The following is a 62,320-nucleotide window of genomic DNA, read 5'->3' on the forward strand; positions in this document are numbered from 1 at the left end:
GCTGGGTGCCCTTAGTGTAGGTAAGCTGGGTGCCCTTAGTGTAGGTAAGCTGGGTGCCCTTAGTGTAGGTAAGCTGGGTGCCCTTAGTGTAGGTAAGCTGGGTGCCTTCAGCGTAGGTAAGCTGGGTGCCTTCAGCGTAGGTAAGCTGGGTGCCTTCAGCGTAGGTAAGCTGGGTGCCCTTAGTGTAGGTTAGCTGGGTGCCCTTAGTGTAGGTTAGCTGGGTGCCTTCAGCGTAGGTTAGCTGGGTGCTCTTAGTGTAGGTTAGCTGGGTGCCCTTAGTGTAGGTTAGCTGGGTGCCCTAAGTGTAGGTTAGCTGGGTGCCCTTAGTGTAGGTTAGCTGGGTGCCCTAAGTGTAGGTAAGCTGGGTGCCCTTAGTGTAGGTTAGCTGGGTGCCCTTAGTGTAGGTAAGCTGGGTGCCCTTAGTGTAGGTAAGCTGGGTGCCTTCAGTGTAGGTAAGCTGGGTGCCTTCAGCGTAGGTAAGCTGGGTGCCTTCAGCGTAGGTTAGCTGGGTGCCCTTAGTGTAGGTTAGCTGGGTGCCCTTAGTGTAGGTTAGCTGGGTGCCTTCAGCGTAGGTTAGCTGGGTGCCCTTAGTGTAGGTTAGCTGGGTGCCCTAAGTGTAGGTTAGCTGGGTGCCCTTAGTGTAGGTTAGCTGGGTATAGGAGCCCGGGTGCACGGAACTTACCTCCCTTCAGCTGCAGCGGTGGCGTCCTGGCTTCACTCCCTCAGCCACGGCTGCCTGGAGGGCAGATATGCAGTTCGGCGGCTGAGGGAAGCTCCAGCGGGCAGCGTGAATGGAGGCGGAAGTATTGTCTCCAGCGCCGCCCATCTGCCATGACACTGCGTCACCGCCCCTCAGCCATGACACTGCGTCACCGCCCATCAGCCATGACACTGCGTCGCCACCCCTGGCCTCTCTGCCGCGCCCCTCTCCTCCCTGCAAGATAATAGCGGCCAGCAGCATAGTCCGACAGGACGCGTAAGCTGCTGGCTGCAAAATTCAATGGGACGCGGCCACGTGGCCGCGATCTACCAATCAGGCGGTCGCGATCTACCGGTAGATCACGATCGACCTATTGGGCAGCCCTGGTGTAGTGTATGTATCGTAGTCTAGGGCCAATTTTAGGGGGAAGCCAAATAACTTATCTGTATGTTTTTGGGATGTGGGATGAAACTGGAGTGCCCGGAGGAAACCTACGCAGACACAGGGAGAACATACAAACTCCTTGTAGATGTTGACCTGGCTGGGATTCGATCCGGGGACCCAGTGCTGCAAGGCAAAAGCGCTAACCACTACGCCGCCGTGTGATTTTCACAAATAAGGGCTGGTAATTAGAGACGGATGCAAAATGGAAAAAAATGCACCTTTATTTCCAAATAAAATATTGTCGCCATACATTGTACTAGGGACATATGTTAAACATTGTAATAACCAGAACAAATGGGCAAATAAAATGTGTGGGTTATATCCACAGCAGCACTTTTTATTTTAAAACTATGATGGCCGAAAACTGAGAAATAATGAATTTTAGCTATTTTTCTTCTTATTCCCCTTAAAATGCATTTAGAATAAAACAATTCTTAACAAAATGTACCACCCAAAAAAAGCCCAATTGGTGGCCAGAAAAACAAGATAGAGATCATTTTGTTTTTATAAGTAGTGATAAAGTTATTGGGGAATGGAAGGGAGGAGCACTGGAATGTGAAAATTGCTCGAGTCCATAGGGGTAAAACCTCTCAGTGGTGAAGTGATTAACCTCCTTGCCGGTTATCCCAAACTCAGTTCGGGGTAACCTGCGCAGGAGAATTTCTCAGGCCCCACTGGGCCGATTTGCATAATTTTTTTTCCCTACACGCAGCTAGCACTTTGCTAGCTGCGTGTAGTACGCGATTGCCGCCGCTACCCGCCGATTCGCCGCTACCCGCCGCGCCGAGCCGCCCCCCCCTGCCCCAGACCCCTGCGCAGCCTGGCCAATCAGTGCCAGGCAGCGCTAAGGGGCGGATCGGGATTCTCTCTGACGTCACGACGTCCATGACGTCGGTGACGTCATCCCGCCCGGTCGCCATGGGGACCGGGGAAGCCCTGCAGGAAATCCTGTTCACAACGGGATTTCCTGCATACTCTGATCGCCGAAGGCGATCGGAGTGGGTGGGGGGATGCCGCCGCTCAGCGGCTATCATGTAGCGAGCCCTGGGCTCGCTACATGATTTAAAAAAAAAAATTAAAAAAATTGCGGCGCTGCCTCCTTGCCGGATTTTTTAGACCGGCAAGGAGGTTAAGAAAAGTTTGCCCACCCCGATCTATCATGTCTCTAAAATCATATCTATCTGGAGATTGAAAAGTAAATATGATATTTAACAACACTAAAAGTTCAAAGAAGCTTCTGAAGCCTGTGCAATATCTTTTTTTTTTTTTTTTTTAAGAAAAGCAATAGCTTTTCTTCAAATGGTTGGCCTCTTATCATTGTCATATACTGTATATCATACAAACATAAAAGAGATGCTCTTACCTGGGGATATCTCACAACCCCTAAAATACTGGCCAGGATAATGGAGTTTGAAGACACCACGGATCCAACAACTGCCGTGAAAGGTGATTTAGAAGGACATCGATAGTTGGGGACAAGTGGGTGGGACTCTGTGAGAAATTCTAAAGCTCCTTGTAGCTCATAATGAGGAATGCTGCAAGTGTCATACATCTGAAACCCTAAAGTAATATTAGGGAGGATATCTAACTTCATATTTATCTCCTCTATAGCAAAGAAAAGAGTTTGAAGCATCCGAAAATAATCAACATTAAACCTTAAAAACAAACAAAATATTGTGAACTAGTATCTTGCTTTTTTCATAACAATAAGATACGGTTTTTGTGTGTGTTCTGTTCTATTGTAAACTTAATTGTCCCACAATATCAGCCATTTGGTTTGTAAATGCTTGAAATGGCAATACTTGAAGAGAAAATTGGTAGACATGGAATTCAGAACGAATTTGAATTTCTCCGATTCCAAGTTTGCATCGTGAAATTGCAAAATTGTAACTTATTGTGACTATCTTTTCGCACCAACCATAGAATTAGTTATGAGTAGTGAAAATTTGTGAAAATATGTTTTAAATAGATTGTAGTTTGCATGGAATTTTCAGATTTTTCTTCACATAAAATTTTCGCTTTTCTCATACAATGTTTCTCAATCATTTTTCTTGAGCATGCTAAGTAGAAATTTTTTGCTTTTTATGAAGAAAAAAAATGTTTGTGCATTACGTGAACGTAAGTATAAATCCTGACTTGCAGGGATCTACCCACAGTTGGGACTCTGGTGATTTGGCTTGCCATTACCCATGAAGCATTGAGCAGGAAAACTTATGTTGACATCTAATCAGCACATGTTGATTTGGGTAAAAACTTTGATGACTAACTACATAGTTTTCTTGCAAGCTTTCAAAATTTCAAGTTTCTTCTTCAGGCATGATGCAGTTCTGATCCACTGCTGTATCATGGATGAAGAAAAAACTTTAAAAAGTGTGAGAAAACTATGCAGAGTTAGTCATTAAAGGTATTGCCTGAATCAGCATGTGTTGGCGGGATGTCGGCATAACTCCTCCACGACTAACATCGAAACCATACCTCCATTGAGCAGTAAAAGGAAAGACTGTGTAATAAAGCCTGCAAGGACCCTTGCTGTGTACGGACCTAACCTGGTGAAAATACTTTTTTTCTGCTTTCCCCTTTTTGAAAAATACACAAAATCGTGAACTAATAAAGAGGAAAATTGGGTATAAGTTCTCAAAACACTGGAGTTGCAACCAATCCCTATATTGCCCTTCTCGACAGTACTATAGCACCTAAAACATAATTTTTAATGAATAATCCAATAAAATGGAACAAAACCACCATCCGACCCAACCAATATGAGGGTATCCTCTGTTCATCTATATATCTATATATATAATAGCCGACCCGTGGCGTAGCATACGCCACATAAGAGGGTAGAGGGCAGGAAGGGGGTATTGGGCACAGCGGCTGGGAGGGGGGTTGGACACCCCCCCCCCTTGGTCCCCCATGTGCGCTCCCCCTCCGGCTTAAGCACAGTAGCAGCCGCCACTATTAGTAAGAGGCAGCGGGCGTGGATGACTCACCTCTTCCGTGTTCCATCCTGCGTTCCACTGTCGTCACTTCCTGCAATGCCGCACACTGTATTGGTGTAATTTGCCTTTTTAAAACAGAAGGAAATCTGCAATAAGTCAGCTATAAGTGAACATTTGTGGTTACCCACAATGCACTGCTACTAAATATGCAAATTACCCCTTTCCCCCCTTGGTAAGCCAAGCAAGCATATAGCTTTACATTTTACACAGTCATATCAAACCCACATGTAGACAGCCTGTTTCAGACGTTTGGTCCTCATCTGTACATGGCAAGGATTGATATGGCTGTATGAGATAGGGCTTGGACCAGTACAACAGAGTAACCAAGCAGCTTAGGGTGACCCAAACCACTCGGAATGTATAGGGGGATAAAAGGGACCAAAAAAACCTCCTACTAAAAAAAGCAAAGCTTGGTGTAATTTGCCTTCCTAAAACAGAAGAAAATCTGCAATAATTCAGCTATAAGTGAACATTTGTGGTTACGGCCACAATGCACTGCAACTAAATATGCAAATAATTCCTTTTCACCCTTAGTAAGCCAAGCAAGCATCCAGAACCACTGGTGTATTGCAAGCCTATAGCTTTAAATTTTACACAGCCATATCAACCCCACGTGACAGCCTGTTTCAGCCGTTTGGTCCTCATCAGCACATGGCAGAGATTGATACAGCTGTATGAGATAGGGCTTGGACCAGTACAACAGAGTAACCAAGCAGCTCAGGGTGACCCAAACCACTCGGAATGTATAGGAAAATAAAAGAGACCAAAAAGCCCTCCTACTAAAAAAAACAAAGCTTGGTGCAATTTTCTTTCTTAAAACAGAAGAAAATTTGCAATAATTCAGCTATAAGTGAACATTTGTGGTTACCCACAACACACTGCTACTAAATATGCAAATTATCCCTCTTTGCCCTTGGTTTGATATGACACTACGTCTTCTTCTTGCTTGGACCGGCCCTGGGGGCGGCACGCTACTTCTTCTTCTTGCTTGAAGGTTGAGGCACTTATTCTATTATATATATAGAAGAATAGAAGATAGATTTGCAATAATTCAAGTTGGAGAGAGCTTGAAATGTCTCCCAGTACATCACTGCTGAATACATGTAAATTAACCATTGTTGCCTTTAGAAGCTAAACACACCTCCAGATACTGGACTGCAATGATGTGTCAGCTTGTTAATTTGTACTGAGCCATAACAATCCAACATGCATACAGACTGTTTCAGATTTTTTTTTTTATTTTGTTTTTTTTTGGCCTTTCAGATTAAAATCACTTAAAAACCAGCCATCACGCGGATCTCTCCATCAGGTTGGCAGCGATATTGCCCATCCTTCATAATTAAATCATCATACCGGCCTTTATTAAATCTGTTCACTTTTTATATCAATGAGCTCCATTCTTTTTGTTTCCAACATTCCTGAGCCTTCTCCTCTCCAACACTTTTTTTATCTGCCAAATACACCACATACAATCTCGCCAAGAAAAAATTGCATACTGCTTCCAATGACAACTGCTCCTTCTTGAATACAATTAGATTCCTTGCATCCCACAGAACTTCATTGAATACAGAAAACACGATCCACCCCTTCCTATCCTTTTCCTTTGCACCCAGTGACACTCCACCCATCACCATTAAAAGAGATGTGCCCCTAACCTCCACCACCACCTCTAAAAAAAACCCCAACTTCCTCCGAAAATCCCTTGCAAAATCACACTCCCAAAAAACGTGATCCACATCTTCTTCCCTTCCGCACCCTTCTCTTGGGCACCTTCCTAAAGGAAGTCATACCCCTCCTTTTGCAAAAAACCCTAGTAGGGAGTGCTGATACCAGGGACATCCACACCACATCTTTTTGTCTGTTTGTTGTTCCTTTAATGTTCATTCTTTTCCATATTGTCTCTGCTTGTGCACTTGTCATTCCTTTTATATAACATATTATATCATTTCTTGTGATCCATTTTTTTATGTTCTGTTTATTTATATCTGCCAAGGCTGCTCCTGTCATATTGAAATTGTACAGAATTTCTTTAACCTTTTGATAGCATAGCGTGGTTGTGAATGCAACAGGCTTGCTCAGGTCCTTAGCAACCCATCCCAACTTGTTCCACAACCATCCTCCCAAGTATCTTACAAAATCCTTCACCCTCCCCTCTGACTCCAATACTCTACGGACAGACACCAGATAGTGCAGAGACAAAAAAGAAGCAACATCAGGGAAATCCCAACCACCCAGAGACACACCCTTGTGAACCGTCACCCGTGCCACCCTCTCCATCTTTGAACCCCAGAAGAAGACAAACAACATTCTCTGCACCTCTTGCATCCATCTTTTGCCAGGAGGCAAGACCAAACAGAAGTACAACAACAACGGCAATATCACAGCTTTCACCACCAACACTTTCCCTGAAAAAGACAACTTCCGCAACCTCCACAAGTTCAACTTTCTTACCACTTTCCCTTTCACCTCATCCAAAGTCTTTCTACCTTTCATCTCTGCATCAAACACCACACCCAACACCTTGATCTCCTGACTCACCGGCACTTTCTCCACATTCAAAGGTACAGGCCTCCCGAAGGAAACCAGCTGGGACTTCTCCCAATTCACAGCCATTCCAGACATTCCACAAAACACCTTCACATGCAAATTCACCCTATCAATATCAGCCTGCGAGCCACCCACAAATGCCACATCATCCATATAAGCCAAATACTTTACCTGCTCTCCACCACCACCTGGCACAACAAATCCTTTCACCACCTTGTCCCGTTGGACATACCTCAGCAAAGGCTCCACCACACAAATAAAAGCCATAGGCGACAGTGGACACCCCTGCCTGACTCCGGACAAAACGGGGAATGACCTGGACAAAACCCCATTTACCAAGACGTGGCTCGAAATTCCAGTGTAAAAACTTCTAATAACTTTCAGGAGACAATCAGGGACCCCTAATTTTGCCATCACCCCGAACAGGAAGGAGTGTGATACTCTATCAAATGCCTTTTCCAAATCGATACCCTCAATGACCATCGGCGCTTTATTTTCCTGTGAAAAACTTATCATGTCCCTTATCAAAACCAGGTTATCGGCGCTTCTTCGACCGGGGACCGCACAGGTCTGCCCCTCTCCAATCATAGATGCTATCACACTCCTTAACCTGTTTGCGACCAATTTCGCCACTATCTTGTAGTCCACATTCAACAGCGAAATCGGCCTCCAATTTTTTATCAATTTTTTGTCTCCTTTCTTATAAATCAGGGTGATGACTCCCTCCCGCATTGATGGGGACAACCGTCCAGAAGAAAAAACCTCCTGGACCACCTCCACCACTTCCCCACCAATGATAGGCCAGGCCCACCTAAAAAACTCCACTGGGAGCCCGTCCTTCCCTGGAGTCTTGCCTGTTTGCATGGCACCCACTGCCGCCCATACCTCCTCCGTGGCCACCGACTCTTTCAACTGCTGTACCTCCAACGGATCCAAACACTCCTCCAACACCTCATCACAATACTCTTCCATCTCCACATCTGACACAAAATTCCCTCCTCCATACAAATCCACATAAAACTTCTGCACCTCTTCCACCACTTCAGAACCAACTACTTCCTTCTCATCCACCACCACTGACTCTAACACATCCCTACTGGACACCACCTTCTTAAAGAAGAACCGGGAGCAAGACTCCCCCTCTTCCAAATCTCTCACTTTCGCCTGATACACAATCCTCTTCCCACGCTCCATCAACATCCCCTTCATTCGCTGTCTTGCCTCCTCCAACTCTTCCTCCACCTCATACCCCCATTCCTTCATCTTCACCAAATACTGCAATCTCACTTTCCACTTCTCTTCCTCCTCTCTCTGCAAACACCTCTTCTCATACGCCAGATTCCTGAAAAAGCCAGAAATCCTCCTCTTTGCCCAATCCCACCATTCTAACAAATCCACAAAACCTCTCTTCCTACACACCCATCCTGCATACTCCACCCTAAATCTTTCAAGTACGTCCACATCCTCCAACAACTCCACATTCAACTTCCAGACTCCCTTCCCAAACACCACTCTCTCCGACGTTTCCAGGGAACAAAGAATGGCTCTGTGATCAGAAAAAGTGACCTGGTGATAAGAGACAGCAGAAACCAACACATACCTAGAAAGTAAAAAGTAATCTATGCGTGACTTAACCGTGCCTGTATCCGAAAAGTAAGTATATTCCCTGTCCCTACTGCCTGCCGCCAAAGCTGCATCCTGCAGTCCAAAATCTGTCACAATCTGGTTGAGGATCCTACTGGTGGAGTCCAGCTTGGTCTCTCCTGACCCCACTCGATCCCCAACCGATCTTATACAGTTCAGATCGCCGGCCACAATGGTCTTAATGCGGCCTGGCAGATTGAACTTGAGCACCTCCAAAAACTCCGCCCTCTCATTTTTGTCTGCAGGAGCGTAACAGTTAAAAAGACGGTACTGGGAACCAAAAAAATCAAAATTCACAACCATCATCCTTCCCGGAATGATGACAGCATGTGACAAAACCTTTATGCCTGGGTTATTAAACAGCACGCCAATGCCCTCATTCCTACTCTGGCAGGCAGGGGACCAGATGGCATTGCCCCCTGCCCATTCCCCAGAGCCTGGTACCGTCTTCAATATACACTCCTGCAGACAAAAAATATCCGCCCTAAAATTTGCAAGGTCCTGCAGGACTGCAGCCCGGCGGTATGAGGAGCCGATCCCCCTCACATTTACAGACAGCAGGGACAGCACCATCACCAAAAGACACCACGTGTTATGCACCCTACACTCAGCCATCATCACTTCTTGGATGCCCTGGGACTCTTTCTTAAGCCCACTGTTGCGGGCTCCTGCTTTCCTTTTCTGTTTTTCTTTCTTTTTTGTTTTTTTGACTCCGCCATATTCCAGTCCTCTGGACCAGAATCTCCAGCAGCACTCGGCCCAGGCGCCTCTGGGTTAATCCTCCTAGATGGTTTGGTGTTTTCCCAGCTAGTGGGTACAGGAGACTGCGTCATGTCAACTTTTAACTCTCCCTCAGAAATGTCACTGACAATACGCATTTTTGCCACATGGGTATCATCACTCTCTGATTCTGTCACAGCCTCTTTTCTTTCTTGATAAGGTAGTGGATAATCACTGTCACTCTCTTCTATCACCACCTCTTTCTCCCCTTCCACCTTCCCAGGGTCTGTTATGTCCATCTCACACTCCTCCTCCTCATTTGCATAACCTCCTCCCACCTCCTCTGACATCATGCTGGCTGATTTCCCTCCTTTATTTGAATTTGGGGAGCTGTTATTTTTGGAGGGAAGTGAGGGAGTCCCCTGCTGGGATCTCCCCACAGCAGTGTCAGTCTTTGTCTTTTTCCCTGCGCTTTTCACAGGGCTAGAATGTGCTGGCAGAGTCTTCTGCGAGAGAGCAGAAGAAGGGGCGGGCTTAGGATTGTGCAGGGGGTCAGCTGACTGCACAGCTGTTTCCCCGCCTGCATTCTTCTTGTTCTCGCCGGCTGAGCCGGCTCCAGGAACTGTGGCACTACTGCTCCCAGCAGACCTGCGGCTACTAGCGTCCATGGCAGGCCGCTGGGGGTCTGTGCAGACATCAGGAACCTCTGCCTGGCTCACGAGAAGCACGGGGGAGGCTTCGGTACTGGTGGCAGGGGTCGGAGAAGCCTCAGCACACTCTCCAGGCTCACGCTGCGGGTCCCGCTCAGTAGAAACTGAGCTTATGACGTCACCAGCGCCAGGGGAATCCCGCTCTGCTGGAGAGCTGGGCACATCTTCGGGGAGCTGCTCCGGGGGGGTCTCCTCCACAATCTCACTCTGCACAGCCCCAGCCTGACTCTCCACAGCGGGGGGACTCGGGGCAACCTCAGTCACAGCACATACATCGGCCTCTCCTGTCCTGCTCGCTGCAGACTTGGCAGCGGCAGCCTTCTTACAGGCAGGACCGGCAGCCTTCTGCACATCAGAGGGAAACTCTGCAGACAGAGGCACGGCGTCCTCTTCACCCCCACTCCCCACAGCATCATCATTTTCATCCATATCCTCACCCAGTTTTCTTTTCTTTACTCGCTGCTGCTTTGGCAACTCCTCTGCCTGCAGCATCTGGGAATCAGTTACTTCATCCACAGGGGGGCCAGGGGGGGTCTCAGCAGCGGTTGGGCCCATATGGACTACACTGGTGCCCTCTCCAGCTGCATCAGTAAGGGGGGTCTCAGTAACAGCCTCAGAGTCCCGGGACTCCACACGGGGAGCCAGTGACCACCTCCTGCCCCTACCATAAGAACCAGCGGCAGCAGCATACGTGTAAATCCTTGTTTTACCACGCTTTTCACAATCTTTGGCCAAGTGGCCGCCCACACCACAGAGGTCACACACTTTCACCTTCTTGCAGCTGGAGCCAGGGTGCACTGGCTCCTTGCAATGTCTGCACCGCTCCTCCGAGACACAACTTCCAGTTCCATGCCCAAACATATAGCACCTCCGGCAGTAGAGAAGCTGCCCAGGATACGTGACATAACCTCTCTCCCCGGCAATAGAGAAGACAGGGGGTGGGTGAACTACATCATGCCAGCACCCCTCCTGCCTCTTGAACTTCACAATAAACTTCATTTTGCTTCTGTATACTCCTATGTGATTGTATATTTTTTCAGCATAGCTCACATCCTCAAAATATCGCAGCATGAACAGCCTGACCACATCTGGCTCCACGAAAGGATTATACATATGCACATAAATCTGTCTCGCCTTTTCATTAAATAATGGCGTGACCGACTCCAACCAATTAACATAATCTTCCCTGCTCTCTCTATAATCTGCCAGCACTTTTAGCGCATCTTCCTCATTATGCATTGTGATATCATAGGCCCCTTGTCCTGGAAAATCTTGTATTGCAAACATCTTGCTCTTATTCAGCTTCAACCCCTCCACCAGTACCTTATCGATGAACGCCTTCGGTTCATGTCTCCTCCAATCCGTCTTTACGACAAAGCGAATTGAGTTCCGCAGTTTTGGCATGCCTCCTCCACCTCCTCCACTCGACGCAGCTGCCATCCTCTCCCCGTTTATCCAGGGCCCCCACAAGGAGGACCCTTAGAATACCCCTCGTGCCAAGTCCAAGTAAATATCCTCCACCTGATCTTCGCCAAAAGTCCTAGAAGCCACAGACTGTTTCAGATTGTTTGAATCTAATCAGTGCATGGCATGGATTAATTTGGCTCTGTGGAGTAGGGCTTGTAACACCGAGAGGTACAGACTAACCAGCAAGCTCATGGTGACCCAGAACTCATTGGAGTGTGTGAGGGGCTACAATGGTCTTAAAAGCCCCCTTACTAAAACACTATGGAAAACAAAAGTTTGCTTTCTCAGAACAGAAAGAATTTGCGATAATTCAGGTTGGAATGAGCTTGAGATGTCTCCCAGTGCATCACTGCTGAATATATGCAAATTAACCATTGTTGCCTTTAGAAGCTAAACACACCTCCAGAGCTGCTGGAATGCAGTGTTTAGCTTCTTCTTGCTTGGACCGGCCCTGGGGGCGGGGCGATACTTCTTCTTCTTGCTTGAAGGTTGAGGCACTTAGCCTATTATATATATAGATTAGCCTATTATATATATAGATTAGCCTAATATATATATAGATAGGCTAAGTGCCTCAACCTTCAAGCAAGAAGAAGAAGTATCGCCCCGCCCCCAGGGCCGGTCCAAGCAAGAAGAAGCTAAACACTGCATTCCAGCGGTTCTGGAGGTGTGTTTAGCGTCTAAGGGTAACAATGGTTAATTTGCATACATTCAGCAGTGATGCTCTGGGAGACATCTCAAGCTCACTCCAACCTGAATTATTGCAAATTCTTTCTGTTTTAAGAAAGCAAACTTTTGTTTTCCATAGCATTTTAGTAAAGGGGCTTTTAGGACCATTGTAGTCCCTTACACACTCCAATGAGTTCTGGGTCACCATGAGCTTGCTGGTTAGTCTGTACCTCTCAGTGTTACAAGCCCCACTCCATAGAGCCAAATTACTCCATGCCATGCACTGATGGGAATCAAATAATCTAAAACAGTCTGTGTACATGTTGGATTATTATAATACTGTACAAATTAACAAGCTAACACATTGGGCTTTATTCTCAAAGACTTCCCGCATGCGGTAAAGTACATGCGGGAAGTTTGCACCCAAAATACCGGCAAGTTGGGATTCTCAAAATGTTCCGCATGTTTTTTCCGCATGCGGAAAAAGTGTGATAAAAGTGCGGGATTCATGCCGGAAAATTTCCGCAAAAGTCGGTATTTTCCGCAATAAAAGATCAATTCTCAAAGATGTTCAGGCGCATCATTTCTTCGTTAATTACCGAATTTTTATCACCTACAAGTAGTAGGTGATATATTCCGCATCCCATTGACTTTAATGAAGTGTGGAGGCTTAAGGGCTGTGCTTGGTGGACTTTAACTTTTTTTTTTTAAACACTTTTTCATGCGACCTTTTTACCGCATGATTCCCGCATGAATAATGCCTGTTTCCGCATCTTTTTTCCCGCATGCGGAAAACATGCGGAAAATATTAGTGAATGTGGAAAAAATGCGGAGTTTACCGCCGGCGGGAATATAGCGGTAACATTTTGCGGAAAATTTGGCTCTTTGAGAATAGAGCCCATTGTGGCATTCCAGCGGTTTTGGAGATGTGTTTAGCTTTTAAGGGCAACAATAGTTAATTTGCATATATTTAGCAGTGGTGTACTGGGAGACTTCTCAGGCTCACTCCAACCTGAATTAGTGCAAATCTATCTATCTATAAATATAAATAAATCTATATATATCATAGAGTAAGTGCCTCTACCTTCAAGCAAGAAGAAGAAGTAGCGCCGCCCTGCCCCCAGGGCCGGACAAGCAAGAAGAAGAAAAATTTGTATCATATCAAACCAAGGGCAAAGAGGGCTAATTTGCATATTCAGTAGCAGTGCATTGTGGGTAACCACAAATGTTCACTTATAGCTGAATTATTGCAGATTTGCTTCTGTTTTAAGAAGGAAAATTACACCAAGCTTTGCTTTTTTTTAGTAAGAGGGATTTTTGGTCTCTTTTTCCTCCTATACATTCTTAGTAGTTTGGGTCACCCTGAGCTGCTTTTGTTACTCTGTTGTACTGGAATCAAATAATCTGAAACAGTCTGTGTGCATGTTGGATTATTATAATACTGTACAAATTAACAAGCTGACACATTGGGTATCATTCATAAAGCATTTCCGCATGCGGAAATGCTAAAAACAGCTGACTTTACCGACCACTCGGCAAAGTCAGCATTCATAAAGGCTCTTTCCGCATGAAAAAAAGACATACCGAGCAGAGTGATACATCACCGCCTTGTGCGGTGATTAACGGAACAAATGTAGCAAAATGTTAATTCATAAAGAATACCGCCAGCGGTGTCAGGTCGGAAAGTCCCGCTCCCTCTGATGTGGCGATACCAATGCAAGTGAATGGAGACACACAGACCTCCCAGGCAGCTGCAGCAGAGCGGAACACGGAGAAATGTATCAACTCGGCAGCTTCCGTGTCTCCGCCTGCCTAACGCCTGCCTACCGCCAGCCTAGTTCGGGGAATCTCCGCACTGCCACCGCACCTACACACTTCTTTATGAATGCCCACCCAGAAGTCTAAAGTACCGGTTGCGGAGAAGAACGGTGTTTTCCCGCACTACCGACAGCCTCTTTATGAATGATACCCATTGTTGCATTCCAGCGGTTTTGGAGATGTGTTTAGCTTTTAAGGGCAACAATAGTTAATTTGCATATATTTAGCAGTAATGTACTGGGAGACTTCTCAGGCTCACTCCAACCTGAATTAGTGCAAATCTATCTATCTATAAATATAAATAAATCTATATATATCATAGAGTAAGTGCCTCTACCTTCAAGCAAGAAGAAGAAGTAGCGCCCTGCCCCCAGGGCCGGACAAGCAAGAAGAAGAAAAATTTGTATCATATCAAACCAAGGGCAAAGAGGGCTAATTTGCATATTCAGTAGCAGTGCATTGTGGGTAACCACAAATGTTCACTTATAGCTGAATTATTGCAGATTTGCTTCTGTTTTAAGAAGGAAAATTACACCTAGCTTTGCTTTTTTTTAGTAAGAGGGATTTTTGGTCTCTTTTTCCTCCTATACATTCTTAGTAGTTTGGGTCACCCTCAGCTGCTTGGTTACTCTGTTGTACTGGTCCAAGCCCCATCTCACACAGCATTAACAATCCCTGCTATATACTGAAGATGCCCAAACAGCTGAAATAGGCTGTCACATGCGGGTTTGATATGACTGTGTAAAATGTAAATCTATAGACTTGCTTGAGTTACCAAGGGTGAAAAGGAATAATTTGCATATTAAGTAGCAGTGCATTATGGGTAATCACAAATGTTCACTTATAGCTGAATTGTTGTAGATTTTCTTCTGTTTTAAGAAAGCAAATTACACCAAGCTTTGATTTTTTTTTAGTAGAAGGTATTTTTGGTTCCTTTTATCCACCTATACATTCCGAGTGGTTTGGGTCACCCTGAGCTGCTTGGTTACTTTGTTGTACTTGTCCAAGCCCTATCTCATACAACCATATCCATCCCTGCCATGTACTGATGAGGACCAAAAGTCTGAAACAGGCTGTCACATGTGGGATTGATATGACTGTGTAAAATTTAAAGCTATATGCTTGCTATACACCAGCGGCTCTGGATGCTTGCTTGGCTTACCAAGGGGGAAAATTGGTAATTTGCATATTTAGTAGCAGTGCATTGTGGGTAACCACAAATGTTCACTTATAGCTGAATTATTGCAGATTTCCTTTTGTTTAAAAAGGAAGTGATGACAGTGGAATGCACGCTGGAACATGGAAGAGGTGAGTCATCCCCGCCTGCTGCCTCTTACTAATAGTGGCGGCTGCTACTGTGCTTAAGCAGGAGAGGGAGCGCACATGGTGGACCCAGGTGAGGGGAGTCCAACCCCCCTCCCCGCCGCTATGCCCAATACTCCCTTCCTGCCCTTTACCCTCTTATGCGGCGTATGCTACGCCGCGTGTCGGCTAGTAAATATATATATATATATATATATATATATATGTGCCTCAACCTTCAAGCAAGAAGAAGAAGTAGTGTCATATCAAACAAGGGCAAAGAGGGATAAGTTGCATATTCAGTAGCAGTGCATTGTGGGTAACCACAAATGTTCACTTAAAGCTGAATTATTGCAGGTTTGCTTCTGTTTTAAGGAGAAAAATTACAACAAGCTTTGCTTTTTTTTTTTAGTTGGAGGGCTTTTTGGTCTCTTTTATCCCCTATACATTCTTAGTAGTTTGGGTCACCCTGAGCTGCTTGGTTACTCTGTTGTACTGGTCCAAGCCCTATCTCATATAGCCATATCAATCCTTGCCATGTACTGATGAGGACCAAACGTCAGAAATAGGCTGTCACATGTGGGTTTGATATGGCTGTCCAAAATTTAAAGCTATAGGCTTGCTATACACCAGTGGTTCTGGGTGCTTGCTTGGCTTACTAAGGGTGAAAAGGAATTATTTGCATATTTAGTAGCAGAGCATTGTGGGTAACTACAAATGTTCACTTATAGCTGAATTATTGCAGATTTGCTTCTGTTTTAGGAAGGCAAATTACACCAAGCTTTGCTGTTTTTAGTGGAAGGTCTTTTTGGTCCCTTTTATCCCCCTATATATTTCGCGTGGTTTGGGTCACCCTGAGCTGCTTGGTTACTCTGTTGTACTGGTCAAAGCCCTATCTCATGCAGCCGTATCAATCCCTGCCATGTACTGATAAGGACCAAAAGTCTGAAACAGGCTGTCTCCATGTAGGGTTGATATGACTGTGTAAAATTTAAAGCTATATGCTTGTTTGGCTTACCAGGGGTAATTTGCATATTTAGTAGCAGTACATTGTGGGAAACCACAAATGTTCACTTATAGCTGGATTATTGCAGGTTTCCTTCTGTTTTAAAAAGGCAAATTACACCAATACAGTGTGCGGCATTGCAGGAAGTGACGACAGTGGAACGCACAATGGAACACGGAAGAGGTGAGTCATCCTGCCTGCTGCCTCTTACTAATAATGGTGGCTGCTACTGTGCCTATGCAGGAGGGGGAGTGCACATGAGGGACCCAGGTGAGGGGGGGGTCCAACCCCCATCCCTTCCGCTGTGCCCAATACCCCCTCCCTGCCCTCTACCCTCATATGCGGCGTATGCTACGCCGCGGGTCGGCTAGTATATTATATTATAGTGTAGCAGTCCTGCCGACTAGTTGTGTGTTGCAGCCGAGAAGTGCAGGAAATGTGTCCGGTTAGTGAAGGTGCTAAACTGTTCTACCCCTACATCCGTGGGATCACCTTAGATTGCTATTGTCCAAACATTGGCTGGTCTAATATACTGATAGAGGCTAGTTACGTTTTAGGTACTATCAAGGGCAGACAGAGGCGCCAGGCTATGTACCGGACCGCATTGGTGATATGCTCCTATTTGTTGCCTGAGGAAGTGGGATATACCCGCGAAACGCGTTGCACCTTGTTTGGAGTATGTAAATAAACTGATTTTTGCTGAAAACAGCAATTTTTTGTGTCTGTTTTGGAAGGGTAAGTCCACCGCTACCTACTTCATTTTATCCATTTTAAAGAAATATTGTTTTTACCCTGTTGGCGCCTCTATTCTACTTTTGCAGTTGTTTCCACCCCTGGTGGAGGGGAATAATTCCTTTTTCCCGATCTACAGAGAGCGACTTCTTAATCCTGAGTGGTGACAGGTCTAATCTCCTCACCTGCCTTCATAGTGGTTACCTGGACGGTAACCCTTGTTTGTGAGTATAACCTACCTATACTTACCTTCCATACCCAATTTACAGTACATACTACACTATACTGGGCTCTCGGCGTCTTCCCTTATACAGTGTATGAATGAATACACTTTAAAAAAAAACTTACATTGCACAGGTGGTCCTGGCTGGTTTTGCACTGAAAGAGATTATTTGATACACTTTATCTGAATGGACGGGTAACAAAGCTCCGACCATCAGATCTCCGGGTTGTGTTACCCCCTCCAGTTGTGACATCGCCGGCAGCTGGCATCTCTGACACAAGATAGTCTGAATTATGCAGATAAAAAACAGTGTGAACATCATTTCTGAAGATGATAACGTTTTAAGGTGGTAAAAGCACGCACCAACCACTTATTAGAGTTCAAGGACTGTGCACTGCCTTTTAGGTAGACTTGCAATCTAGTATAAATAGGCATGACATGTTTCCAAAGCAGTGGTTAAGGCCATGATGAATGATACTGAAACATCCTCCAATATTTATAGGGAATAGTGTTTTGATGTGTTAATGTTTACGTCATCCACCCGGCAAGAGCGAAGTATCACCATTACGTCTCTAACCAATTAAATCCCTCTCTAAATAAAATTAAGCAAGCAAGCACCCCGGTGACTACTTGTGCTCCTAGTTGTGCAGCTGTGTCTTCTCCAGAGTACACAGAGGAGAACAAATGACCATTCAAGAGAGAGATCACCTATAAGCCATACTCATGATTGAAAGATGCTAACAATGCAGGAGCAAGAAATCACATATAAAAAAATACTGAGGTCTGCACAGGTTGGATTTGAAGGTGAAAACGTGTTTATTTACAAAAGGGCAGTCATTCAAATCTACAACCAGTATGGATGATCGGAAAGTGCAATTTCTGATTCCGTGGAATTGCGTAATTCCGTCTGCGTTGAATTCCGTAACCGTTACATTCCATCGGATTGACCTGTTGCCCTTTTTGTAATTTTGCTCCATTGTGCCCAGTCTTTACTGTACTTTGATATGCTTTATTGAGCTTTGTTATTGGAACACTTTATGTCCAACAGCTGTGTGCCTTAATCTAGAAGGCTCTTATATGGACAATATTGAATACTATATGGAATATTGAATTCCTTCTCTACTTTTTTCCCCCCCACCCCTTTCCTTTTTCCTTCCCCCCCTTTTCCCTTTTCCCTCTCCTTCCCTTCCTCCCCTACCCCTCTCCCAATTCCCTTCCCTCCCCCCTTTTTCCTTTTCCCTCCCCTCCCTGGTTTGTTTGCTACAATAGCCCTGGTCCCTAGTCTAATACTAAGTGCAGCTAGCGTAAGTGTGTTTATTTTATTAATCAGCTATGTGTTAATTACGCATCCGAGTGGATGCGTGTATGTGGATCATTAGATGTGATAGATGTGCCGTATATGCGGATGGTTAGACGTGATAGATGCTACAGTTGCATCAGAGTGGATGCGCATATGCGGATTACTGGACGCAATAGATATGCCACATTGGTATAGACAGCTCTGATTGGTCGGCGCTCCGGGCCTCCTCAACATCTGATGGGTGACGTCAGCGGCTATTTGCCGCTTGCGTCTCCCAAGTATCCGCCTAGACTTCGGCGCCGCCCCTGGTGCGACGTCACTCATGTTCCCCATCAGGTCCGCCGAGAGCGGACGGGTGGAGTGGGAGTGATGATGGGCGGACCAGGGAGGTCATGGAGCATGCGACCAGGAGGGGCTGAAGAGATGGGAGGATCCAACCTGTGTGTCCTATCATAGCAGCCACATGTAAGTTCCCCATCAGGTCCGATATAGCGGGATCATTTTGATTGGTGGCTAGTAATTTGAATTGATTGGCTGTTGTCAACCATGTTTGCTATAAATGCCAGTGTATGTTTCTTATGATTGTAACCTCCAGCTAAAGCTTGATAAAGAGGCGTGCAGCCTTGAAACGTCGCATTATTTACTGGAAATGCTTTGACGAATAAAAGAGCAGAAGATTTATCTAGATGGTGCCGGCTTTTTCTATTTTGATTTGCTGAATGATCCGGAGTGCTGCGGGATCGCCAGCCGGGCACGTCACATTGAAGATTACCATCTGGGAGGGTGCAGTCACTTCATCACTTATTCCATCGGATTTCAGTAATCTCAATTGAAACCTCGTTTTTGATAAATCGTAGGCCATGGGACCTACTGGCTGTTCCACCTTTTTTTGCAGCAGGAGTTGTCGCATAAGCCATGGGACCTAGAGGTGGTTCCACAGCGGTCATTATAAGTTTGGTTTGGAGCAGCTGGAGTTGTCGCGTAAGCCATGGGACCTAGAGGTGGTTCCACAGCGTTCATTATAAGTTTGGTTTGGAGCAGCTGGAGTTGTCGCGTAAGCCATGGGACCTAGAGGTGGTTCCACAGCGGTCATTATAAGTTTGGTTTGGAGCAGCTGGAGTTGTCGCGTAAGCCATGGGACCTAGAGGTGGTTCCACAGCGGTCATTACAATTACAATTGGTGCTGAAATAATTCCAATTTTCATGCAGAAATCCTGTTGGTTGGTTTTTGTTAAGCCTCTAATTGGTGCTTAAAATCCGATTTTCATGCGGAAATCTTCTAGGGTCTTCCTTGTGATTGGCGTAGAAAAATCCGCATTCCGACGGAATTACGCATAGCAATTCTGGAATTCCGTCGGAACGGTATAGCAATTCCTTTCCAATGCGACGGAATGGAATCGCCAATTTCCGACCGGAATCGCGGAAAATGGAATTCCGCGGAATGCGGTGAGCATCCCTAACAACCAGCATACACATACAAGCATACAATCAGCAATCAGCAACACAATGAATCAAATACCAGAACCCCTCTAACTGACTAACTAACTATATAGATATATACAACAAATATGCAATAACACAGTTCACACAATGGGTCTGATTCACAAATCGGTGCTAACAGTTAGCACCCTGGTGAAAAGCCCTTTATCATGCCTAAACTCAGTTTAGGCATGATATGTTTAGGTGTGATAAGTTGAGGTGTGATAAGTTTAGGCATGATAAGTTTAAGCACCAACTGCGTTAGCACCGCAGTGCACAGCTGATCAAAAGTTTTGCGCTATCAAAGTCTGGTGCACTTCACATAGCGTTTAATGGCGCTGCTTTGCGTGCGGGATTTTGCGTGCGATCTAAACTTATCTAAACTTAGCATGCCTAAACTTATCACACCTAGGCCCTGATTCACAAAGCGGTGCTAACAGTTAGCACGCTGGTGAAAAGCCCTTTATCATGCCTAAACTCAGTTTAGGCATGATAAGTTTAGGTGTGATAAGTTTAGGTGTGATAAGTTTAGGCATGATAAGTTTAGGTGTGATAAGTTTAGGCATGATAAGTTTAAGCACCAACTGCGTTAGCACCGCAGTGCACAGCTGATCAAAAGTTTTGCGCTAGCAAAGTCTGGTGCACTTCGCATAGAGTTTAATGGCGCTGCTTTGCGTGCGGGACTTTGCACGCTATCTACACTTATCTAAACTTAGCATGCCTAAACTTATCACACCTAAACTTATCACACCTGGGGCTCGATTCACAAAGCGGTGCTAACCCAGTTAGAGACTTTAGGCATGATAACCATTGCACCACTCTGGTGAAAAGCCAGTTTAGGTGTGATAAGTTTAGGCATGAAAAGTTTAGGTGTGATAAGTTTAGGCATGCTAAGTTTAGATAAGTTTAGATCGCTTGCAAAGTCCCGCACGCAAAGCAGCGCCATTAAACTTTATACGAAGTGCACCAGTCTTTGCTAGCGTAAAACTTTTGATCAGCTGTGCACAGCGGTGCTAACGCAGTTGGCGCTTAAACTTATCACACCTAAACTTATCACACCTAAACTTATCACGCCTAAACTTATCACACCTAAACTTATCACACCTAAACTTATCATGCCTAAACTGAGTTTAGGCATGATAAAGGGCTTTTCACCAGGGTGCTAACTGTTAGCACCGCTTTGTAAATCAGGCCCCTAAACTTATCACACCTAAACTGGCTTTTCACCAGCATGGTGCAATGGTTATCATGCCTAAAGTCTTTTAGGCGTGCTAACTGAGTTATCACCGCTTTGTGAATCAGGCCCCTAGGGCCTGATTCACAAAGCGGTGCTAACAGTTAGCACCCTGGTGAAAAGCCCTTTATCATGCCTAAACTCAGTTTAGGCATGATAAGTTTAGGTGTGATAAGTTTAGGTGTGATAAGTTTAGGCATGATAAGTTTAGGTGTGATAAGTTTAGGTGTGATAAGTTTAAGCGCCAACTGCGTTAGCACCGCAGTGCACAGCTGATCAAAAGTTTTACGCTAGCAAAGACTGGTGCACTTCGTATAAAGTTTAATGGCGCTGCTTTGCGTGCGGGACTTTGCAAGTGATCTAAACTTATCTAAACTTAGCATGCCTAAACTTATCACACCTAAACTTATCATGCCTAAACTTATCACACCTAAACTGGCTTTTCACCAGAGTGGTGCAATGGTTATCATGCCTAAAGTCTCTAACTGGGTTAGCACCGCTTTGTGAATCGAGCCCCTAAACTTATCATGCCTAAACTTATCACACCTAGGGCCTGATTCACAAAGCGGTGCTAACAGTTAGCACGCTGGTGAAAAGCCCTTTATCACTCCTAGGGCCTGATTCACAAAGCGGTGCTAACCCAGTTAGAGACTTTAGGCATGCTAACCATTGCACCACACTGGTGAAAAGCCAGTTTAGGCGTGATAAGTTTAGGCGTGATAAGTTTAGGTGTGATAAGTTTAGGCATGATAAGTTTAGATAAGTTTAGATCGCTTGCAAAGTCCCGCACGCAAAACAGCGCCATTAAACTCTACGCGAAGTGCACCAGACTTTGCGAGCGCAAAACTCTTGATCAGCTGTGCACTGCGGTGCTAACCCAGTTGGCGCTTAAACTTATCACGCCTAAACTTATCACGCCTAAACTTATCATGCCTAAACTTATCACACCTAAACTTATCACACCTAAACTTATCATGCCTAAACTGAGTTTAGGCATGATAAAGGGCTTTTCACCAGCGTGCTAACTGTTAGCACCGCTTTGTGAATCAGGCCCCTAAACTCTGTTTAGGCATGATAAGTTTAGGTGTGATAAGTTTAGGTGTGATAAGTTTAGGCATGATAAGTTTAGGTGTGATAAGTTTAGGCATGATAAGTTTAAGCACCAACTGCGTTAGCACCGCAGTGCACAGCTGATCAAAAGTTTTGCGCTAGCAAAGTCTGGTGCACTTCGCATAGAGTTTAATGGCGCTGCTTTGCGTGCGGGACTTTGCACGCTATCTACACTTATCTAAACTTAGCATGCCTAAACTTATCACACCTTAATTTTATCACACCTAGGGCTCGATTCACAAAGCGGTGCAAAGTGTTAGCACCATGGTGAAAAGGCCCTTATCACGCCTAAAGTCACTTTAGGCATGATAAGAAGAAACTCGCGCGAAGTTGCCGCGCGTACGCGCGTACGCGCGTACGCGCGTCAGTGCGCGCGCAACACCCGACGCTTCGCGCGAAGCTCCCATTAAGCCCTATGGGACTTTGCGCGCGCTCTCACGCGCGTACGCGCGAACGCGCTTACGCGCGGTAACTTCGCGCGAAGAGCAGGAAAAATCGGTGATAACTCAGTGGTGAAAAGGTCATCACGCCTAAAGTCTTTTAGGCGTGATAACTGGGTTATCACCGCTTTGTGAATCGAGGCCCTAAACTTATCACACCTAAACTGGCTTTTCACCAGCGTGGTGCAATGGTTATCACGCCTAAAGTCTCTAACTGGGTTAGCACCGCTTTGTGAATCGAGCCCCTAAACTGGTTTTTCACCAGCGTGGTGCAATGGTTATCACGCCTAAAGTCTCTAACTGGGTTAGCACTGCTTTGTGAATCGAGCCCAATATATACAATGGCATACACAGGACCACAGATAACACAGATAGTTAGCCGACAATTGTTTCAGGGGCCTCATAGGTTCCCCCTTTATCAAGGCATGTGATTACCACATGCCTTGATAAAGGGGGACCCTGTGAGGCCCAGGAAACAATTGTCGGCTAACTATTTGTGGATACTGATGGCTCAATAAAGAGCGTGATTCCCAACTATCTTGGTGTGCTGATATACTGGAAAGAGATTTGCTAAGTGACACTGCCTAGGCTAGGTCTTAATATCAAGCCCCCAACCTGAGGAAGAGGTGTGCCCATCCACAGCTTTATGACCACAGATAACACAGATGAGAAAATATAAAATGACTTGCACACCAACACTGAGATCAAAATGCATGAAGTTTTGTATTAATAGAAAAATTGAACAAAGTTGGCTTGAGCCACAAATATACAAAATGTTACAGTTTGAGTATACACAAATAATGGGAGCAAATCATGTGCCCCATGGGATAATGAACCTTGTCTGTTGGTTATTAGCCAATGAGTGCTAAACAACAATTATCCATATGTACAATCAGAGAAGTAGACAACAAACAGTCAATAGCGAGAGTAGACAAAAGGATAAATAGTATACAAGGTTATCCCAAAAGGGTTAATACTCTGACAGCGCCGTTTCGGGGGTTTCCCTTCGTCAGAGGGTATATGCCTGGGCTCCTTGGATGGCTGCTGTGTCACAAGGAGCAGCCATCCAAGGAGCCCAGGCATATACCCTCTGACGAAGGGAAACCCCCGAAACGGCGCTGTCAGGGTATTAACCCTTTTGGGATAACCTTGTATACTATTTATCCTTTTGTCTACTCTGGCTATTGACTGTTTGTTGTCTACTTCTCTGATTGTACATATGGATAATTGTTGTTTAGCACTCATTGGCTAATAACCAACAGACAAGGTTCATTATCCCATGGGGCACATGATTTGCTCCCATTATTTGTGTATACTCAAACTGTAACATTTTGTATATTTGTGGCTCAAGCCAACTTTGTTCAATTTTTCTATTAATACAAAACTTCATGCATTTTGATCTCAGTGTTGGTGTGCAAGTCATTTTATATTTTCTTGTATGTGTAGGGCCATTGAGGTGGTCCGGTTTACTGACTTTTTGCACCCACTTGCTACCTATACTTTGTACCTGCATGGCAGGTGTTTGAACCAGGTGTGCAAACTTTTCTCATTGACACAGATAACACAGATCTCATGATATATACAGGAGTGGATAAACCAGATCGGCATACAAGAGACAAGTCAGACAGGCAGTAATCAAACCAGGCAATTAGAATATATGGTAATAAAGACAGTAGGCAAGGAATAGTCGGACTAGCAATGGTGAATACAAAGAGTTTAGGACAAGGATCAAGGTGCACAGGGAAAATGGTCAGAGTCACAACACTGCAAGGAAAAGAATGATCTAGCAAGTCCACCCTTAAAGCGGATCCGAGATGAAAAACTAACTATAACAAGTAACTTGTCTATATATCTTATCTAAAATGTAAATAGTTTACACAGCAAATCTAGCTGAAAACAGCTTTAATAGAATATGATTATTTCTTCCTGTGATACAGTGAGAGCAGCCATGCTGTTTGTAAACATTACACAGAGGCAGGCTTATCTGCATCTTGAGCAAAAAAACCTAATCCCCCTCCTCCTCCCCTCTGCCTCTGAAATCTCTGGCTAGTGATACCTCCCCCTTCTCCTGACCAGGCTGAGCTCCCATGAGCCCTATGCTACTGTCTGAAAGTGCCTTGGCTCTCTGAAAACCTGTGGGCGTGGCTTGTTTAGTTTATAGGGAATTAGAGTGTAGCAGGTAGAAAGAGGGGGGATCTATTTATTTTTATTCTTATATTATTACCTGGTCAGCAGCTTTAAATAGAGGCGCTGCTGACACAGGTTTGTTAAGTAAGGGCATTTTGCCCTTAGTTGTAATGGGCGCTGCTGTGTGGGTAGGCAGGGCTGATGGCTGAGGGAAGGTTGCTAAGCAACCAGACACACAAGCAGGGGAGCCGTTAGGGAAGATATAACAGCTCTCTGAGGGGTTGAGTTGGCAGTTGGAGAGGACAGAGGATGAGGAAGGACGCAGCAGGCTGAGCTGAAGGAAAGCAGGCCAGAAGCTGCATCAGACGACATTTTGGGAAGAAAATAATGTGCTTAGATGATTCTTCCATCCTCCACAGACAGCCATCAGTCCTGTAAAGCTGACAAGGAGTGGGAAAGCCAGGAGAGAGATTTCAGACAGAGGAAAGAGAGCCAGACAGATGATAGCCAGTGATTCTTGACACTGAAGTGCTGGAAAAGAAATCGTTCAAGATGACACGTATGAAATGTGATCAATGTGTTGATAAATCAGCATGTCACAAGAAAGATTTTTGAACATTTTTAATTACAGTAAATTTGGCTCTGGTAATATCCCCCACTTCTGAAGCGTAGTGTTAGGAGGCTGAGAATTCAGAATTATCCTTCCTACTGTGATGAATATAATCTCACTTGTATTTTATTTTGATTTTTATAAGTGGCCTGAATGGTTGCTGTAATGGGAAAACAGTTGTGTTATGGAAGGCAGAAACTGCATATTACCCATATACTAGGCCTGAGACTAAGAGATAGTGAGATTGAGAGGAAAGTGAATCTGCTTAAAGAGGAACTACAGCCTAAACAAACATACTTTCATTAAATTACATTAGTTATGTTATTTAAAATAGATAGGCAATATAATCTCTTACACACCCTGTTTTAAAAGAAAATGTTTCATTTCATGATGGCAGCCATCTTTTTGGTTGAAAGAAGGTGATAGGGAGCATGATACACAGTTCCAACTGTCCTGTGTCCTGATCACCCCTCCCAGTTGCTAAGCAACGTGAATAACAACATAGCAAATCCCATCATGCTCTGCACAGCATCAGGGAAAAAAGCCCGGGCTTTTTTTCTTTGATGGGTGGAGCTTAGATAAAAATACAACAAAAACTGATGCTTTGGTAAGAAAAACAAAGTTCTGATGCTGTTAAACTGTTAAAGAACCACCAGGCCTTTTCAGTTTTGCTGAGTAGTTTTTAAGTCCGGAGGTTCACTTTAAGGAAATGAGCTACTGTCCTGTCCGCTAGAGGCCTATCTTAACCTCTTATAGCTTACTGACTTTACCAAAGTAATAAATGCAAGAAGCCATTTTGTTTTGGTTATTTTATGTGTGGTGCACAAGATAGTGCGAAGTTATATTGGAAGAAATACTTACCTATGGGAAGAGTGGTCCGACTGGATTCCTGTAAAAGAAAGGAGAAATGATTAATATGTCCATTTACTAGTAGTGTTGAAAGATTTAGAAGAAGTACCTGTTAATAGACTGTTTCTCTGGCAATAGACTGGTCCTGCAAAAGAACAGAAGAGATTACATACAGGAGCGGCAGAAGCTGAGATTTATAAAGAAACTGTTGTGTTTTTATTTTTCTGCTGTCTTTTGGGCAAGCATATTGAGTAGTTTTGCTCATAGGAACAAGTGACAGAGTTATTTTCTTCTTCTTATTTAATTCTAGTAACCTTATTAATTTACTAAGAATTTAGTAATTCACTAACCAATTTTATTTCTTTTATTATTTATTATTAACTTATTAACCAACCAATTTATTAACTTCTAACCATCTAACTTATACATTTATTATTCTGGCTTTTCCTAAGAAACGGCTGAACTATTGAATAAGAAAAATAACCAGAATAATTGATCAGACTGAGAACAGAAAGCAAGAGTACTCCAGTTGCTATTGAGTTATTAAAGATTTTGCTGATCAGCAAACGTAGAATTTAAATTGCGGTATAACGGCCTTGTCAGTAAAGCCTTAATTCCAAATTATTTAAATACTCAGGGTTTTAGAAAACCCAAACAAGGTCTATTTCTCATTAGGGAGGGTGGATACGCTCAGCAAATACTTACCGGCCGGGTGGAAAGGTTCTGTGTTATTGTTAACCAGTTGTTTTCCTTCTAGCTTCCGGAAGTGTCCTATAGGAAGAAGACCAGAAGATATTAACCTCCCTGGCGGTTTATTTTTTCTGCAAAAATTACAGAAATCCAATTTTTTTTTAATTTTTTTTTAATGTTTCATGTAAAGCTGCCAGAGTGGTAGCTACATGAAACTCCACTAGAGGGCGCATGTGTCCCTCTAGTTCGATCGTCGCCGGCAACAATAGCAAACAGGGGAACGCGTATATAACGCGCTCCCCTGTTTGGCTTCTCCTGTCGCCATGGCGACGATCGGAATGACGTCATGGACGCCAGCCGACGTCCTGACGTCAAACGCCTCCGATCCAGCCCATAGCGCTGCCCGGAACTCATTGGTCCGGGCAGCGCAGGGGGGTTGGGCCTCTTCCACCGCTGTGTGCGGGCGATCGCCGCAGAGCGATCAAGCTGTACGCGCGGCAGGCAAAGTGCTAGCTGCGCGTACAGTACTTTAAATGGTGAAAATCACCCCACCAGGGGCTGAGATCTCCCCCTGCGCGGCATAGCCCGAGCTCAGCTCGGACTTACTGCCAGGGAGGTTAAGAAGACTGTGAAATTAGATTGTGTTGTGTGTAATTCTCATTGATTATATGGAGTAGAATCTGTATTTTTTTTTTTTTAATAAACTTTTTGAATTTTACAACCTGCGTTGGTGTTTGTGGAATTCTCCTTCAGTTGGCGGTTTGAAACCGTTTACAAGAGTATTAAAAAAAAAAAAAGTATTTGGCTTGAGGAATGCCCTATAAACAATAGGAAAGGAACACAATTATGCAATGAGTAAAAGTTAATCTCGGATCCACTGTAGGGCTGGTTCAGATGGACGTTTGGAGGCGTCGCGTTTGTTGGCGTCGCGGTGGCAATGCGTCCGGGCTTTCAGCAGCGTTCGCGTTGCGTTCGGATGCGGTCACATTTTTTCTTCCCCTAGGGGAACATTACCCATCACAGTTAACCTCCCCTGGAAGCTACATGTTGCTTCCAGGGGCAGCTCGAACGCTCACGAAAATCGGGACCCGAACGTCGCGTTCGTGCAAACGCGCGCAAAAGCTTGGTGTAAACGCTCCCATTCACTTGAATGGGAGCGTTTATCGTGACGTTCTGAACGCTTGCGGTAAACGCTCCGCAAGCGTCCGTCTGAACCAACCCTTAAATATGCAGCACATTGATCCGGTGACTGGCCAGAAGTTACTCACAGTTCCATCTGCAGGTGAACTGGGGAACTGCACAGCTCCCAGAAAGACGAAAGCCATATGTTGGTGGACAGCGGAAGTCCACAGCAACCCAGTGTTGCCACCAGCAGGATAACAAAGGCACAGATCCCCATAGATTTGCAAATGAAAATTATACCAACAAGTAGTTGAAAAAGTACTGTCAAATTTATTCTGAATATTTTCTCGCTTGCTGGTGGTTTAAAATGCATTTATTTACAAGGTGTGAAAATATGGGAGCAGATAAAAATGGTGCTGGGCTAGCGCCTATAAAAATGATGCCACCATAGGCGGCAATAGTACACCATAGGGGCAAGGAGGTTAAATTAAGGCGCCCAATAATGGGCAGCATAATTTTCATAGAGAGTTTAATTTATAAATTTACCTTTAAAACCAAATGTTTTGAGAATTGGTTTCAAGTAGAGTTGGGCCGAACGGTTCGCCTGCGAACGGTTCCATGCGAACTTCAGTGGTTCGCGTTCGCGTCCCGCAGGCGAACCTTTGCGGAAGTTCGGTTCACCCCATAATGCACATGGAGGGTCAACTTTGACCCTCTACATCACAGTCAGCAGGCCCAGTGTAGCCAATTAGGCTACACTAGCCCCTGGAGCCCCACCCCCCCTTATATAAGGCAGGCAGCGGCGGCCATTACGGCCACTCGTGTGCCTGCATTAGTCAGAGTAGGGCGAGCTGCTGCAGACTGTCTCTCAGGGAAAGATTAGTTAGGCTTAGCTTGTTCCTGTCTGGCTGCATACCTGTTCTGTGAACCCACCACTGCATACCTGTGCTGTGAACCCACCACTGCATACCTGTGCTGTGAACCCACCACTGCATACCTGTTCTGTTCAGTGGACCCGCCACTGTATACCTGTTCATTGAACCCACCACTGCATACCTGTGCTGTGAACCCACCACTGCATACCTGTGCTGTGAACCCACCACTGCATACCTGTTCTGTTCAGTGGACCCGCCACTGCATACCTGTTCTGTTTAGTGAACCGCCACTGTATACCTGTTCTGTTTAGTGAACCCGCCACTGCATACCTGTTCTGTTCAGTGGACCCACCGCATCAGTGCGCATACCTGTGCAGTTAAGTGAACCCGCCACTGCATACCTGTTCTGTTCAGTGGACCCGCCACTGCATACCTGTTCTGTTTAGTGAACCCGCCACTGCATACCTGTTCTGTTCAGTGAACCCACCGCATCAGTGCGCATACCTGTGCAGTTAAGTGAACCTGCCACTGCATACCTGTTCTGTTCAGTGAACCGCCACTGTATACCTGTTCTGTTTAGTGAACCCGCCACTGCATACCTGTTCTGTTCAGTGGACCCGCCACTGCATACCTGTTCTGTTCAGTGAACCCACCGCATCAGTGCGCATACCTGTGCAGTTAAGTGAACCCGCCACTGCATACCTGTTCTGTTCAGTGGACCCGCCACTGCATACCTGTTCTGTTTAGTGAACCGCCACTGTATACCTGTTCTGTTTAGTGAACCCGCCACTGCATACCTGTTCTGTTCAGTGAACCCACCGCATCAGTGCGCATACCTGTGCAGTTAAGTGAACCCGCCACTGCATACCTGTTCTGTTCAGTGGACCCGCCACTGCATACCTGTTCTGTTTAGTGAACCGCCACTGTATACCTGTTCTGTTTAGTGAACCCGCCACTGCATACCTGTTCTGTTCAGTGGACCCGCCACTGCATACCTGTTCTGTTTAGTGAACCCGCCACTGCATACCTGTTCTGTTCAGTGGACCCGCCACTGCATACCTGTTCTGTTTAGTGAACCCACCACTGCATACCTGTTCTGTTCAGTGGACCCGCCACTGTATACCTGTTCATTGAACCCACCACTGCATACCTGTGCTGTGAACCCACCACTGCATACCTGTGCTGTGAACCCACCACTGCATACCTGTGCTGTGAACCCACCACTGCATACCTGTGCTGTGAACCCACCACTGCATACCTGTTCTGTTCAGTGGACCCGCCACTGCATACCTGTTCTGTTTAGTGAACCGCCACTGCATACCTGTTCTGTTCAGTGGACCCACCGCATCAGTGCGCATACCTGTGCAGTTAAGTGAACCCGCCACTGCATACCTGTTCTGTTCAGTGAACCGCCACTGTATACCTGTTCTGTTTAGTGAACCCGCCACTGCATACCTGTTCTGTTCAGTGAACCCACCGCATCAGTGCGCATACCTGTGCAGTTAAGTGAACCCGCCACTGCATACCTGTTCTGTTCAGTGGACCCGCCACTGCATACCTGTTCTGTTTAGTGAACCCGCCACTGCATACCTGTTCTGTTCAGTGGACCCGCCACTGCATACCTGTTCTGTTTAGTGAACCCACCACTGCATACCTGTTCTGTTCAGTGGACCCGCCACTGTATACCTGTTCATTGAACCCACCACTGCATACCTGTGCTGTGAACTCACCACTGCATACCTGTGCTGTGAACCCACCACTGCATACCTGTGCTGTGAACCCACCACTGCATACCTGTTCTGTTCAGTGGACCCGCCACTGCATACCTGTTCTGTTTAGTGAACCGCCACTGTATACCTGTTCTGTTTAGTGAACCCGCCACTGCATACCTGTTCTGTTCAGTGGACTCACCGCATCAGTGCGCATACCTGTGCAGTTAAGTGAACCCGCCACTGCATACCTGTTCTGTTCAGTGAACCGCCACTGTATACCTGTTCTGTTTAGTGAACCCGCCACTGCATACCTGTTCTGTTCAGTGGACCCGCCACTGCATACCTGTTCTGTGAACCCGCCACTGTATACCTGTTCTGTTCAGTGAACCCACCGCATCAGTGCGCATACCTGTGCAGTTAAGTGAACCCACCTACCTACGTGAGTGCACGCAGTGTGATATACCACTCCGTGCATACCCGATATGGACAAAACAGGTAGAGGAAGAGGTAGTGGCAGAGCCAGAGGAAGGCCACCCGGCAGGTCTGCGCGAGGTCGTGTAAATGTAATTTCGTGTGGACCTGGCCCACAGTACAGTGCTCGGAAGAAGGCACGTCCCATCACCTCCCAAGATTGTCAGGACGTGGTTGAGTATTTAGCGACACAGAACACCTCATCTTGCTCAGCCACCAGTGCTACTACTAGCACCACTTCCGCTGCATTTGACACTTCGCAAGAATTATTTAGTGGTGAAATCACTGATGCACAGCCATTGTTGTTACAGCCAGATGAATTTTCACCAGCTCATATGTCTGAGTTACGCGGCAACATTATGGATGTAACGTGTAAGGAGGATGAAGGACCTACTGATGTTGGTGCATGTTTGGATTTGTCTGAGGCAAGCGAAGCTGGGCAGGATGATTACGATGATGACGATGATAGGGATCCTCTGTATGTACCCAATAGAGGAGATGAAGAGGGGGACAGTTCAGAGGGGGAGTCAGAGAGTAGGAGGAGGAGAGAAGTTGCTGAAAGAAGCTGGGGCAGCTCTTCGTCAGAAACAGCTGGTGGCAGTGTCCGGCACCATGTATTGCCACCTATGTACAGCCAGCCAACTTGCCCTTCAGCATCAGCTGCTGAGGTCCCCATAGTGCCCACATCCCAGGGTGGCTCAGCGGTGTGGAAATTTTTTAATGTGTGTGCCTCAGATCGGACCAAAGCCATCTGTTCGCTCTGCCAACAAAAATTGAGCCGTGGAAAGGCCAACACTCACGTAGGGACAAGTGCCTTACGAAGGCACCTGGAGAAAAGGCACAAACAGCAATGGGATGGCCACCTGAGCAAAAGCAGCAGCAGCACACAAAAGCAAAGCCACCCTCCTTCTCCTCTTCCTCCTCCATCAGGTGCATTATCTGCTTCTGCCGCTTTCTCCCTTCCACCTTCACAGGCACCCTCCTCCACTCCGCCTCTGCCCTTGAGCGGTTCCTGCTCCTCTGCCCACAGCAGCAGTCAGGTGTCCGTGAAGGAAATGTTTGAGCGGAAGAAGCCAATTTCGGCCAGTCACCCCCTTGCCCGGCGTCTGACAGCTGGCGTGGCGGAACTGTTAGCTCGGCAGCTGTTACCATACCGGCTGGTGGACTCTGAGGCCTTCCGTAAATTTGTGGCCATCGGAACACCGCAGTGGAAGATGCCAGGCCGCACTTATTTTTCGAGAAAGGCCATACCCCAACTGCACCGTGAAGTTGAGAGGCAAGTGGTGTCATCTCTTGCGAAGAGCGTTGGGTCAAGGGTACACCTGACCACGGATGCCTGGTCTGCCAAGCACGGGCAGGGCCGCTACATTACCTACACAGCCCATTGGGTGAACCTGGTGGTGAACGATGGCAAGCAGGGCGCAGCGGACCAAATTGTGACACCTCCACGGCTTGCAGGCAGGCCTCCTGCCACCTCCTCTCCTCCTGCTACATGCTCTTCGCTGTCCTCCTCCTCCTTGGCTGAGTGGCAGTTCTCCTCTCCAGCTACACAGCCCCAGCTCCGCAGGGCCTATGCTGCATGCCAGGTACGACGGTGTCACGCCATCTTAGACATGGCTTGTCTCAAAGCGGAGAGTCACACTGGAGCAGCTCTCCTGGCTGTTCTTAAGAAACAGGTGGATGAGTGGCTGACCCCGCACCACCTGGAGATAGGCAACGTGGTGTGCGACAACGGCAGCAATCTGCTTGCCGCTTTGCATATGGGGAAGCTGACACACATACCCTGCATGGCACATGTCATGAATCTAGTGGTTCAAAGATTTGTGGCAAAGTACCCTGGCTTAGCGAATGTCCTGAAGCAGGCCAGGAAGTTCTGTGGGCATTTGAGGCGGTCTTACACAGCCATGGCACGCTTTGCGGAAATTCAGCGCAAAAACAACATGCCGGTGAGACGCCTCATTTGCGATAGCCCGACTCGCTGGAACTCGACCCTGCTCATGTTCTCCCGCCTGCTAGAACAGAAGAAAGCCGTGACCCACTACCTCTACAACTACAGTAGAATGAAACAGTCTGGGAAGATGGGGATGTTCTGGCCCGACAACTGGACACTGATGGAGAATGCATGCAGGCTCATGCGGCCGTTTGAGGAGGTGACCAACCTGGTGAGCCGCAGTGAGGGCACCATCAGCGACTTAATTCCCTACGCTTACTTCTTGGAGCGTGCTGTGCGTAGAGTGGCGGATGAAGCTGTGAATGAGCGTGACCAGGAACCGTTACGGCAGGAACAGGCATGGGACCAATTTTCATCAGACCCAGCTGTTTCCTCAACACCTGCGGCAGCACAGAGGGGGGAGGAGGAGGAAGAAGAGAAGTCGTGTGCAGAAGACGAATCAGACTCAGAGGATGATGAGCAAGGTGTTTCTTTGGGGGAGGAGGAGGAGGAGGGGACAGCGGCAGGAGAACAACCTCAGCAGGCATCGCAAGGGGCTTGTGCTGCTCAACCTTCCCGTGGTATTGTTCGCGGCTGGGGGGAGGAGGTTGACTTACCTGACGTCACTGAGGAAGAGCAAGAGGAGATGGAGGGTACTGGATCCGACTTTGTGCAGATGTCGTCTTTTATGCTGTCCTGCCTGTTGAGGGACCCCCGTATAAAAAACCTCAAGGGGAATGAGCTGTACTGGGTGGCCACACTATTAGACCCTCGGTACAGGCACAAAGTGGCGGACCTGTTACCAACTCACCGGAAGGTGGAAAGGATGCAGCACATGCAGAACCAGCTGTCAACTATGCTTTACAATGCCTTTAAGGGTGATGTGACGGCACAACGCCAGCAAGGTACCACTGCCACTAATCCTCCCGTGTCCACGCAGTCAAAGACAGGACGCTCCAGCGATCTCATGGTGATGTCGGACATGCGGACGTTCTTTAGTCCAACGCCTCGCCGTAGCCCTTCCGGATCCACCCTCCACCAACGCCTGGAACGGCAGGTAGCCGACTACCTGGCCTTAAGTGTGGATGTAGACACTGCTGTGAACAGCGATGAGGAACCCTTGAACTACTGGGTGCGCAGGCTTGACCTGTGGCCAGAGCTTTCCCAATTTGCCATCCAACTTCTCTCCTGCCCTGCCGCAAGCGTCCTCTCAGAAAGGACCTTCAGCGCAGCAGGAGGCATTGTCACAGAGAAGAGAAGTCGCCTAAGTCACAAAAGTGTTAAGTACCTCACCTTTATCAAAATGAATGAGGCATGGATCCCGGAGGGCTGCTGCCCGCCCCAAGACTAAGTCAGTCCCCGCACATACAGCATCTCTGCCTGCACGCCGTGTGACTGGCTGCCTGGCCTGCCCCAAGAAGACTAAGTCGCTCCCAGTCCCTCCACACAGCATGTCTGCCTGCAGGCCGCTTGACTACCTTCTCTGCCACCACCAACAGGGTCCGGGACTCCAGGCGGATTGCTGAATTTTTTAGGCCGCTGCTAGCAGCGGCCGCTGTAATAATTTTTCGGGTGCGTGTACATGACTGCCTAATTTTTCTGGCTGCACTGCGGGCAGCTGCAACAACAAAAGAAAAGGCATGTACATGCGCCCATTCCCCTTCGTGATCATTACCTTGCTGTGGTGAAGGGGCTTGCGTATCACAATGGAGCAATGACCGGCGCCTAGATGAGTGTCTCGGGGGGCACACCCACGATAATAAGGTCGTTGCCTCATTGTGGTCAGACCAAATTTGATCAGCTGGACAGTCACTGTTCTGTCATTCAGCTACATCAGCCAGGTGACCATATGGGCTGTAAAGCCACCAAAACCTGCACTCTCGCCATGGTGCGCACCAGTAAAGCACGGCCGTCACTACACAAACAGCTGTTTGCGGTGCGTTACACGATGAGTTTGGTGTGTCAGTGTGAAGCAGTACCTTAATTACACTACCTGATTGATGTATACACATGCAAGATGTTTGAAAGCACTTTAGGCCTGTCATTTAGCATTCAATGTGATTTCTGCCCTTAAAACGCTGCTTTGCGTCAAATCCAGATTTTTCCCGGGGACTTTTGGCATGCATCCCACTCCGCCATCCCCCCCTCCAGGTGTTAGACCCCTTGAAACATCTTTTCCATCACTTTTGTGGCCAGCATAATTATTTTTTTTTCAAAGTTCGCATCCCCATTGAAGTCTATTGCGGTTCGCGAACTTTAACGCGAACCGAACCTTTCGCGAAAGTTCGCGAACCCGGTTCGCGAACCGAAAATCGGAGGTTCGGCCCAACTCTAGTTTCAAGTACTCCCAGCAAATGTTGTCAAATGCTTTTTTAGCATCTATGGCCAGCATGTTTGTAGGTGGGCCGGGCCACACAACCTGTGATGCCTCCATCAGATTTCCAGCCATTGCTATAGAACTTTATTCTCCAGACAATGGAGGAACCTATTGTTTCTTAAAGGTACATCGCAGCGAGCTGCTCTCCACAGCAACAGACAACAATATGTGTCCGTTCCTGAGCCAGCTGGGATGCCTAAGCCAGGAGCATTGTTTTATCAGAGCCATACGTCAATGTCCTGAGACATACAGAGGCTTAAGGTCCGTACACACGCCGGACTTTAGGCAACGACGGGTCCGTCGTTGCCTCCCGCTGGGTGGGCGTGCCAGCGACAGTCCGGCGTGTGTACGCTCTGTCGTCAGACTGATACGGCTGTTTCTGAGCGATCCGGCCCGGCGGATAGCTCAGAAACAGCCGTATCAGTCTGACGACAGAGCGTACACACGCCGGACTGTCGCTGGCACGCCCACCCAGCGGGAGGCAACGACGGACCCGTCGTTGCCTAAAGTCCGGCGTGTGTACGGACATTTAGAGGAGTAGTAAAACTGTTGGCGTGAGCCGTTGGAGTGAATCCTCTCACAAAATATCAAAGGGGGGATTAAAACAGCAGCTCAAACAGCTGATAAGCTGCCTCCTACTGCACAATGGTATGTGCTGATTTGGCGTCAGATAATTTCCTCTGCTGACGCGACTCATCTCTAACTAAGGGTAATGTAATATTGAAATAGACTTTTATTCTGCCACAATATATGTGTTAAACATTGCTACACTTGCACATATTTTATATTAAATGATATTATAACCAGTTATTTAACCATAGTGCCCCTTTAATAAATGTATTTTGAGTTGAGGAATGGGCTTCTAATACATTCCCACATGTTCAGCAAACATTTAAATTTCATTGAATAAAACAAAAAGCTACTTAGCTCCCTAAAGGTGCATACACACGCACTACCGCCAGCAGCGACGGGTCCGTCAGATCCTCCCGCTGGGCAGGCGTTCCAGCGACAGTAGTGCATGTGTACAGTCTGTCAAGCAGACTGATAAGGCTGTTTCTGAATGATCCGTTGAGCGGATCGTTCAGAAACAGCCTTAACAGTCTGTTGACAGCGCGTACCCACGTGCTACTGTCGGCTGAACGTCCGCCCAGTGGGAGGGTCCGGCGGACCGGTCGTTGCCAGCGGTAGTGTATGTGTACGCACCTTAAGACTTATTTGCCCTTTTACTCACCATGTGGTTTGGATTGCAGGAGGGTGGAGCCAAAGGGCAAAAGGCTCCTTCTCGTGACCGGTAGCAACACACATGACTTTTAACAATTTGTAGTACCTTGTAAAGGGAGGTGGGGATGGGAAACCTCCTTTCTCATGCAAACTACGCTCTCCCAATGCTATGGACAAGAGCCTGTTCTCCATGTTCTCCAAAAAAGGCAACTTTCCCTCCCTCCATTTCCCCCATTGACAAAATACTCCCACTCAGTAAAATTATCAAAATTAGTAATTTTATTTACCATAAAGAAAAATAAAACAAATATTTGAATGAAACAAAAAGATTTTTGTTTATTACATTTCAGCCAATTTTAATTCATATTTCCAACTGGGACTACTGAATTTACAGCAGAAAATATTATTATTTCTTCTGAATTTACTACAGTAATTGTGGTTTTGCTTCTGCGTTGCAAAGTAAGATTACAGTTGTGTATCTGAAGATCAGCAAATGCTTCTTAGTGGATAGTGTATGGGTTAGAGGCTCTGCCTCAAACACAGAAGACCAGGGTTTGAATCTCGTCTCTTCCTGTCCAGTAATCCAGCACCTATTCAGTAGGAGACCTTGGGCTAGACTCCCTAAAACTGCTGCTGCCTGAGTGCTCCCTAGTGGCTGTAACTCTGCTGCTTTGAGTCCGCCAGGAGAAAACGCAGTATAAATGTTCTGTGTCTTGTCTTCTTGGGAGCTAGAAAAACATTGTCATAGTATGTACCTCTTTATGAGTGATGGCCTTTACCAAAACATCAAAACTGCTCTACTTCCTAAGATGAAAACAATCTTTACACATTGTAGTTGTTAAACTCAAAACTTAGTATATTAAACTTACTGTGATAACTTTATTGTCCTCCCTAAACACAACATAATTAAGTACCTTTTGGGGTACCCATACCCCCTATTCTGGAATCTGGGAGCTAGACAATATAGAGACTGGTGTTTTGATTGGAAGAATTCAGAAGCCTGAAAACCCTACCCATTTCCCAGCCTGAAATACAAGGCGTTTCTGTTTGCTGCACACAGAGAGCCTCATGGATGATATTAGTTGAATGAAACTGTGGAGCTGTGATCATGTCTTCACATTGGTGACTTAATGGTCCAAGTACATGGCTACTTATTTCATTGGGATTGTATTGCACTACATAAGGAGATCTGCTAAGGTACGTGTGTGTGTGTGCGCGCGCGTGTGTGTGTGTGTGTGTGTCTGTGTTTTCCTTGCCTGGATTCAGGTTTTAATGCAGCTACACATCAAAACAATAGGCTGTCAACAACGGTATCAAAATACTTATGGATAATTATTCAACAGATTCAAAGTACTGATTTTTTTACAGTTGATTGTTGATTATCTAGTTGTTTCTATAATGAAACTCACCAGAAAGGTCAAAGTAGCTGAATTTATTTGCAATATCAATAAGAAGATGAGAAATGTATAAAGAGAATGTAGTGAAAGCCAGCACATTAAATCAGTTTGTATCACGTCCAGATACAATTTTCTTATATTCTGTTGGTTGTATCTTGTATTTTGTTTCTTCCGATTAGATATGCTCTAGAGTTCATGTCAGGTCTGAACCATATCATAAAACATTTAGGAAGGAACATACAGATGACCAGAGCCCAGCTGGAGGCCACAATGGCAAAGATCTCCATGGCCACTGTGTATTTGCCCTGAGCACTGGGGTGCCCAGAAGAAAGAGATAACCCAACATGGACCAGGAGGCAACGAGAGAACCCTTGCTACAGTTAAGGATTATGACCCCAGGCTTCATTTGAATCAATGTTGCTTTCAGGAAGAAGATGCATTGTATCAAAGAACGTACAAAAATGAATATAAGATACTTGAGGCCTAGTCCATTTCGTCTATTTCCGTAGACTGCTCCCTGGTTTGGTGGCCATGAAAGCCAACACCGCCATGCTGGAAGTCTTCGAGCCAAGAAGGCAATTATAAAGCTAATGGTAGCCAGAAGAAAGAGGTAACACAACATGGTCCAAAATGCAATGAGTTAGCCCTTGTTAAAATCTAGGATTATGACCCCAGGCTTAGTTTGAATATTGCTTTGGGCAAAAGGGGGAGAGAATGACAGCCAAATAATGCACACAGTAAACTGTATAAAAGAAAAACCACAAAAACATTATGACATAAGGTACTTGAGGCCTAATCCATTTCCATAGACTGCTCCCTTGTTTGGTGGCCATAAAAGCCAACACCACCATGATGGTTTTGGCCAAAATGGAAGAAACACAAAGAGCAAAAACCAGGCCAAATGAGACTTGACACAGAAGATGTTTCTCATTTTGAGGGCATCCAATGAACACCAAAGAATGAAGAAAACACAAAAAGAACAATGCAAAAAGAAGACAGCTTAGGGCATAGTTGTTTGCTTTGATTATTGAAGTGTGGTTGTTTTGTATGAAAAGTTATGTGATAAGTGATAAAGTTATGTCCAAATGAATAGGAGGAGCTCTAAAGAGTGAAAATGTCTCTTGGCTGTAAGGGTAGAATGGCCTTTGGGCTGAAGTGGTTAAACAGAAATGGATTTTCATCACCTATTATTACTTCAGCTGTTATGACTTTACCAAGGAGTCCATCCATGCTCTGTGTGTTTTTTAACATAGAAGAGTATTTTTACTTTTGCGTAGATAATAAAAATCTTTATTCCTATCATCTTTCTGTCATCATTTTACAGCCATTATTGTAATGAAGTCTTGCACCGGGTGGCACCTGCAAAATATGTTTTTTGAATTTATACACTGGGGCCAAAGGAAGAAAAGGTGTCTGCAGAATCATCCTGCTTTAAGGAAATGTCCAGGCAGCTAAAAAAATAAAAATAAAAACCTTGTACGGCCGTGGGGATGCGACAATTCATCTTTGCTCATAAGGCTGAAAAGCATTCTGAATTAAAAGAGGTAATTTATAACGCTTTTGACTCTCTTTAAGCCATTGCAATGCTATTACGTGTTCTCTACTAGAGTTTGCTTCGTAGCTTCCTGGACGTCCTTGTCCTACCTTGTGTATCATGCTGACTGTCACTCTTTTTCTTCCTATCATAACCATAGAGTTAAAGTTCAGGCCTCACAGTGCTCAAGAGGCATACAGCTGCATAATTGCATTCAGTGCACTCAGGTCTGGATTTGTATTTTCCTGCACCCAAGGCCAGGTGTCACCAACCCCCACCCAACACCAATCTGTCCACAACACTGACTAGCAAGCACTGTTTTGAATGGGATCTTTTACATTGTGCTGCTCTGCCCTCCATTCAACAAAGAAGCAGCCCATGCTCTGTCCACTCATGCGCCTTGTGGTTCTGCGCTTCTACCCGAATGTACACAGCAGCCAATAGCATTCTGGGCAGGCATACTTTAGAAATAATGCTTGTGTATGTAAAGTACACTTAACCATTACACTGTCCCGGCCTCGTCTGCTGTGTACATCCGGGCAGGAGCGCAAAATTACAAGACATGCAAGTGGACAGAGTATACAGTGCTTCTTTGACCTCTGTGTGACTCACTGCAGTCAGAGCCACAACAAACAGGGACAGGGCAGCACAACGAGAGAAGCCCATCCAAGTGAGTAACAAACATCCTTTCAAGACCCCCTTTGGATGTTCTGCTTTATTTAAGGCATCTGAATGGCATTTATTTATATTTGATAACAAACTATGTATCTCTTTCAGATGTTAAATTCATATATAGCTGTGTGCTCTAAAATCGTCTCAGCGTACAGAAACAGAGTCAGAAGAAGGCTTAATAGCCAAAAGCTTATTCTTTTTTTTTTAAAGGGGATCCGAGATGAAAAACTAACTATAACAAGTAACTTGTCTATATATCTTATCTAAAGTTTAGATAGTTTACACAGCAAATCTAGCTGCAAACAGTTTTAATAGAATATGATTATTTATTCCTGTGATACAATGACAGCAGCCATGTTGTTTGTAAACATTACACAGTGGCAGGCTTATCTGTATCTTGAGCCATCAGCCGAATCCCCTCTCCTCCTCTCTCCTCCCCTCTGCCTCTGAAATCAATGGCTAGTAACACCTCCCCCTCCTCCTGCCCAGACTGAGCTCCCATGAGCCCTTGCTACTGCCAAGGCTCTTTGAAAACCTGTGGGCGTGGCTTTTTTAGTTTATAGGGAATTAGAGTATTAAAACAAAAACAAAAAAGTATTTGGCTTGAGGAATGCCCTATAAACAATAGGAAAGGAACACAATTATGCAATGTGTAAAAGTTCACCTTGGATCCACTTTAAGCTAGTCAATAAATGGTATCATTCTCATTGAAAACTTTCTGCTTTCGCTGATGACGGAGGGAGCTTAATGGCTTGTTCAATTGCGGCACTGTTATTGGCCTGATGAAGTGGCCGTGTACCCACGAAATGCGTTGCCTATGCAAATAAAACTTTACCTTACTTAAATTGGTTGTGTCATTTAGGGGTTGACTCACTATAACAAATAGCGAGTGTTACTTCCTGTAATGCTCCCTATCTCCTTTTGTTCACCTTACAGCACGCTTAGCATACCTTATCAGAGTTAAAGTGCCTTATTAGAGTTAGCATGCCTTGTCAGAGTAGCATAGCGAACGCTACAAACTTCTGCCTGCTAATTGGCTATGACGAGAGCTCCACTCGTCCTACCCTGAGCCCCTGCTGGTCCAATCACTTTAAAGGACATTATCCCCACACTTTGATTGGCCCAATAGGCTGCCTGTCAAGTTTCCTGTCAAGTGACAGGCAGCCTATTGGGTCAATCAAAGTGCGGAGACAATAAAATCCCCAAAGTGCGGGGAAATAAAATGCTAGGTAAGTGAAGGTGAAACCTGGCTCTACATTTATGATCCTGAAAACAAGGAACAGTCAAAGAAATAGTGCAACAGTGCGTCTACACAGCCAAGGGGAAGCTCTGCACCAATAAATTAGCTATTAATGTTATGGCTTCAGTTTTCTAGGAAAAAGACGGTATTATGTTGGCGGACTCCCTAGTATCACTGGACAATGTTATGCTAACTGTCTTTACCAGATGAATCAGGCAATCAAGACGAAACTCCATGGAAAGTTGACCAAAGGGGTCCTTTTATTTGCTGGATAATTAACCTGTGAAAATGTCCAACACTGTGGATTCCAAATTAAACACCCTGGGACTCCAATTGGTCCACCATCCCCTTTACTAACCTGTCCTGGCACTTCAGACTATTATCTGTTTCCAAACTAGACAAAACACCTGAAGGAGCAACATTCTGAGGACACTTCTGATGTCAACCATGCTGCTGAGAGCTAATTTGAGGCCCATCGAAAGATGTTTATTTAAATTGTCCAGAGAAGCTGCAACCACACTGTATCAAATGCATCAGTCTCAGGGGGAAATATGTTGAATAAACAATGTATTTCATAACTCTAGATCTTTGCTTATCAGCACCCCCTGGTTACTTAGAGAACACAAATCAATCACAGCAGCAGCGATGGGCTCATGAGTAGTTACCTACTCGAATTCGTGATTCAAATGAGGCTTAATTGCCTCAGCTGTGTGCATGGGAGACGGGGGGTTACTTGCCCAGAATTCCGTTGGCTTCTATGCATCCCTAACGTCTTGCACACGGCCTATGGGATGCGTTGCAAGATTTATTACCGCGCACGGTAGTGAGTCTTGCAACGCATCCCATAGGCCACGTGCAAGACAATGGGACACATAGAAACTGATGGAATTCTAGGTAAGTAGCCCCCCATCTTCTATGCACACAGCTGAGGCAATTAAGCCTCATTTGAATCACGAATTAGAGTAGATAAGTAACTACTCGTGAACTCCTCACTGAACATCAGTTTGTATCAACTATAGATTTCATTTGCTTATCATCATTCAGTTATACCATGTGCTTTGTTTCTCCCCATTAGATATTCTCTAGAGTTCATTATAGGTCTGAACAATATAATGAAACATTTAGGGAGGAACATAGAGATGACTAAAGCCCAGCTGGAGGCCAAGATGGCAAAGATCTCCATGGCCACAGTATATTTGCCCTGAGCACTGAGGTATGCTGGGATAAATGATATCCAGACACTGAGGAAGGCCAGCATGCTGAACGTAATGTACTGGGCTTCGTTAAAGCTATCCGGAAGTCTTCGAGCCAAGAAGGCAACAATAAAGCTAATGGTAGCCAGAAGAAAGAGGTAACCCAACATAGTCCAGAATGCAATGAGTGAGCCCTCATTACAGTCAAGGATTATGACCCCGGGCTTAGTTTGGATATTGCTTTGGGCAAAGGGGGGAGAGAATGACAGCCAAATAATACACACAGTAAACTGTATCAAAAAACACAAAAAGATTATGACAAAAGGTACTTGAGGCCTAGTCCATTTCCGTAGACTGCTCCCTGGTCTGGTGGCCATGAAAGCCAGCACAACCATGATGGTTTTGGCTAAAATGCAAGAGACACAAAGAGCAAAAACTAGGCCAAATGAAACTTGTCGCAGAAGACATTTCTCATTTTGGGGGTATCCAATGAACACCAACGAGCAAAGAAAACATAAACAGAGCAATGCTAAGAGAAGACAACTTAGTACATAGTTGTTTGCTTTGATTATTGGAGTGTGTTTGTGTTGTATAAAAATGCTCAAAATAAGAACAGGAGCAAATGATGATAAAATGCTGATAGCTGCCAAAGTTACTCCCAATGGCTCCTCAAGAGAGAAAAACTCGATCAACTTCGGAAGACAATTGGATTTCTGTGAATCTGGCCACTGATCCCAGGAGCACTTCATGCATTCAATAGAATCTAGCTCAAGAAAGAGGGATACAAATATCTTAGTTCACTAATTCAGTGCTGGTTAATAAGAATACTTGACAAACACCAATATTATTTCCAAACGATTCAATTGTACAAACTTTTATTCTTTCTGGAAACACCTTAACAGTGGTGTAGCTAAGGAACTTGGGACCAAAGTGTGAGCTTCACATGGGCCCCAAGGACTCTATTAATTTGGAGCCCCAAAACCTACCAAGTACAAATTCAGTGGCAGAGAAGTGTAATCCGAGTAAAAAAAACAGTTGTTAAAGCGGATCCGAGATGAAAAACTAACTATAACAAGTAACTTGTTTATATATCTTATCTAAAATTTAGATAGTTTACAAAGCAAATCTAGCTGCAAACAGCTTTAATAGAATATGATTGATTATTCCTGTGATACAATGACAGCAGCCATGTTGTTTGTAAACATTACACAGAAGCAGGCTTATCTGCTTCTTGAGCAAAAAAAACTAACCCCCCTCCTCCTCCCCTCTGCCTCTGAAACCTCTGGCTAGAAAAACCTCCCCCTCCTCCTGCCCAGACTGAGCTCCCATGAGCCTTTGCATACTGTCTGAAAGTGCCTTGGCTCTCTAAAAACCTGTAGGCAAGGCTTCTTTAGTTTACAGAGAATTAGAGTGTTTAAACAAAAACAAAAATGTATTTGGCCTGAGGAATGCCCTATAAACAATAGGAAAGGAACACAATTATGCAATGAGTAAAAGTTCATCTCGGATCCACTTTAAAGATTAGAAGTGGTGTGAATCAAGGTGTTTTTTAGAGGACGAGTGAACCCTGTTGGTACACAAGGTAGATTCCTGCACACTTTATTGGACATTATGAAGTGCTGTTCCACCTACTTTTTTTAACACCATTTCAACATTGAAAAGCAAGACTGGGTGTTTTTCATTTAACTCCAATACTTCCTCCTACAAAGCCCCTTGCCCATGTGGACGCATGACTGTTATTACATAACATGTCGAGGCAAAAGGGGACAAGCATCGGGAGCCCACTATAGTGTAGAAAGCTTGGTTAGATAAAAAGGATAATGTGATTATGCGAGTAGATGATACACAAAGGTGGGTAACTAACCTCCAAGGTAAGCACTGTAGATAAAGTCCCTCTCCATAGATAGGAAGTAGGCCAAGGGAACCCTTCCACTAGGGCAGATCAACAAGTTTTGTAAGGTACAGAGGCAGCAGTAAGTGTAACATATCTTGATTTAAAATGCAAACATTGCAATAAAAATGGTGGAGTAGTAGTGACCTTGCCACCTGACAGAAGACTTGACAGATAAATATTGATTAAAGCGGAATATAACCCTGCATTTCAACTTTGCTCTAAAACATTATTTACAGTATATTATATGCAACCAGCATTTTTTTTTTACTAGACCAGCATTGGAAGGGTTACACAGAGCTTTAAAGTTCCTGGAGAGAACTGCAGACGCATCCGAAGCTTACATAGATACATTTTGTTTACATAAATGTATCTAAGTGTGGAATGTGACTCACTCTTTCTGACTGAGAAGGAGCTGGAGGACAGCCAAAGAGTGTGTAACATTTATCACTTGTTACATTCTATTTAGTTAAATGTATCTATCTGAACTTCTGCGTATCTCTCCACGGAACTTTAAACCTCTGTGTTTAACCCTTCCAATGCTGGTCTAGTAAAAAAAAAATGCTGGTTGCATATAATATGCTGTAAATAATGTTTTAGAGCAAAGTTGAAATGCAGGGTTATATTCCGCTTTAAATAATAATATTTGTTTTTTATTTCTCCAAATACAGACATGGGGAGTGGGTGGGGGGATAATTACATAACAGCTAATTCCGTAAATGTTTTTATGTTCTGATATGCCTCAATCTAGGTTTGCTAGATCCCTTATGTTCTCCAATGTTTTTTAACCTCACTAAATCAGTCCCACTATTTCCCACTGCTGTCATTACTTCAGCCTGCTGCACTACCGCTCCTGTTCTATCTGCATGTGATACTTGACCACCTTTGGAATAGGGACAAGTGTAAGGATTCCAGGAAAATGACTCCTCAGAAGAAACTGTTTCTTTGTGCAGTGGCGTACAGATAGCTATAGCAGCCATAGCATCCGCTATGGGGCCCTACATCACTAGGGACCTGATTGGGATGGTCGAAAATGCCAATTTCCGCGGAAAATCAGCTTTCCGCCATTGCAAATGACCACTACCGATTCTGCTTTCCGCTACTGATTTCCGCATTCCGATTCAGATTTTCACGGTAATTTTTTCCGACTTTAACATCGATTTTCTCAACATTTTTTGAAATTGTTTTTTCCTCTTCTTCCCACTCTTCTGTTTAACATACCCTGCAAATTTGGTGTGTCTAGCACCTATTGGGGCTTTCTTGCTATTAACCGCTAAAGTTGGCGGTTTTTGACTGTGATGTTAAATGCAGAAAATCCACACTATCCGATATGTGGAAATTTTAAGCCAATTAGAAGACTCAGAATGAATAAGCCAATCAGAAAATGTGGAAATTTCCGCCTAAATTCCCATTCTTTGATTAGTTGATTCATTCTAAGTCTTTAGATTGTCATAAAATTACCGCATATTGGATAATGCGGAGTTTCCGCATTTTACATTACAGTCAAAAGCAACTGACTATAGCGGTTAATAGCAAATCCCCCATAGGTGCTAGAAACACCACATTTTCAGGGTTGGGTGTGGAACAAAATCAAAAAGACCTTATGTTTTTTGAAAAAAATCGATGTTAAATTGCCGGAAATTTCCATGAAAATGTCCACCATTTCCGCAAAAATCCACCTACCGCACTTGTATTACCAATTTCCGCGTTCCGATACAGAAATGCAATTTCCGATCGGAAATGCGAAAATCGCTTTTCCACAGAATTTGAACGAGCATCCCTAGGACCCGGTCCTGCGGGCAGAGAACTTCTTTATTTAAATAAATATAGATTTATAGAAGGGTGTAGCACACACAGCAGTGGGAATTTCAGCAAAAGAGATGTGCCAAGGCTGAGACCACACAGTACTGTGACCAATCACTGGAGGGAAAAAGAAGGCAGCACCATCAAAGTCATTTATGCTCTTTTATTAGGAAATAGAGTACCCAAGCAGCTCGGGGTGACCCAAAACCACTAGGAAAGTATAGGGGGCTAAAAGAGACCCAAAAGCACTCCCACTAAAAAGCAATACTTGGTGTGATTTGCCTTCTTAAAACAGAAGGTACTTGCGACAATTCAGCATTGAGTGAACATCTGAGATTACCCACAATGCACCACTACTGAATATGCAAAGTATCTCTTTAGGCTTACACGCAAAACCACTGGTATGGAGCAAGCCTATAGCTTTAAATTTTATATCAGGGGCATAAAGAGATAATTTGCTTATGCAGTAGCAGTGCATTGTGGGTAAGCACAGATGTTTACTTATAGCTGAATTATTGCAGGTTTCCTCCTGCTTTAAGAAGGCAAATCACACCAAGCTTTACTTTTAGTAGGTTTTTTTTTCGGTCTCTTTTAATCCCCTACACATCCCTAGTGGTTCTGGGTTACCCCGAGCTGCTTGGGTACTCTATTTCCCAATAAAAGAGCATAAATTACGTTGATGGTGCTGGCTTCTCTTTTTCTTTAGTGATTGGTTACATTGCTGTGGGGCCTCAGCCTTTGCACATCTCATTTGCTGAACTCTCTCCACTGTAGTTTTGGGTCACTCTTGGGAACTCTGTTGTACTAGCCCAAGCCCTATCCCGTAGAGCCATGCACCGAGAGTAACCCAAAGTCTGAAACAGGCTGTCTGCATGTGATGTTGATGTGGCTCTATAAAATTTAAAGCTATAGGCTTTCTATGCACCAGTGGTTCTGGATGCTAGCTTGGCTTCAGGGGCATAAAGAGATAATTTGCATATTCAGTAGCGGTGCATTGTGGGTCAGCACAGATGCTCACTTAAAGCTGAATTATCATAAATGCCTTCTGTTTTAAGAATGCAAATCACACCAAGCATTGGGAAACAGAACATACATAGCAGCAATGTTTCAAAGCAATGGTCATAGCGTCTTTCTCAGGCTTGTCCAAATCCCCAATGATAATGCACAATAAATTTCATTAAATACTAATAACACAGCACTATGTGAACCAAAAAACAATCAGCATTAGATCAGCTGATCAAAAAACATAAGGTAAGACACACGGACCTCATAGGGAACTAGTATCAAACGTATACAAATTTATACTGCTCACCTTTTATGTGAGGCCAAACATGCTCCAAACACCCTTTACTGCTAAGGAACATCTTCTCGAGCTGACGTCACCGCTGTGTTTGATGTGGGTGGCAACATGCTGCCACACAACCAATAGTATGACCCAGGTCTATCAGCCACTCCCCCATGCCAGGTGGACCTGACGGGGAACTTAGGTAGTTCTTCGGACATGGACATCACCTATGTTATGCAGATAACAATTCAAGTAAAGCCTGCCCTTGGAGGAGCGACCAATAGCCAGCAAAGCAGCAGATGCGTCCCACGACACTCTGCTGACATAGCTGTGGAGAAACCTCCGTGAAGGGAGAGGTTCAATCTTCTTATGGTTGAACCTCTCCCTTCATGCATCTCTATCTGCCTACATCATGGAGGTTTTTCCACAGCAATGTCAGCAGAGAGTCATGTGGTTGTGTGGGGGCATTTCGTGGAGGATGATTGGAGCATGTTTGGCCTCACACAAAATAATTGACAATGTGGCTGTAGAGTTAGCCATTATAGTCACGATATAGAAATCCTTTTCCATAAAAAAGACTGAAAGGCAGTTTGTGATAGCTGGAGAGTTTAGGTTACAGAGCTGCAGCAATCTGTGGCTGCCTGGAAGGGACAACAAAAGTGGCTCTCCACCTATAGCGGGCCACCAGATTTGACCATCAGGTAGATCCTTCTCTGACCATCAGATAGATTCCTCTCTGATTGAATCTGTTCAGAAAAGGCTCGATTACTGCCACATACTGTACCCAGGTCCCCAGGTCTCCCCATCTAAAATATGCACCCAGATCTCCCCATCTAAAATATGCAGTGGAGCTTAAGCTCACCTGTCTACTGGCATGCTTCTCCTGTGTTGTATACTACTTGGGACTCTGTACCTCGTGACTGGACGGTATGGACGTAGTTACATGCGTGCCATCAGGTCATGGAGGTACAAGCACCCCAGCGGTGATGGACAGAGAACAAGGGAGACAAGAGGATCTTTCAGGCCAGTGCGATCGATAGTTTTGATCAATTTTAGGCAGAAATTGATTGAAATTTTGATCCGGTGGCCTCGTTTTTGCATCAATCTCTGACAGAGATCATAATGGCCATGTGATTGAAATCTGCCAGGAAAGTTTAGCAATCGAGTGAATACTTTAGACTTGTAAAAATGTACGTAGCCAGTAATCGTTGTCTGTATTGACTGATATTCTTAAAGAGAACCCGAGGTGGGAATTACTTTTACTATTGGGGCACAGAGGCTGGTTGTGCGCACTAAGACCAGCCTCTGTTGCCCCATCGTGTGCCTCCATGTCCCCCCTGCTCGCCGCTATACCCCCCGCATTGCTGGCTGTGTCGCCAGCTCAATGTTTACCTTGCGCTGTCAGTCAGCGCCGCTCCCCCGCCTCCTCCGCATCGGCGCCACCCGCCGCGTCACTTCCCTCCTATCAGCCGGAGGGAAGGGACACGGGCGGGTGCGCCGATGCGGAGGAGGCAGGGGAGCAGCGCTGACTGACAGCGCAAGGTAAACATTGAGCTGGCGACACGCTGCGTGTCGCCAGCAATGCGGGGGGTATAGCGGCGAGCAGGGGGGACATGGAGACACACGATGGGGCAACAGAGGCTGGTCTTAGTGCGCACAACCAGCCTCTGTGCCCCAATAGTAAAAGTAATTCCCACCTCGGGTTCTCTTTAAATGTGTTTTTTTTCACTGTGATTAATTTTCTTTTTTCACCACCTATTTGCTTATCTATTTAGATTACCGTACAACTGTACCTAGCTATTTGTGCTGTTTTTACAGTGGTATTACTGAACTTTATCCTCATTGTTTCCCGAAAGGACCACTGTCACAAAAAATTGTAAAATCTAAAATACATGTAAACACATACAAATACGAAATACATTTCTTCCAGAGTAAAATGAGCCATAAATTACTTTTCTCTTATGATGCTGTCACTTACAGTAGGTAGTAGAAATCTTACAGAAGCGACAGGTTTTGGACGAGTCCATCTCTCCATAGGGGATTCTCAGTATAGCCTTCATTCTTTGGAGACACTCCTTGAAAAGAATTTCTACAAAGATGCTGGCTAGCACACTTTTTTGGGCAATTGGAAGGAGCAACTGCCATTCACTAAGTGCTTTTGCAAATAAAGAAAACCCTGAGAATCCCCAATGAGGTATGGTCTAGTCCAAAATTTGTCGGTTCTGTAAGGCTTCTACTACCTACTGTAAGTGACAGCAACATATGAGAAAAGTCATGTAAGGCTTATTTTCCTCTGGAAGAAATGTACTTCTTATTTGTATGTGTTTACATGTATTTTAACCACTTAAAGGAAACATCCAAGGTGTTTGAAAAAAAAAAAAAGATCTACTTACCCGGGGCTTCCTCCAGCCAGTGGCCGACCCTGAACCTGAAATGGTGAGGTTGGGTTCTTCAACAGACAAGACCAGGAGCCTTGGGAGCTGCGACGAGGGCACAGGACGGCTGCCACGGGCTGGAGGAAGCCCCGGGTAAGTGGATCTTTTTTTTTTCAAATACCTTGGACCATTCCTTTAAGCCTATCTGGACAAATATGTTCGTCCAGATAGGCTGTGCTGCTGTCAGTGTGCAGAGCGCGCTCCCGTGCACGCTTCCATGCATGCTCCCGCCGCCTGCCGTTAGCCCCCCCCCCCCGATCAATGAATGGGAATATAATTCCCTTTCATCGATCTAAGGGCCCGTTTCCACTAGAGCGAATCCGCATGCGTTCTCTGCATGCGGATTCGCATAACCAATACAAGTGGATGGCCCTGTTTCCACTTGTCAGTTTTTTCCTGCATTTTTCTGTGCAGGATTTTTCTGCACGGTAGAGCCTGCAGAATTCGCCTGCGTGAGGAATGCAGGCGATTCGCAGGCTATGTATTTAATAGGGAAAACGCGCATGCGTTTTTTGCCGCGATTTCGCGTGCGAATTCGCATGAAAACTAATGCAAATTGAACCAGGCAGTGACATGGTTAAATTCGCATATACCCTGCCTATGCGAAATCGCATGCAAAATCGCGGCAAAAAACGCACGCGGAATCGCATCCGCATGCGATTTCGTCAGTGGTGGAATCCCGGTGATTCGCACCGCACTAGTGGAAACGAGCCCTGTGTCTTCCGCAGAAAAAACGACGGTGTCTTATCAGAGACCGCAGTCTTTCGGCAAAAAAAAAAGTTCCCTGTCCTCTTTCTAGTTCCTGGAAGCTTGATCGACGTGATCATACGCTTCCAGGACTTTTTGGACTGTGGCCATCTTGTGGCCCAATAGTAAACTACACCCACATGTATTTTTATTACATAAATACATTGTATTGTTTCCAGCTTCAAATTTTTGGGAGTCACCATCGCAGAGAACCTGTCCTGGGCTGACAATACTTTAGCTCTAACTGGCAAAGCACAACAACGCCTCTACTTTCTGAGAAAACTAAGGAGCGCTAACCTCCCACAGAAGCTGCTGGTTAATTTCTACAGATGCACTATAGAAAGCGTTCTGACCAATTGCATGACGGCCTGGTACAACAGCTGCACGAAGCCTACTAGAGAAGCCCTGCAGCGAGTTGTTAAAACAGCAGAAGCCATTATTGGCACTGAACTACCATCACTGGAACTTTTGTATAATACTCGCAGCTTGAGAAGGGCCAAAAACATTATCAAGGACAACACTCACCCTGGAAATGCCTTGTTTGAGCTCCTTCCATCAGGTAAACGTTTTAGATCAATCTGCACACACAAAAACAGACTGAAAGACAGCTTTTTCCCATCCGCCATAAACTTGATGAACTCTGAATCCTCTCTGAAATAATTAACACTGTGTACAAATTGTTTAAACATCTGTAATACCTGGCATACTTGTATAATTTCTTCTCTTCCTTGTTACTATCACTATGTTGCCTATATGCATCATTGGGTTGTCATGAAAAGTAATTTCGTTGTGTTACACAATGACAATAAAGTGAATTGAATTGAATTGATATTACATTTAAAAATTAGCTGTTTACTTCCCACACCAAAAATTACCCAAAAAATGCACCTTTATTTCAAAATAAAATATTGGCGCCATACATTGTGATAGGGACATAATTTAAACGGTGCAATAACCGGGACAAATGGGCAAATAAAATACATGAGTTTTAATTAGGGTAGCATGTATTAATGTAAAACTTTAATTGCCAAAACCTGTGAAATAATGAATTTTTGCCATTTCTTTCTTAATCTTCCTGTTAAAATGGATTTAAAATAAAATAATTCTTTGCAAAATGTACCACCCAAAGAAAGCCTAAATGGTGGTGGAAAAAACAAGATATAGATCATTTCAGTGTGATAAGTAGTGATAAAGTTATTGTCGAATGAATGGGAGATAAAAGTTGCTCAGATGCAAACAATGAACAACCCTGTGGGCTTAAGTGGTTAAATTATGCAATTTTCTGCGATAGTGGTCCTTGAAGCTGTTTTTTGTGTTTCATTTTTTTCTTTATCAATCACCAAATCTTTCTCTAAAGGTAAACTTTAACAGGCTTTGCACGTATAATAGATACAGAACAGACAGAACAAAACATGTCTTGCAGCAGTGAGCTTGACCAACTGCCCGCTACCAGCTATAGATGAAAAATATAAACAGTGTGCTTGGTCCTTGTATGCCTCTCCCACGATCCAATCCCCCCCCCCCCCCACACACAAAGATGCATCTTACCTGTTGCATCGAAACCACCAAGACTTGTCACTCATCGATCAATATTACAATTAGAAAAGGAAATCATTCTTGTGTATTGGTATCAGAGATGAATTAAGATGTATTTTGGTCCTTTTTTAAGCTGAGGTGGCAAGTGGGACCCTTGACAGCCACTAGGCCCAAGGCACCGGCCTCCGTTGCCTGGTGGATGATCCTGCTCTGATTGGTGTAAACTCTTTTTATATAAATGATACTTCCAAGGCAGGGCCCCTCCCATTCTATGTGCAGCCCCTTCTTCCATGCATATCATCCATGTACAGCAGCTCCCTCCCATTCCATGTGCAGCCCCCTCTTCCATGTGTATCATCCATGTACAGCAGCCCCTCCTACTCCATGTGCAGCCCCCTCTTCCATGTGTAACATCCATGTACAGCAGCTCCTCCCATTCTGTGTGCAGCCCCCTCTTCCATGTGTATCATCCATGTACAGCAGCCCCTCCCATTCTGTGTGCAGCCCCCTCTCCGATGTGCAGCATCCATGTACAGCAGCCCCCTCCCATTCCATGTGCAGCTCCCTCTTCCATGTGTATCAACCATATACAGCTGCCCCTCCCATTCCATATGCAGCCCCCTCTTCCATGTGCATCATCCATGTACAGCCGCCCCTCCCATTCCATATGCAGCTCCCTCCCCCATGTGCCACATCCATGTACAGCAGCCCCTCCCATTCCATGAGTAGCCCCCTCTTCCATGTGCATCATTCATGTACAGCAGCCCCTCCCATTCCATATGCAGCACCCTCTTCCATGTGTAACATCCATGTACAGCAGCCCCTCCCATTCTATGTGCAGTCCCCTCTTCCATGTGTAGCATCCATATACAGCAGCCCCTCCTATTCCATGTGCAGTCCCCTCTTCCATATGTAACATCCATGTACAGCAGCCCCCTCCCATTCTGTGTGCAGCCCCCTCTTCCATGTGTATCATCGATGTACAGCAGCCCCTCCCATTCTGTGTGCAGCCCCCTCTTCCATGTGTATTATCCATGTACAGCAGCCCCTCCCATTCTGTGTGCAGCCCCCTCTTCCATGTGTATCATCCATGTACAGCAGCCCCCCTCCCATTCCATGTGCAGACCCCTCTTCCATGGGCACCATCCATTTACAGCAGCTCCCCTCCCATTTCATGTGCAGCCCCCTCTTCCATGTGTATCATCCATGTACAGCACCCCCTCCCATTCCATGTGCAGCCCCCTCTTCCATGTGTATCATCCATGTACAGCAGCCCCTCCCATTCCATGTGCAGCCCTCTCTTCCATGTGTATCATCCATGTAAAGCAGCCCCCTCCCATTCCATGTGCAGCCCCCTCTTCCATGTGTATCATCCATGTACAGCAGCCCCTCCCATTCCATATGCAGCCCCTTCTTCCATGTGTATCATCCATGTACAGCAGCCCCCTCCCATTCCATGTGCAGCCCCCTCTTCCATGTGTATCATCCATGTACAGCAGCCCCTCCCATTCCATGTGCAGCCCCTTCTTCCATGTGTTTCATCCATGTACAGCAGCCCCTCCCATTCCATGTGCAACCCCCTCTTCCAAGTGTATCATCCATGTACCGTATCCCCCTCCCATTCCATTTGCAGCCCCTTCTTTCTTGTGTATCATCCATGTACAGCAGCCTCCTCCCATTCCATGTGCAGCCCCCTCTTCAATGTGTATCATCCATGTACAGCAGCCCCTCTCATTGCATGTGCAGTCCCCTCTTCCATGCGTATCATCCATGTACAGCAGCTAGGGATGCTCATTCGGATTCCGCGGAAATGCAATTTCCGAAATTCCGATCGGAAATTGCATTTCCGCATCGGAATGCGGAAATCGGTAATGCAAGTGCGTTAGGCGGATTTCCACCGGAAATCAATCGCGGAAATTCCGCCCGACTTTAACATTGATTTTCTCAAAAACTATAAGGTCTTTTTGAAAACTTTTTTTGCATCTTGTTCACAACATTCAGTTTAATAACCCCTGAAAATTTGGTGTTTCTAGGACTTACGGGGGCTTTGCTATTATTTGCTAAAGTCGGTGGATTTTTACTGTAATGTAAAATGCAGAAAATCTGCTTCTGCCTATTTTCTGCATACTTTTTCTGCCTATTTTCTGCATTTCTTACATTACAGGAAAAATCCGCCGACTTTAACGGTTAATAGCAAAGCCCCTGTATGTCCTAGAAACACCAAATTTTCAAGATGCAAAAAAAAGTTTTCAAAAAGACCTTATAGTTTTTTAGAAAATCGATGTTAAATTCGGGCGGAATTTCCGCGATTTCCGGCGGAAATTCCGCCTTGGAATGCGGAAATTGGTAGCGGAATCGGTATTTGGCAATGGCGGAATGCGGAATTACCGCGGAATTGGAAATTGGCATTTCCGACCATCCCTAACAGCAGCCTGTCCCATTCCATGTGCAGTCCCCTCTTCCATGTGTATCATCCATGTCCAGCAGCCACTCTCCCATTCTATTCTGTTGTAGCTTTTCCAGACTCACTTCGCTGGGACTCTTTGTGATTGTTAATCAGGGCTCCAGTTAAGAAAAACAATTGACTATAAGAACATTATCCAAGCTGCCCGAAACATCAATTAATCAGAGAACAGGCATGAGCTTTCGAGTCAGAAGGACTCGATTCGGAATTCAAATGATGTCTAATGACTTCAGCTGTGACCGCAAGCAGCGGGGAGGTAACGTACCCAGAAGTCTCCGGGACGTTTGCGTTCCATTACGTGACTCACTATCGCGCTTCTGCCTTCCGGCTTGAAAGAGGAAGTGTGATAGTGAGTCATGGAATGCGGCTTTCATTACGCCTATGACGCGTAATGGAACGCAGACGTCCCACAAAGACTTCTGGGTACGTTAACTCCCCGCTGCCTGTGGTCCCAGCTGAAGTCATTAGACTTCATCTGAATTCCGAATTTGATTCCTTCTGGACTGGAAAGCCCATGCCTGTCAGAGAAAGTATTTAAAACTATTTTATATAGTGATTACAAAGCAGCACGCCTACACGTTCTGAAATTTAAAGCTGTCTTCTTTAACTAAACTACTCAAAACCTGGCATTTTTTGTGCAAAGAAAACATGACTGCAGGAAAAATTTACCGGTCTGGTTGGAGATTTCTCCTTGTAGACACTGGACACAGCCAAAGCAGCAGACAGGTTGTCCTTCCAGCGCCACTTTTCTGAATCCTGGAGGGCAGCTCTTACTGCAGACTGATTGGGGGACCTGTACTTAGAAAAAAAAAATACAAAATGAGCATATAAAAAAACAAGGTAAAGTTCTTTTCATTGTAATAAGTAGAGATAAAGTTATTGCCAAATAAATGGAAGGAGAGCTGAAAGGTGAAAATTGCTTGGATGCTGAAGGGGTAAAACCCCTCAGTTGTGAAGTGGTTAAAAATAAAAAGCAAAAAAAAAAAAAAAATGACCGGTGGAACAGCCACTAGGTCCCATGGGCTACCATTTAGCAAAAACAAGGTTTCATTTGCGATTACTTTAATTTTTCCGCCGGAATGCGGAATTCCACAGAATTTAGCGCTGGCAGAATTCTGGAATTCTGGCAGAACGTAATTTGCTCTTTCCGATCATCCCTACCTATCAGCACCCATTTACTCGCCTATCAGTACCCAGCCACCCACCTACACATCCCCACTCAGCTCTACAGCTATCAGCACCCATTTACCCACCTATCAGCACCCAGCCACCCACTTACACATCCCCACTCAGCCGTACAACTATCAGCACCCATTCACCCACCTATCAGCAAACAGCCACCCAACTACACATCCCCACACAGCCGTACACCTATCAGCAGGGGCGTCTCTAGCCATTTTGTCACTTCAGGCGAGAAAACCTGTGCACCCCCCCCCCCCCCCGTGTGGCAAACGCCCCCCCCCCCCCCCCCCGGTGTGGTGCCCCCTGATGAAATTAATCGTAAAGCAGCAATGTTTCACCGTAAAATAATCGTAACGCAGCAATGTTTCACCATAAGGTAAAAGTAATGCGGCAATCTTTCAACAGAAAATAGTCATAACGCAGCAATGATTCACTTAAAATATTAGTAATGCGGCAATCATTCACCAGAAAATAACCATAACGCAGCAATGATTCACCATAAAATAATTATATTGCAGCAATGATTCACCATAAAATAATCGTAATGTGGTCAGTGTTCACCAGAAAATAATCGTAATGTGGCCAGCGTTCACCAGAAAATAATCATAATGTGGCCAGCGTTCACCAGGAAATAATCGTAATGTGGCCAGAGTTCACCAGAAAATAATCATAATTGGCCAGCGTTCACCAGAAAATAATCGTAACGTGACCAGCGTTCACCAGAAAATTATCCTAATGCGGGCAGCGTTTCACTAAAAATGTATAATTACCTGTAAAAAGAAAAGCATTTACTCACCTGCAGAAGACTCCTCTCCCTGGGAGCAGCTTCCCCGACGATCTTCCTGCAGCAGCACAGCCAGCCTCCGAAAGTCCCGCGCTGACCGGCAGAGCAGGGCTACAGGAAGATGGCGCCCGAAGGCCTGTACTGGAGACACAAATATTCTCCAGTACAGAGCTTTGGACGCCATCTTCCGATAGCCCTGCTCTGCCTGCCGGAAGACTATGCAGGCTGGAGCAGTGAGCTGTGGGCTGCAGGGATGAACTGCCGTGGGGTCTATTAGACGCCGCGGCCAGTTCACCACAGAGGTCGCACAGTCTGGCGGGGGAAGGTGGGCACTTCCCTCCCCGCGGCGGCACCCCTCCCCCACCCGGCGCTCCAGGCCACTGTTTGTCCTTTCCTGGTGGCTGGGACACCACTGCCTATCAGCACCCATTCACCCACCTATCAGCACCCAGCCACCCACTTACACATCCCCACTCAGCCGTACACCTATCAGCACCCATTCACCCACCTATCAGCAAACAGCCACCCAACTACACATCCCCACACAGCCGTACAACTATCAGCACCCATTCACCCACCTATCAGCAAACAGCCACCCAACTACACATCCCCACACAGCCGTACACCTATCAGCAGGGGCGTCTCTAGCCATTTTGTCACTTCAGGCGAGAAAACCTGTGCACCCCCCCCCCCCCCGTGTGGCAAACGCCCCCCCCCCCCCCCCCCCGGTGTGGTGCCCCCTGATGAAATTAATCGTAAAGCAGCAATGTTTCACCGTAAAATAATCGTAACGCAGCAATGTTTCACCATAAGGTAAAAGTAATGCGGCAATCTTTCAACAGAAAATAGTCATAACGCAGCAATGATTCACTTAAAATATTAGTAATGCGGCAATCATTCACCAGAAAATAACCATAACGCAGCAATGATTCACCATAAAATAATTATATTGCAGCAATGATTCACCATAAAATAATCGTAATGTGGTCAGTGTTCACCAGAAAATAATCGTAATGTGGCCAGCGTTCACCAGAAAATAATCATAATGTGGCCAGCGTTCACCAGGAAATAATCGTAATGTGGCCAGAGTTCACCAGAAAATAATCATAATTGGCCAGCGTTCACCAGAAAATAATCGTAACGTGACCAGCGTTCACCAGAAAATTATCCTAATGCGGGCAGCGTTTCACTAAAAATGTATAATTACCTGTAAAAAGAAAAGCATTTACTCACCTGCAGAAGACTCCTCTCCCTGGGAGCAGCTTCCCCGACGATCTTCCTGCAGCAGCACAGCCAGCCTCCGAAAGTCCCGCGCTGACCGGCAGAGCAGGGCTACAGGAAGATGGCGCCCGAAGGCCTGTACTGGAGACACAAATATTCTCCAGTACAGAGCTTTGGACGCCATCTTCCGATAGCCCTGCTCTGCCTGCCGGAAGACTATGCAGGCTGGAGCAGTGAGCTGTGGGCTGCAGGGATAAACTGCCGTGGGGTCTATTAGACGCCGCGGCCAGTTCACCACAGAGGTCGCACAGTCTGGCGGAGAAGGTGGGCACTTCCCTCCCCGCGGCGGCACCCCTCCCCCACCCGGCGCTCCAGGCCACTGTTTGTCCTTTCCTGGTGGCTGGGACACCACTGCCTATCAGCACCCATTCACCCACCTATCAGCACCCAGCCACCCACTTACACATCCCCACTCAGCCGTACACCTATCAGCACCCATTCACCCACCTAGCAGCACCCAACCACTTCTGCACTCAGCCGTACACTTATTAGTACCTATTTACTACCCTATCCGCACCCATCCACCCACCTACACATACCCCTCAGCCGTAAACCTATCAGCACCCATCTACCTACCTATACTTTCGCACTGCATGCATTCTATTCAATACATAAAATATCTGGTTAAACATAACAATACATTTCATGTACTGTACAATTATAGCTTTTGTTATCAGTGGGGAGTATATCATTTAATGTCAGCTTTGCTACTTCCACTCCACCTTGCAGTTGTCTTACCTTCAAATATAACTTGTTGTATGTGTATTTAAAGGGCCGACATAGACAGTAAAAGAAAAAACAAAACAAAACAAAAACACTACGTTCAGCTAAATTTAACACCGTTATAGCCACGGGGCATGAATAATAATAATGAAATAGAGACGTGAGGGAAAATAGCCGTGGGGTGAGAAGCCGAAATCTTGAATGAAAAGTACCGATTTCAATAATATTGCTGACCGAAAATTGTTAATAACGATAGTAAAAGAGAAGAAAATATTACCAATATTGCCCCTGTGACTTTTATTTATCTTACTTTACCGTTGCCGGGTCTCCCTGGCCGCTTCAACGGCCCCCTGGCCCCCCCCCCAAAAAATAATATTGCCTAAATGGAGAAAGTCGACATTTGTTTGTATTGCAGAAGGGGCATCCTGTGCCTGAGAGTAACTTCTGCAGAACGCCCTCTCAGGCCTCAGGAATGACCCTTCACCACTTCTTCCCCGCCCTTCGTTTTTGCATTGTAAAACAAAAAAGTGCACGAGAGCAGCTACTGAGCATGCCCAAACTCAGGCCCTCTCGTGCACTGTAATTGGGCATGTGTCGTGAACCATAAAAGTACTTCTAAGGTAGTGTGAGGTGGGGTGTCGGGATCCAGAAGATGAGCTGCATCAGGTAGTATGTTATTTTTTCATTTTTAAAACACTGCCTTGGGCTTTTTTTTAACCTAAACCTACTGTCACACAGAACCCTCTACTACTGATGTCTAACCCTAACCCCCAGTTGTGCCTAACCCTAAGACCCCCCAAACTAGTGCCTAACCCTAACCCCCTGGTAGTACCTAATCTTAACCCCCCCCCCCTGGTGGTGCCTAACCCTAAAACCTCTCCAGGTGGTACCTAACCCTAAGACCCCTCCTGGTGGTGCCTAACCCTAAGACCTCCCCCCCCACCCAGTGGTGCTTACCCTAAGGCCCCCCTGATGATGCCTAATCCTAAGACCCCCTCTTGGTGCCTAGACCTAACCCCCCACAAACACGCTTCCTGACGCCTAACCCTAACCATTCCAGCCTGCACAAACACCCTTCCACGTGTAAAATTTGTACATACAAACAAAATAATATTACAAAAACTATAACGTTGCAAGTTTCAAAATGATAACATATTATGTTATAACATATTATAAAACGTTAATGTTCTAATGTTGAAATCGATATTTATCTGGTGCCCAAATTCTTGCTTTGGGCGCCATATTAACGATATTTTCATTAGCGCCTGTTGGGCGCTAAAATCATTCACTAGCCGCAGGTGTCCAAATTTCCTGCTACCGTCATAAGTGGCATTCCCCAGTACAGTAACTCCATGATGAAAGTGGGTAATGTCTGCCCTGACCACTAGATGGTGCTCAAGGGACATGCCTAGGTGGCCTATGCCTAGAAAAAACCTTTGAGGGCTTACCAATAAGTAAATGATAGATCACATTCAAAACTATAAACTGAGGTTAAATACCCACCTGTGATTGTCCCATACGCCACTGTAGCACACTTGAGTTGATGGTGAACACTGGACTTTGTAATGCTGAGATGTCATAGCGTCCAACGGTAACATACCACGTAGAACCGTATGGGTTTCTCTGCCAGTTTAAAATGTTGTAAATGGCTGGAATGTCTCCATATTTATCAAAGTATACTTCTCTTCCAGTGCTTAGCATTATGCGTACATTCTGTATATAGAAAAGTAACTGTAATAAAAAGATATGTTTCCTATTAAGATTTCATATACACCTAAGTCCATGGTATGCGATTCCAGCAGGGATAGTCTGATGCCAAATGCACGTGCTTGCAGGTTGCTTGAGAAACGGTTGAGAAAGCACAAACTCCCCCTTCCTCCGTGCAGTATAAAATTCTTACAAACAATTTATCAGCGCCAAGGGAGCAAACAGGTGATCGCTGCCGAGAATGAACAACAGCCAAAGTCCACCAAATTATATTAAAAAGTCAGCGCAGATCATAAGTAAGTATTTTACAGTCAATAGGGCTCCACCACCATGATATTCCAACTTCATATGGTCTTATGGTTAACCATCATCCAGAGAGGCTTACAAACTACCAACAACTCACATTATAAGGTTGTATGTCTTGCATTCAGTGGTAGTGTTGGAGGACCTCGGTCAACCATAGATCTAAATGAACATCACTCGATCACTCCGATAAGGTATGGAGTCCAAGAAGGCCAATATATAAACAAAAATAGCAACTCTAAGTGTAAACCATTTATTATAAAACCATCAGTATAAATCATAAAAGACAAGAAGTAAAAACAAGGACTTACTTACATTCGCGGACCAGGAACTGGGAACCCTGAATTACATTTTTGCGTGTAGGCTGGTCCACAGACAGGAAGACAGTAAAAGGTGCCGCCTGTCTCCTTCTTACCGGCTGTGGACCAGCCCATATGCGCACATTTGAGTGGGGGTTCCCAGGTCCTGGGCCCCGTATGTAAGTCCTTGTTTTTACCTCTTGTATTTTATGATTTATACCGATGGTTTTATAATAAACGGTTTACACTTAGAGTTGCCCTTTTTTGCTGTGTTTACATATTGACCTTCTGGGACTCCATACTTATCAGAGTGATCGAGTGATGTTTGTTTGGATCTATGGTTGACTGAAGTCCTCCAACACTACCATTGAATGTGAGACTTACAACCTTATATATCACCATGGTAGAGTCTTATTGACTGTAAAATACTTACTTATGATCTGTGCTGACTTTTTTAATAGTATAAAATACTTACCAAGCCTCCAGCCTCCAGCAGTCTTCTAACCTTCCTGTAGCTCCTAGTGGCCTTCTGTCGTCCTCCGTGTACAGGTTGCAGTGTGTCACCTGACCCGGCAGCCGGAAAGCCTCTAGGAGCTACAGGAAGATTAGAAGATGGCGCTGGAGGCTCGTTAAGTATTTTATATCCTGCAAACCCCCCCCCAAATCTCAGTCCGCGTTATCCCCTCAGGCATACTGCCATACCGGTTAGTTGAGAATTTCTGGTTGCCTGAGTTGTGGATAAAGGGGACTTTGATTTATATATATATATATATATATATATATATATATATATATATATATATATATATATATATATATATATATATATACATATATATATATATATATATATATATATATATACCCCTGGCAATTTTTTTTTTGTCATAAAGTTACTTTTATTCAACCGGCATTACATTTTCATTTACATTTCAATAAATAGTGTCCAGTCCAAAATTATTCATACCCTTCTCAATAATCAATAGAAAGGCCTTTATTGGCTATTACAGAAATCAAAAGCTTCCTATAATTGCAGACCAACTTTTTGCATGTCTCCACGGGTATTTTTGCCCATTCATCTTTAGCAATGGACCCCAAATCTTTCAGGTTGGAGGGTCTTCTTGCCATCACCCTAAACTTTAGCTCCCTCCACAGATTCTCAATTGGATTCAAATCAGGACTCTGGCTGGGCCACTCCAAAACGTTAATGTTGTTGTCAGCTAACCATTTCTTCACCACTTTTGCTGTGTGTTTTGCTTCATTGTCATGCTGAAATGTCCACTAGTGCCCAAAGCCACGTTTCTCTGCAGACTGCCTGA

At 45.3% G+C, this 62,320-nt stretch overlaps 1 protein-coding gene across 1 annotated transcript; it reads right to left on the minus strand.

Annotated features, from left to right (window-relative positions):
- Positions 1-42,404: 42,404 nt before the first annotated feature.
- LOC137562029 (vomeronasal type-2 receptor 26-like) lies at positions 42,405-58,093 on the minus strand. Its single transcript, XM_068273371.1, has 4 exons — positions 57,922-58,093; positions 56,701-56,829; positions 55,392-55,520; positions 42,405-43,324 (listed from the first exon to the last, which is right to left on the minus strand). Exons 1-4 carry the CDS (start codon positions 58,091-58,093, stop codon positions 42,405-42,407), a joined length of 1,350 nt encoding a protein of 449 aa, XP_068129472.1.
- Between the last annotated feature and the right edge of the window lie 4,227 nt (positions 58,094-62,320).

This window comes from Hyperolius riggenbachi, chromosome 3 (assembly GCF_040937935.1).
Source record: "Hyperolius riggenbachi isolate aHypRig1 chromosome 3, aHypRig1.pri, whole genome shotgun sequence".
In the NCBI taxonomy this organism is placed as follows: Eukaryota; Metazoa; Chordata; class Amphibia; order Anura; family Hyperoliidae; genus Hyperolius; species Hyperolius riggenbachi.

What these genes read in the sequence shown, in the direction of transcription:
- LOC137562029 (XM_068273371.1), bottom strand. Translation starts at nt 58,093, where the DNA reads ATGGCGTCCAAAGCTCTGTACTGGAGAATATTTGTGTCTCCAGTACAG. An exon ending in GGGAGAGGAGTCTTCTGCAG is followed by an intron (nt 56,830 to 57,921) that starts GTGAGTAAATGC and finishes TTGTGTCTCCAG; the next exon opens with TACAGGCCTTCGGGCGCCAT. An exon ending in GGGAGAGGAGTCTTCTGCAG is followed by an intron (nt 55,521 to 56,700) that starts GTGAGTAAATGC and finishes TTTTTTTCTAAG; the next exon opens with TACAGGTCCCCCAATCAGTC.